The sequence below is a fragment of the Hibiscus syriacus genome, unplaced genomic scaffold (assembly GCF_006381635.1).
Source record: "Hibiscus syriacus cultivar Baekdansim isolate YM2019G1 unplaced genomic scaffold, ASM638163v2 tig00111069_pilon, whole genome shotgun sequence".
In the NCBI taxonomy this organism is placed as follows: domain Eukaryota; kingdom Viridiplantae; phylum Streptophyta; class Magnoliopsida; order Malvales; family Malvaceae; genus Hibiscus; species Hibiscus syriacus.
Genome location: NW_024062970.1, coordinates 295,268 through 365,406, shown reverse-complemented (window position 1 = coordinate 365,406; position 70,139 = coordinate 295,268). Strand labels below are relative to the sequence as shown.

Below are 70,139 nucleotides of genomic sequence, written 5' to 3'. Positions count from 1 at the left end.
CTCCAGTTGAATTATCCTATTGTGAAGTTCCTCCTTCCGCCTCTGGAAAATTGATGGTCCAGTCATATCATCAATTCTCAGCATTCTAAAACAATCAAGTATTGTGGCATTAAAACGAAATAAAAGGCTCGAATGACAAACAGACCTTGTGATCTTCAGCCAGTTTCATTAAATTTTCATCAGCCCTTTTTCGTTCCAAAGCAGCCAATTGTAATGCACTATTTTGAACAATGTTCTGGAAGAAGAAACATGTTAGCATTGACATTTTCCGGTAACTCTTTGGTCGACATTCCTGGGAATGCAACTAAAATAGAAGATGCTGGAATTTTCATTTCTATGCCCTTTTTATAAAACAAATATATGGTAGGAAATCACCAAAACTATTGCCAATAGTACCATTGAACTCTGATGGAATCAATTTTAAATGTGGTCATATGAACTATGAGACAAGTCTATCTTGTTTTTAGTCTCGGTGATGTTTGTCAAATATGATACAAGTTTATCTTGTTTCCTGGCTTCTTCCTCCATGAGCTTGGGGATGGTCTTAAGGTCACTAGTCTTGCGTAAATGTTTTCCAATACTACTACTTGACTTGTAGTCATCGGCATGAACGACCCAAGCATAAAGACCATACTTACCATCATTATTAGCACCCTAATCCTTTTTTCCATGGTGATCTGCCTTGTAAGCCTCCTCAAATGACAAGGCATGCTGTAGCCCTGGCCAATCTTTATTGAATTCCACCACAGCAATCCGTGAATGACCATCGTAATTCCAAAGTGGGCTAACTCTTATGGGGTTGAACCCTCTCCTGATCAACTCAACCTTCAATGTGGATCCATCTCTTCCTATAGATCGCCCATTTTCTAACCTTCGAGTAAGGATATTATCCATAATTCCTGTCCACGGCCAAACAATTTTCTCATCTTGGTCACGACCACTAAGAGGATCAGCTTGAGTTGCAGGTTTTGATGAACCAACCACAGGCCAGGTGATTGGCTTTCTCTATTGGTGATTTTGCAGTACTATTTCCACACCAGAAGCATCCTGGACGAGATCCATGTATCAGTAATTTGGCTTTCCATCCGAAGTTTTGGCAACATACATCCCATTCTCATCATGGTCACGACCAGTACGAGGAGCCTCTTGAGCCACAGATTTTGATGAACTAACCGCAGGCAGGGATCTTTTTCCAAATACTTTGCCAAAGCCAGGTGATTGGCTTTCTCTATCGGTCTTCTTTCCGCAGAACTACTTTTTCCCACACCAGAAGCATGCCGGACAAGATCGATGTATCAGTAATGCTGCTTTTTCTTCTGGGGACAATAGGGGCACAAATAAACTTCGTCCGAAACTTTGATAATGTATTTCCCCTTCTTTAGTTGTTCATAACACTTATCTACGTACTTTCCCATTTCAGATTCTGCAACATCTGATCATCCCTCGAGTCTCGAGTTGATATCCGTTCTCTAAGTAATCTAAAAGGTAACAAGGGAGCAGAAAATCAAACTTAACCAAATATAAAAATATGCACTTCCTTATATGTTTGTATAATTAAGAAGCCGATTAAATTACAAGATTTTAAAGATATTTCTCCTCCAAACAGAAACCATGCACACTGTCTAGTGGATTGTTTATGATAACCCTAATTCCATGCTTGTTTTAGACAATTAGACTCGAGTCCGATTAACATACAAGCAAATCCGAATAGCATAGTTTTAATTTGAATGGTTAGAATCAGTGTTGCATACAAGTAATTTGCTATTTTTGAATGATTATCATTTCCCTTTTTCCATCAATAGACAAAAGTGAACATAAAAGTAGAAGCAAACAGAACAATTGGATCGCTGTACCTAAACAAACAAAGTATTTTTTTCCCTTTCTTCTTGAACTACATTTCCCAGGAAACAAACAAAGCTAGAATTACAAGAAAATGAGTTAGATTAAAACATGCAGGAACCAAATGATCAAAATATTTATTGAAAAAGAAAAAAGAAAAGGATTTGACTGAAGTCCATGGGGTTTCACTGTTATTGCAACAAAATTAAAGATTTTCATGAAAAAAATAAGCTGTAAATGGAAAAAAAAAGAATTTACCTTCGAAATTAGAGATTCGATTTTGAGACTTTCTCGCTTTCACCTAAGAACTTAGATTTTGCCAATAATTTTTATGTTTGGAAGACTTCATCCTCTTTATATTTTTAGTTTAATATTTTAATTTTATGTATAAATTTTTTTTGACTGTCTCCGTCACTCTTTTATCACATCGTAAAACATTTTGTTCGACAGAGACGATAAATTTTATGAATGTACTAAATTGTTTTAATATTTGAAAGGCTTCATTCACTTTGTATCTTTGATTTTTAATATTTTAATTTTATGTATGAATTTTTAATGACTGTCGAATTTTTGGTGATTGTCTCCAATTTTTTCTTTAAATATATTATAATTTTGATTCTTCCTTTTTATCAATAAAACTCAGTTTCCCTTATTAAAAAAACATTTTGGAGAATGGAATATGAATCTTCCATAAATAAATCTTAATTTTATATTTTTCAGATGTCTTTCTAAAAAAAATTAATGACAAATTAAGATAAAAAAAATAAGATAAATACCAATGATGAAAGCATATTTAATTTCAAAAAAGTATTTTACTCAATTTCAAATTTTATTTTATAATGAAAAACATATTTAAAACAAATCAAAGATTTTCTCTTTTTTTTCTTTTATTTTCTTTCTTTAAAATTTGTGTCAATTTTATTGATCAATTTAATTTTTTCTTTAATTTTATTTAACCGGCGGTGACACCAATTTTGATATTTATTTTTGCCCGTCGGTTATCTTTTTTCTTTATTATTTAAGTTTTATTAATAAGAATAATTATGCCTTTGTGATATGTTCTCTGTCTTTGTGATATGTTCTCTACCTTTATGACACGTTTATATCTGTCTTTGTGGCACATTTTCTCTGCTCTTTGGTAGCTTACAGTTTTTTTGTAGTTGTTTTCGTTTATCTTTTTTTCTTAGTGTTGAATTTAACATCGTCACGACTGATCAAGATGATACTTATTTGTTATCATGATGATCTTCTCTGCTTTGGACCCTCGGATTGATTTGGATACACGTTTAGCGTTAGCAGATAGTTTTTTCACGTCGCTTGACTCTGATTTGCGATTTGTCGGTGACCTTCAGTAACTTTATCCCTTTTTGTGGTTTGTTTGTTGATGCAGTTATATTTGTTCGTATCTTTATTTTGTTCGAACTTTTTAGTTAAGATTTTTAACATTTTCCTTAATCGGTCTTTGTGTTATCTAAGTGACTAATTTTTGTGTTAATAATTATAGGAAAATAACCTAATTATAATTTTATTTACGTTTATATTATACTTATAAATCTTTATTGCAATTTTAGATATTTTCTATTTTTAATAAAACTATCGTATTTATATGAAAAAAAGATTGAATTTTTTTTTTTGAAAAAAAAGGCAACTCAGTTAAATAGTCGATACCAATAATCATATGAACTAGAATCAATAAAACAACCTCTATGAGGTGATATTTAATTGATCCGAAATTCGAATTTCAACGTCCACAATCTCTTTTGTACTAAAAAGGAAGCAAAATACTTCAATTTTGGTTTGATTCAATAAAGCTAAAAACCTAGGAGCACAATGAGATAGATAAACAAGCCTACTAGCATAAATTCTACCATATTAAGACCATGAGGTTATCCCCTTTCTGCCGTCGACTCCGTTTATGGGCTGCGCCTTGGTGAACGGTCAGCCGACCTAGACCGGGATCCAGGCGGCGACCTTGATGCTCTAGGAGGCGGTGATGGCGCCTGTGCAGCCCGTGGTGCTTCCTTGGACTCGTATGCAGAATTCCTACAGGTGGAGTATTTGAAAACAAACCGAATCAGTCCTAAGAACGAGAACGAAAAATCTCGAAACAATCAAGGTCGGAAGATAAAATCATTTAGTCACATTGTGTTTATCGTTGTTGTTGACATAGTGAATGTTATTGTGGTTAGATGCAGTAAATATCGGTCATGAATATTAATGGAACTACGGAATAAAGACCGCGATGTCCGGTCGTGCATGTGATAGTTCATGACGGCGGACTCAAAATGAATGAATATATGGGTTGCAATATAACACGTAACTATGACCGTGACTTACTCGCCGTAGCCATTTCCACCAGCATTTTCATATCCTGGAGAATATGATCTGCGACTGTAATCACCACCACGATCTTGTGGAGGACCTCTCGGAGATCTCGGATGGTCTCCGTGCCTTCTATCAGGTGAAACAGAATAGTTTCCTCGTCGTCTTGGGGCGGGGGAGTATGACCTGACAAAATCGATATCTAATCATCAATTATTTGCTAAACACTCAAGGATATGATGGCAATTTGATAGCTTACCTTGAGCGGTATCGGCTTCTAGAACCCGATGGACGGCGAGGAGAGCGCATTGGAGATATTGAACGAGACCGGGAACGCCCTGTCACATCAAATGAGGAATTATCATAGGTTATTCTTTTTATCACAAAGCAGAAAAGTGAATGAATGATGATTTGCACAAATCCAAAGCACAGTAACAGACTAATAATTTCACCACACTCGTACTTCGGTACGAGCATCGAATATGGATATGTCATTAAGAAAGAGGATAAGAGGAAAACAGTAAATAGTAATAAGCTACGAAAAAGATTGTAACATACGAAATAACATACCATAGTAAGACGATCGTCCTCCATATCCTGATGGTTCTCTGAAGAATTCCATGCCATATAAATCTCCAGGTAAATATAAGTATAACAGGAAACCAAGTGCGTGAGATAAGGATTACCTTAGCCTAGATCTATGCCGCATCTCCTCAGGCCTTTTCCTATTCTCAGCAGCAACAACGACGGATATCTCTCTCCCGCCGAATATTTTACCATTCATGCGCCATTGAGCTTCAGCAGCATCATAAGAATCCACAAATTGCACAAATGCAAACCCGCGCGGAGCCCTGCGGGAAGTATACAGAAAGCCCTCACTTAAGCATGCAAGTTAAAAAAATGAGACGGGGATGTTGAAACTATAACGCTATGTCACCGCTACAAGGCCATACTTTGAATACTTTACATGTCTAAATACGTCTCCAAAGCACGACGACAAACGTGGTCGGAATTTACATAAGAATGGGCTTAGTGGCTGACCTTTTCCCTTAATATTCAAAATCAAAGGCAACTTCAAAAGGAGCAAGTGAGTCGAAAAATCTTCACATGCTTGTAAATATAAGAAGCACTAGACATCAACAATTTCCCTCAAACTAAATATATCTTCGAGTAGCCTTCAATTGGTTGGGCCTCGGATACCCATCTTCTTCCTCATTAAACCTCTATTTGATTGTGTAATTATATAGTTTCGCTTCATAAAGGAACATTCTTGATATGATCATTACCCGTAAAATCCTCGGATTCATCAAATGTGGGGCTTCGGCTTGTTTTTTACTTCAAACCAATTACCCCCTGATAAACCAGTTCAAAATTGAATTCACTCCAGAAAAATGGAAAATGTGTTTTAAGAAATAGCACGAAAAGCAATTGAAAAGGAATTAATTTCATTTACATATACCGACATACAATGACTAAAGATCTAAGACGAGAACATAAAAATCCAATCAGCCGATAACCTACGGCAGTCTTACAAAATGTCTAAAGCTTGCCAATGTAATAACTAGTAATGGCAAAAGCTAAAGAAAAAGATAATCGATTTATGCAGGCTTATGCATTTTCTCTACCAGTATATAAACTAAGTCACGATCTAAGCAGGCAACAAGTTGTTAAAGTTCATAAACAGCAGTCTAAACCCCATTTTCCGACCCTAAAAGCTTGTTTTGCAATGATCAGAGAAGAAGAAGAATAAGAAAATAGATTGGTTTATCGTAGGTTTATGCAATTTCCAATCCGATATAAAAAGTAAACACTTTCAAATGATCGTAGCAACTGACAATTATTTGACCCATATGAAAGTTAAACCAATTGTTGCAGTGTAATAAATTTTCCGAACCAACAAGCCCAGGCAGCGATGAAAAAGCACGAACCTCATACCTTGAACAAACACAAAGTACTGCAAACACTAGATGTTGCACCAAATATGACAGGGAACTTTCCCGAACCAAAATCTTAGGTTTCGAAGAAAAAAACACAAAGCTCGTCCTTTACCCCAATAAAAATTAATCAAACATAATCTAATGCTCCTTGAACAATCATAAACTACAAAACAATGAACTTCTATTGAGAACCACAGCAAAGAAATGATGCAGTACACAAAATTCTTGAAGTATGAAATGACAAACCCTGTATAGTAATCTTTCGGAATATACACATCTCGAACAAGTCCGAACCTCTCGAACGGAATTCGAAGTTCTTCCGGTCTGCAAACAGTAATCAAACAATTCATTTAACCAACAATTAAAAACAAAAAGGGGTTCTATTATGATGAAAGATTTACCTGCAATCCAAAGGAATGTTTCTAACTAAAAGGCTTCCATTATTCTGCTCCCTCCTTCTACCATACCCTCCACCACCACCACCGCCGCCGCCACCATATCCCCTCCTCGGAGGACTCCTTTCTCGGCCTCCATAGCCTCTCCTGGGAGGACTATAGTATTGAGGACTGTACCTCCTCATCCCAAAAGACCTTCAAAAAAAGAAAAATACATGAACTTCATATATATGATTTTTCCAAGAAGTAAATAAAATTTACCCAAACAAACTACATTAAATCATTTTTATTTCGTCATTTTAAGATAATCCAAGAACAAATGGAAGCTACAATAAACGAAAGATTCATGATTTGCTTCCTTTATATATAAAAACGGGAATTTCTTCTAAATCAAAAAATACCCAGAAACAATTCAAATTCTAAAATTAAAAGAAAAAAAAAAGACTTTGCTTGGGTTGAACATCGACTCTTCTCTGTTAAAATTTAAAATTAAAGAACATCGACTGGGTTGAACATCGACTCTTCTCTGTTAAAATTATATAAAAACAATACAATTTACCAAAAAAAACTGAAGGAAACGAAGGAACGAACCCCAATCTCAAAATTGAAGGACAGAAAAAGGGTTATAATTAGGGATTTGGAAGAGAATAAATGATTACCTGATAAAATAATTTGAAAAAAGAGAGAAGATTTTGCTTGGAGTTTTAGATCTATCTGAAGTTCTAAAACACCAAGTACGATATTAATGTTATTTATTTCCACGTGCTTTATTTATTTATGGGAAAACTACAAAAAAGGGGTCACTCTTTTCTATAAGTTACAAACAAGTTGTTAAACTAAAATAATTTTCTATGGATAAGTATGATTTTTTCACATGTATATGGATACAAATACTGTAGAGGTTCATATCATACAATTCTTTTATTTAAATTTATTTTATTTATAGTATTGAATTCAAATTCATAAATCTTATTTAAGAAATTTAATTTTTTATTCCGTTAGACAATCGGTTATTGTTAGTCTCTTAATTTATAGATAAAATATAAGAATATATAATTATAAATTACCTCTATTATATCTATTAAAAATATTATATTTGATAATATATATTTAATAAAATATATATATTTAAAATATTCTCAATCATTTGAAAGTAAACACTTATATTCTGCATATGTGATGCTCGAACTTAAAATTTTAAGGGATAATAATAAATCTCTTGATTACTAAAATCTCTTAATTACTAAAATCACTTTATTAAAAAAGAGTTTATAATGTTTCACTTGTTCGAAAATGGGTCAAATAATTTTAAATTTATTCAAATTAGAATTTATCATTTCTAAATTTGCTTAAAAAAGAGTTTATAATTTTCGAATATGCATACGTGTACTAGTTTTCTCTCGTTGGTACACAATTCATTACGTTTTTCATCTTTATTGATCGACAGTGGCATCAACTTTAATGTTTATTTTCGATTTTCGGTATTTTTTATCCATTTATTTTCTTTTATTTTTAATTTTTAATAAGTTTGCATGTATGTCATATTTTTATATGCTTTTATGACACTTTTTTGGCATTTTTTTTATTGTTTGACCATTATTTTCACTTATATTTTTTAAGTGTTGATTTGAGATTGTCATAACTGATCAAGATGATGCTTATATGTTATACTGTTGATCTTCACTGTTTGGACCCTCGGGTTGAATTTAGAAACCCGTTATGCGTTCATGGATAATTATGAATATCGTTTAAGTCTGATTTATAGTTTGTTGGTAGTCTTTGAGTAGCTTAATTCCCTTTTGTGGTTTGTTTACTGATGCGATCAGATCTATTTGATTCTATCTTTGTTCGAGTTTCTTAGTTATTTTTTTATTTTTCTAACTGGGTACCACTTGTTAAATAGAGTAAGCTTTGCCAACCAATATGCATTGATGTGTTAGGTATAAGGTCCACAATGACTGTCAACTCTGTCTTCTTGATGAAAGTGTGTAATACCCTTATCTTTAATGGTGATTAGTTTTATATTTCCCTCCTTCGTGCGAAGTACCATATGCTTGACCATTGCTGGATAGCATCGCCCACTCTAATTTCTCTTGGTTGTGGCGTTCTCTTGCCTCTATTTGGCCATCCTATTATGCCTTCGTCGCTTGAACCATTAGAAATGACAACTCAATCAGATTTTGGTTAGATAATTGGATTCCTCATTTAGGTTCTTTGCTCAATTGGAGGAACCCAGATGCTATGTTTAATCCCTTATTAAAGCTATCTATTGTTACTCTTTTTATAGCTCTTGGAACTTTGATCTCATCAATCATCTTCTCTAACCCCAAGCGCTTAATTATATACACTGTTAAGAGTGTCTTCCAAGTTATCTCTAAACCTTGTTGGGATGCCCAAAATCTAAACTGGAAACTCATTTGGGAGCTTCGTGTTCCTGAGCGCATCCGCAGTTTCCTTTGGCTCATCAAAAGAAATAACCTGCTATCCAATCATAACAGATGTCATAGAGGTTACTCTTAGGACTCCTTGTGCCCCGATTGTTTAGCCCCGGAAAAAATGCTTCTCCATATTCTTCACGACTGCACTATCACGAATGCAATTTGGGTTTCAATTTTGAGTCTTCAGTAGACCATCACCTTCTTTGCAGCCAATTTGGAAGACTAGATTATTATGAACCTTCAAAGTAACTTTCATCTCTACTTTGATTGTCATTTGAACATGTTTTTTGCGTTTGTTGTTTGGTCGATTTGGAAGGGGCGTAATCTTGCTACTTCCAAGTGATACGCTCGAATTCCTCTCTTCTTCTCCCTATTAGCGTTTCATGGGCCAAACACTACCACAACTCGGTGTCTTCTATTAACATCATCAGCATTGGAATCTATGTGATGATACAGTGGTAGCCCCCTTAATCAAGATGGGTATGTCTCAATACCGATGGGGCAATTTCTCAACTATCTCAAAGGGGTGTTTCAGGCAAAACCTTACATGACCATTATGGCAATTTCCTGTTAGGTTTCTAGCGCTCTCTTGGACTTACTTTGTTCATCCATGCTAGGCTTTGGAGGGTGTACGTGTAATGCCCCGAATCCTAGGTTAGAAGTATTAGGCTAACCTGAGATAGGCCTTGGTTTAATTCCTTAGCTTGTAGGAAGCATTGACCCAAATTGAAGAGGGTTTGGGCTTGAGTTGAGCCCAATAGTGAAATAAAAAAGGGTGTTTTTAATCTGCAGTCAGAATTTGAGGACTAAAGATACAATTATACCCTTATTCAAAAATAAAGTTGATTTTCATTAAAAATTGGTGATATCATTGTTTGAATTTCCAGCTTTTCTTTTTCTTCACATTTGTCTTCTTCTCCCAAGTTTTCTTCCTCCTTTTTATCCTTCTATTGAGCAAAGGTGAAGGCTTTGGATTAGTTTCAATCTATTTCATCAAACCAAGGTAAGAACCAAAATCAACACCTCTGGAGCTTTCATTTGAGACCTTAAGATCAGTTTTAGTCGTAGTTGTAAAAACGGGTTTTAGAAGGATTTAAAAAACTAGATGGTTCTAACCCATTTTTCAGATATTTCCAGCCTTATGAAGTGTTTTAAAACCCTTATTAATCCCTAGTAATAGTTAATAACCCTTTTATTTAGTTTTGTTTAGTGCAAGAGGTTGGAAAAGGCTCCAATGTTAAAGGGAAAGAAAAGTCTACTTTGGGTTTAATCTTTGACGTTTCTAGCAGTATAACATCAAATGCAACTCACTCTTGACTCAACTATACCATATGTAAGTCATTTAGATGAAATGTGGTATATTGCATAAGCTTAAAGCATTCTCATGGTATATTTCATGTTTTTATAGTTATAAACATATCTAAGGCCCTATTTATGCTCCTTTGTATCTTCATAAAACATTAATTGACTGTAATAACGATAATAAACCCATTCATTTTGGAATTTCAAATAGACCCTATAACAGACTCCCCCAGATTATAACCAGGGTGATAGAGACAAGTCATGCCTCACCACTACCCAATATTAGTGAGGGATTTATCCAGGATAATTACTACCATCAATATCCAGCAGATGTAGTGGTATATGAGGCTACCTTTTTCAGGGACCTCACCTCCATACTTAGGCAGATAGCTATGTCTCTCCCTAGTTCTTCAGCTGCACCACCTCCACCACCAGTACCCTAGTTCGACCAGTGCTTATTCCTTAGAAGTCCCCAGTAGAACGACTCTGCCGATATAAGAACACCGAGTTCTTCAGTTTTGAGGATGATGATCCTATCGCGACGGATTAGTGGCTCAAAGAGACGCTCCGTACCCTCAGACAGTTGTATCTTGTCCCTACGGATAACTTAGAGTGCGTCACCTCCCTACTTAAGGGTGATGCGACAGAGTGGTAAGAGACTGTAGAGTTGACGATGGAGCTAGAGTGACCTACTTGGGAGCAGTTCCTCACCCAGTTCAGAGAGAAGTACATCGAACAGATCCATATCGATGATCTGATGGAGTAATTCCTACACTTGACTCTAAGTGACCTCTCAGTAGGGAAGTACGAGCGAGAGTTTCTCCGACTTAGTAATATGTAGTAGAGTTGATCTCGACTGAGGAGCGTCGCTATAATCAGTTCAGAGATGACCTTAAGGGTGACATTTTGACCTATTTTATAGTAGATCCTCCCATAGTCTTTGCTCAACTGTCCCATCGGGTAAAAATAATTGAGAGAGCCCTAGATAGACAGACTAGACAGTCTAATGAGGATGTAAGATATGTTAGGAAAGTCGTTGAGTCAGCAAGGCCTTCTCATACCCCAGCCAAGAGAGTTAGAGATAATTAGGGTTCTTCAAGGCCCCCAACATTACAGTATCGAAAGACCGAACAAAGTTTGGGTCATAGACGTAGGTCTGAATCGAGGAGAAGGCCATTAAACTTAGTGTTTGGGAGTGTTGCTAATGAACTGACTGAAGGGTTCACCTTTACCCTATGTTCTAAGTGTGAAAAAGGCACACATGGACATATCAGTTGGGATATAGAGGTTGTATAGTTATGGATCCATGGGCCATTTCGCCTGAGACTGCCCAGGAGCTTAGGGTAGAGCATCAATGGTGACTTAGCGATCGACACCATTAGTACAAAGAGGTCGAGGGTCAACTAGAGGAGGTGGCATTACGTTTAGGCAGCAGAGTCATAGGATGGCTAGACATGAGACTGGGGCCAAGCCAAGAGTGGCCTCTCAACAGTATGCAATGTGAGCCTGTGAGGATTGTGATGCAGTAGATGTCATATCATATACATTTATGGTATTTTCTTTACCAGTTACCACTTTTATAGACCCTTGTTCCACCCATTCTTATATTTTCTCTAACTTAGTTCAAGAAATAGAAATCCTGGTAGAGAACCTAGAGATAGGTGTTCGAGTCTCTAACCCACTAGGTTTAGACATCCTGGTGGATAAATTTTCAGACGATGCCCAATGAGGATTCATGATCAGACCTTTCCAGTGGACTTGATGAAGTTACCCTTATTGGAGTTCGACTTGATCTTAGGGATAGATTGGTTAACCGAACACGATGCCAGTTTGAGGTGCAAAACCATACGGCTTAAGCTCATAGCTATCGATGGAACCAAGTTGGTGATGACTAGTGAAAGATCCCATCAGACGAGGATTATTTCAGTTTTGAAAGCCCAAAGGATAATCGACTGTGGGTGTGAGGCCTTCTTGGCTCATGTGGTCGACACTCGAATTTTAGCACCTACACTAGGGGATATCCGAACAGTGCGAGACTTTTTCGATGTGTTCCCAGAGGAGTTGTCGGGTTTACCACCCGAGCGTGCATTAGTGTCTGATACTTAAGTAATACCAGGTTCAACACGGTGTCTATTACACCCTATCGCATGACACCAAATGAACTTAAGGAGTTAAAAGCTTAGATTCAGAAGTTAATAGAGAAAAGTTTCATCCGACCTAGTATCTCTCATTAGGGAGTGTCAGTCTTATTCGTTAAGAAGAAAGATGGGTCGATGAGTTTGTGCATCAACTATAGACAGTTAAATAAGTTGACCATCAAGAACCGTTACCCATTCCCCAAGATAGACGACCACTTCAACCAGTTCAAAGGGGAATGTGTCTTCTCAAATATTGATCTTATACAGTCTACCATCAGTTAAAAGTCAAGGATGAGGATGTGGCGAATACGACTTTCAGAACAAGGTATGATCATTATGAGTTTTTAGTTATGATGTTTGGACTCACAAACCCCCCTGACGACATTCATAAACCTAATGAATCGTGTTTTCCACCCATTCTTGGACCAATTTGTGATGGTGTTTATATACGACATCCTAGTGTACTCCCAATCAGAGGACGAGCATGATCAACATCTCTGTATTGTTCTTTAGACCTTTAGAGACATACAGTTGTATGCCAAATTCAAAAAGTATGAGTTTGGGCTATCGAATGTGGCATTTATGGGTCATGTCTTTTCAACCGACGACATCAAAGTCAACCCTCAGAAAATTTGGGATATAATTGAGTGAGAGCCCCCTAAAAATATGTTATAGATGTATAGTTTCCTCGAGTTAACCGGGTACTATCGTCGGTTTGTTCAGGGATTCTCGATGATAGCAGCCCCGCTAACAAAAATTACTTTAGAATGGAGTTCCCTTTGTATGGAATGAAATGTGATAGGAGAGCTTCGAGCAGTTAAAGGTCATCTTGGCCCAAACCCAATATTGACCCAACCAGAGTCGGGTAAGGACTTCACAGTTTTCAGCGATGCTTCTTTGAATGTGTTTGGATGCGTCTTGATACAAGAAGGTAAAGTTTTAGTTTACACGTCCCGTCAGCTTAAGCCTTATGAGTGTAATTACCCTACCCATGACCTTGAACTAACAGTAGTAGTGTTTGCTTTGAAGATTTGGCAACACTATTTTTTTGGCGAGAAGTGTCATATCTTCACTAATCACAAGAGCCCCAAGTATCTTCTCACTTAGAAGGAGTTGAACCTTGGACAACACGGATGGTTGAGTTTCTTAAGGACTACGATTGCGTGATAGATTATCATCCAGGAAAGGTGAATATAGTGGAAGATGCCTTGAGTAGAAAATTAATGACTAAGTTGTGAGCCCTCCTATCATGTTTAAGTTTATCCAGTGATGATGGTTTGCTAGCCGAGTTGCGAGTTGAGCTTAAGCTGGTAGGTGAAGTCAAAAGGCTATAGAGTTTAAATGATTGGATGAGAAGTCGGATCGATCAGGTCTGCCAAGGTGAGGCCTCATATTTTGAGCTTCGAAATAGAGATGTGTTATACTTTAATGGCCGGTTGTACGTACCCATAGATGTTCAGTTGCACAGTAAGGTTATTTACGAAGCATATTATAATCCACTCTCTGTACACCCAGGCAGTAATAAGATGTACCAGGAGCTTCGTAGATTGTTTTATTGGTCGGGCATGAAAAAGGAAGTATCAGAGTTTATCGCTAGATGTCTAGTGTGTCAGCAGGTTAAGGCGAAACACCAGGTCCCCTCAGGTTTGCTTCAGCCCATTCAAATACCTCAAAGGAAATATGACAGGGTGACCATAGAGTTTGTGACCAGGTTACCAATGACCAGACAGAGACATGACATAGTTTGGTTCATAGTAGACCGCCTAATCAAATCAACTCACCTCCTCCCAATAAGGTTGGACTCTACGTTAGAGATGTTAGCTCAATTGGATATCCGTAAGATAGTGATGTTACATTTTGTACTGACTTCCATAATTTTAAATAGGGATCCTCTTTTCACTTCTTGCTTCTAGGAAGCTTTGCATAAGTCCCTAGGCACCCAACTACATTTCAGCACCGTTTTCCATTCTCAGATAGATGACCAATCAGAATGAGTTATCCTAATTCTCAAGGATATGCTCAGGTGTACTATCATCGATTTACAGGGTATTTAGGAGGACCACTTGCTGTTAGTAAAGTTTTCCTACAACAACAACTTCTACTCGAACATTCAGATGGCTCCGTATGAGGCCTTGTATGGGCGAAAGTGTAGGACTCCACTTTGTTAGACTAAGCTCAGTGAGGGTAAGATTGTAGGCTCATATTTAATTAGAGAGACCGAGGAGAAGGTTCGATTGATTCAAAAATGACTTAAGGAAGCTTCAGACAAACAAAGGTCTTACGCAGATTTAAAGCGTAAAGACATCGAGTTCGCAGTTGGGGATAAGTTATTCTTCAAGGTTTCCCCTTGGAAGAAGGTGCTCCACTTTGGGTGCAAGGGCAGGTTGAATCCTCATTTCTTAGGACCTTACAAGGTGCTTGAGAGCATTGGACCAGTGGCTTACAGACTAGCTTTACCATCAGAGTTAGAGTGCATTCACAATGTGTTATATGTATCTATACTCAAAAGATATCACTTCGACCCTTCGCACGTCATACCTTTAAAATAAATTGAGGTCAGCTCATATATAACCTATTCAGAAGAACCAATCAAAATCTTGGCAAGCTAAGTGAAGGAGTTAAGGAACAAGAGGATTTCTTTGGTCAAAGTGCTATGGAGGTACTATGGCGTTGAGGAAACAACGTGGGAAACAGAGGAGGACATGAAGCTTTATTGTCCTCACCTCTTCTACCAGGTAAATTTTGAGGATGAAATTTTATTTAGGATGAGAGATTTGTTACATCCCAAATCCTGAGTTAGAAATATTAGGCTAACCCGAGATGGGCCTTGGTTTAATTCCTTAGCTTTTAGGAAGCCTTGACCCAAATTGAAGAGGATTTGGGCTTGATTTGAGTCAAATAGTGAAATAAAAAGAGTGTTTTTAATCTACAGTCAGAATTGGAGGGACCAAAGATGCAACTATATCCTTGTCCAAAAATAAAATTGATTTTCATTAAAAATTGGTGATATCACCGTATGAATTTCCAACTTCTGTTTTTCTTCACATTTGTCTTCTTCTACCAAGTTTTCTTCTTCATCTTCATCATTCTCTTGAGAAAAGGTGGAGGCTTTGGTTTAGTTTCAATCTATTTCATCATAAGAACCAAAAACAACACCTATTGAGCATTCATTTGAGTCCTTAAGATCAAACTTTGGCCATGGTTGTAAAAATGATTTTTAGAAGGGTTTAAGAAACTAGATGATTCCAACCCATTTTTCAGATATTTCTAGTCTTAGGAAGTGTTTTAAAACCCTCATTAATCCCTAGCAATAATCAGTAACCCTTGCATTTGATTTTGTTTAGTGTAAGATATTGGAGAGGGATCCAAAGCTAAGGGGAATGAAAAGTCTACTTTTGGCTGAGTCTTTGACATTTCCAGTAGTATATCATCAAAGGTAACTTACTCTTGAATCAACTTTATCATATGTAAGTCATTTAGATGAAATGTAGTAGGTTGTATAAGCTTGAAGCATTCTCATGGTATATTTCATGTTTTATAGTTATAAACATGTCTAATATCCTACTTATGCTCCTTTGTATCTTCATAAAACATTAATAATGTTTGGGGACCTCACTAAGGTGTTTGGGATAGTAGAATATGAGTTTTTACACCTATTTTATACTCTTTACAGGTTGAGTTTCGATATTATAGGGATAATATTGAATCTTGTTTTTCTTCTCGGGTAAACTTGTGAGTTTCTGGGCAAGAGTATCGATAATCTTTCAAGAGTATTGATACTTTGGGTCATAGTTTCGAAACTCGCGGAAAGTTTCGAAACTAGGCAGGACAAAATGTTTAAAAGTATCACTACTTATATAAAGTATCAAAACTTTTTTCAGGAGTCTCAATACTCTTGGGTTAGTATTGATACTTTCAGTCTGTTTTGACAAAATACCAGTTTTTAAAGGAATTAGACTCGAGGTACCTCAACACCTCAATATATCCTCAAATAAGACTTCAAGTGAGAACAATAATTAATATCATAAGAGTAGAAATAGAAATAGCTAGGTTTACATAAAACTAGTCTTGATTGACGCTCGGGAAACAATCAGGACACCCAAGTTCTTTTCAACAAAAATACGACAGTCAGTGGATCCAAGGCAGTGCCATGACACTATAATAGCCAACTGGGTGCAGATGCCCCAAGACTCGACGGAGTAAGTCGGCGGGTGTACGTTTCAATGCAGAATTATGGATCTCACCTAGGAGTACCCGATGGTGCTTTGGCAGTGCTAGAGGGGTGCGTAAGCTCCGAGATGCAAAATCCCTCAGCTGTACCATGATGTCATCCACAGATTAGCAGACCAATAGTTATACACTCAGACCTGTGCCACTTGTCACTTCATCTAGTAAATGAATATAGTATAATACAATTTTCAGTGAGGCATTGAGCTCGTAAGCTCAGTGTTCGGAATATGTTTCTGTGCACAAGTTCTTAGGGAGTAGGTCGTGGGGAGCTATCGTCATAAGATATTCCAGTGCAGCAAATTCAGATTTATAGAGACCTTTCAGAGTACATATTGAGTCATCTTAAGAGGGCATGTACTGTTATGAACCTTGTTATATATTCAATATTTAACTCTTTTGAAACTCAATATTTTATATTATTTTGCGGATGTATTTTAGGAGCTCCCCATTATTTGTAAACCCAATTTATTATTATGTTTTTATATTACATTATGAATGTTTAATATTTTTAGATTTACAAGCAATTTTAAAAGAAACTTTTGGGTCACTATTTTAGTAGTCTCGTGTAATATTGTAATCCATAGATCTTTGGGTCTAACTGAATTAGGGTGTTACAGTACGACGGTTTGCAACGTGCGTGCTCTAAAGGTTTCAAGTATGTCCTGGTTCAAACCGATAACACATGTTTTCGAGGTCCTCTCCCACCGTATTTGTCGAGCCCTTTTACGCTCGTCCGGAACATTGTTGTCTTGTGCTCAAATCCTTGGATGGTTGAGTTCGTTGCCATTCGTAGAGAAGCTAATTTTGCAGCAGATCACCTAGCCAAACTCATGATTCACCGGGACCCTTCTTTTAGCATCATTGATCATCCTCCGAGCTCCTTACTGCCAATTTTGGAACAGGATCTTCATGGCCCTCCTCATGTTCGTATAAGCATTTGATGTACTAGCTACGGCCTCATTCTTATTCGAAAAAAATAACTAGGGAACTAGGTGTCTAATTATGTATTTTTAAAATCCATGTAAATAAAAAAATCAACTAGGAAAGCACCTCTAAAGAGCATTTGCTGCATTTCCTCGGGAAAAAAGGGTGATAAATAAATATTTTTAACATTAAAAGTCGAGTTGGGTTAGATTCTTAAACCAAATAAAATTCTCTCAAAATTGTTTTTTTATTCACAAAATTTGAACTTAATTTCTTATTTAAGAGATATCAAATTCTTTATCGCTTCATCTCATAGACATTGGTTAATATATTCGAATTTATGTTTAATAAATTATTAAAAATGAGATAAGTTGTCTTATTATACATGTGTAGATTAATAATTTTTTTAGATTATCACTTCATTATTTGCATTACAAGTCACTCAATTATTAATAAGTTTATAATAGGATTATTGTATTTTAAACTTTTTGAGTCACTCAATTAATCGAGTTGATAAATCTTAAACGTACATTATCTTTTCGAGTGAAAGTTTGTATTTAGGTTATTTAACTACGAGTAAGTTTACATTTTGATCACCTAACATTTTTGTTGCGAGTCACTTTATTCATTTATTATTTTATATAGGTTGGTGCAATACTAATCCAGCAATGATATGGTGTTTTTTTTTATATTCTACACTTCATAAATCATTAAAGAGAAATAAAAATAATATTTTTATTTGAATTTTAGCATTACAATATTTCATTATTGTTTATCTCTTCATGGCGGGTGATTTTTTTACAATAACGCAATCTATTTTTTTGTTCAAATAAGATACCCGAGAGATTATTTGTTCAAATGAGGTGAATGCTATAGTACACATCGAAGTCGCATTGTAATCTCCGCATCTCCCCAAGGTCGCATGGAATACCATACGACTCTCCCTCCCCAAACAACAATATGTCTCTCCTCTTCCCCCACCCCCAATATGTCTCTCCTCCTCCCCCACCCCCAATTTTAGCCTTCCCCATTTTTATATAATGATTAAAACTTAAATAAAAATTGGAATATGAAAAAAAATATGGGAGACACATTGCACTCTATGCATCTCCCCTAAATTTATATTAGACTCACATGAATTGTAATGCATCTTTGGGATATACTATAACACTCACCTTATTTGAAGAAATAATTTCGAGAATGTCTTATTCGAACATTTTTTTCCACTGCATTATTGTAAAAATCACCCCTTCATGGCCATCATCGTCGCTTAAGGTTTATTATATCAAATTAATTTATAAAGTAATAATGTGGTAAGTTTCATATTAATCTCTAAACTATGGCTCTTATTATACATTAGTTTTTAAAATTTAAAATATTTTATTTTAATCCCTAAACTATAACCTAATTTTAAATTGATCTCTAAACTTTAAAGAATTCTAAATCAATTATCAGATTATTAGTATTATTTTATTTTTATTTTTTTATTAACGTATTGTTAACTCCACAGGTTAAAAATTAATTTATTTTTGAAGGTCTTGAGAATTAAACACATGATATTCTAAAAAAATTATATGTTTAAGGTAATGATAATTGAACATGTACATTTTGGAAAAAAAAATAATCTATTTATGAAGCTCTTGGAAATTTTGTAAGACACAAGCTGAATTTTGATGACCTTAAAACATAACTTTTTAATGAGTAGAGTTAAAAGTATATTAACAAAATGATTAAATTGGAAAACAAATAGTTTGAGGATTGATACTGGATATTGTAAAATTTAGGGATCAAACTAGAATGGGTTCATTGTTTGAAGATTGATATGAATATTTTAATTTTTAAGGATTAATTTAGAATGAATATTTTAATTTGAGGACATCCTATACAATTATCTCTAAAATTATGGTCATAATCCGGGTCGGGTTTGGATACGAACATGGTACCATTCCCATTAAAAGCCTATGGCCGACATCTTCAAAGAAAAGTAAAAAATTCTAAACCGCCAGAAACACGCAACTGAAGACACGTAGTGGATCCCAGCTACCTTTTTAAAAATCTAAAAAACAAATCTGCACCGTTTATTCTTTCAAATCCAAGGGTTCAAAATCACCATTCTCCCATCGGAACATTCCAGAACCCTGATCAACAAAATTTAAAGCATATAAAATCACTACCCCTTATTGGTAAACCACACAGTTCTATTCAAAAGAACAAACGAATCTCTCTTTATTTTCTCCCGTTTTCATCTCTCGATTTTCGTTGGAATTTTTAAGAGATGGCCGGAAAAGGAGAAGGACCGGCGATCGGAATAGATCTCGGCACGACTTACTCGTGCGTCGGAGTATGGCAACACGACCGAGTCGAAATCATCGCCAACGACCAAGGCAACCGTACGACGCCGTCTTACGTCGCCTTTACCGATTCCGAGCGTTTAATCGGCGACGCTGCTAAAAATCAAGTCGCCATGAATCCTATCAACACCGTCTTCGGTAAATCCCTGTTTATTCTTTTGATTTTTTTTAATTCTGCTTTAGATTTAGATCTGAGACTTTGCATGCCTTTACTGATTTATGACGTCATTATTCTATTAGCTAGAATTTAGAAGAGTTGATTTCACTGTTTAATTTTGTTGACTGGGAAATTTATACCATTTTTGCAATTAAACTTATAACTTTGGACTCTGTTGTTATTTATGACGTCATTATATGATTAGAAGAATTTACGAGAGTTGGATTTGGTATAATTTTGCTGACTGAATTTTTTTTGTTGTAATTATTTAAAAAACAGATGCTAAGCGATTAATCGGCAGAAGATTCAGTGATTCATCGGTTCAAAGCGATGTGAAGCTTTGGCCTTTTAAGCTGATCGCCGGTCCTGGTGATAAGCCCATGATTGTTGTCACTTACAAGGGCGAGGAGAAGCAATTTGCTGCTGAGGAAATATCATCCATGGTGTTAATCAAGATGCGTGAAATTGCTGAGGCTTACCTCGGATCCACGATCAAGAATGCGGTGGTTACCGTGCCGGCTTACTTTAATGATTCCCAAAGGCAAGCCACCAAGGATGCCGGAGTTATTGCCGGTCTTAATGTCATGCGTATCATCAACGAGCCGACGGCCGCTGCCATTGCATATGGTCTTGATAAGAAGGCCTCCAGTGTCGGTGAAAAAAATGTGTTGATTTTCGATTTGGGCGGCGGTACTTTTGATGTTTCCTTGCTTACCATCGAAGAAGGCATCTTCGAAGTTAAGGCAACTGCTGGTGATACCCATTTGGGTGGGGAGGATTTCGATAATCGGATGGTTAACCATTTTGTTCAAGAATTTAAGAGGAAGAATAAGAAGGATATTAGTGGAAACCCTAGAGCATTGAGGAGGTTGAGGACTGCTTGTGAGAGAGCGAAGAGGACCCTTTCGTCGACTGCCCAAACTACCATTGAGATCGATTCCTTGTACGAGGGTATTGATTTTTACACCACAATTACTCGTGCTAGGTTTGAAGAGCTCAACATGGATCTTTTCAGGAAGTGTATGGAGCCGGTCGAGAAGTGTTTGAGGGATGCTAAGATGGATAAGAGCAGTGTTCATGATGTTGTCCTTGTTGGTGGTTCGACTAGGATCCCAAAGGTGCAGCAGTTGTTGCAAGATTTCTTCAATGGGAAAGAGCTCTGCAAGAGCATTAATCCCGACGAGGCCGTTGCTTATGGTGCAGCAGTTCAGGCTGCCATCTTGAGCGGTGAAGGAAACGAGAAGGTTCAGGACCTATTGCTTTTGGATGTCACTCCTTTGTCTCTTGGACTCGAGACAGCCGGTGGTGTTATGACTGTTTTGATCCCGAGAAACACTACTATTCCGACAAAGAAGGAGCAGGTCTTTTCGACTTACTCAGATAACCAGCCGGGTGTCTTGATCCAGGTCTATGAGGGTGAGAGAGCTAGAACAAGGGATAACAACCTGTTGGGTAAATTCGAGCTGTCCGGCATTCCTCCGGCACCCAGGGGTGTACCCCAAATCACAGTTTGCTTTGATATCGATGCCAACGGCATCTTGAATGTATCTGCTGAGGACAAGACTACCGGCCAGAAGAACAAGATTACAATCACAAACGACAAGGGTCGTTTGTCTAAGGAAGAAATCGAGAAGATGGTTCAAGAGGCCGAGAAGTACAAGTCTGAGGACGAGGAGCACAAGAAGAAGGTTGAAGCCAAGAATGCTGTGGAGAATTATGCCTACAACATGAGGAACACCATCAACGACGAGAAGATCGGATCCAAACTCGACCCGGCTGACAAGAAGAAGATTGAGGACGCCATTGACGGAGCCATCCAGTGGTTGGATGGGAACCAGCTAGCCGAAGCCGATGAGTTCGAGGATAAGATGAAGGAGCTTGAGAGTATCTGCAATCCCATCATCGCCAAGATGTACCAAGGTGCAGGGGCTGACATGGGTGGCGGCATGGACGATGATGCCCCTCCTGCCGGTGGAAGCGGTGCAAGTCCTAAGATCGAGGAAGTCGATTAAACCCAATATTAAGCTTAGTAACAGCTTCTGTTGGGTGCTATATTTTTATGTTTTCTGCAATTTATGTTTTAAGGAATCTGTTTTCAAAACTTCGTTTTGTATTTTTTGGGAATATGTTACCCATATGAGGGTAATGAATATTTTGCTTTTCAAGTATTTTAGATTATTATCTGTTTAATTGCAGTTTAGTACCTTCACAAGTATATTTTATCATTTCAGTACTCTAAATTCAACTACATTCCAATATGGAAAATAATTAATAATTATACAATGAAACCCTTACAAATTTCAATTTGTATAGGAAACTTAAACAAATGAAAATTGTGGAGTCCATTACTATAATAATTTGTTGTTGAACTAATAGTTCTAATAAAATAATATTTTTAATTGTAGAACATGGTTTGATTTTTTTTTATAAAAGATAACTCTAAATATCGCAATTCAGTTAATTTAGAAATGTTAATAATATTATAAAAGTGTGAACGAATTATATTAATTTATAATAGAGATTAAATCTTAAATTTCAAGGTAATAGAAGGATTGAAACTATAATCAAACCTAATATAAAGCACTAAAATAATCCTAATTATTTTCTTAAAGTATTAAATTGTATGGATTAAGTTTTTCCATAAGGGTTTAATTGTCAATTTATTCCAATATTAATATTAATATTAACATAGGCATATACACTAAATTATAAATACATGTCCAAGACCTAACACGATAAAGAATCTACTTCAAGCCTATTTTGTTGAATTATAGTTTTAGTCCCACTGCGTAAAATTTTGAGATACTCTTTAACATAATTTATTTCATTTATTGTGCTACAATTTAAACTATAAACTTATTTTAAAAGATTTAATGTTTGGTAATTTGTGGAAAGTAGATGCCATTCGTCGTCATTCCTCCATCAACATTTATAAGCTGCCCTGTTATATATGAAGCCGCCGGTAGGCAGAGGAACGCCACCATTGCCGATACTTCGTCTCGCTCCCCAAGCCGCCCTATTGGTGTTCGACTTATGGTTGTCTCTATTTGTTCTTCATGACCTTCAAAGAACTGCCAACAGAAAAAGTATGCATGATAGAAGTGAAATTATGATCATGCTAAATGTTGAGTCCAATGTGGTAACCAAACACATAAAGTCCAAAGATATTCGAATTCGAGTAAATTTTTTTAAAATAAAAGAATATTGACACTCGATCTCGAATATTAAATTATCAAGTTCAAAAAAATAGTTTTACAGGTTGAGCAAGTGGAGTTTTGAGCACGGCAGGTGCAACAGTATTGACCCTGATATTATCTCCTGCCCACTCACATGCCAAGCATCTTGTAAGTTGGTTCATGGCCCCTGCAACAAAATCAAACCATTCTTACCTAGTTAACATTTATATAAATATAAAGTACACGAACCGCGACACGATTATAACATCTTAAATACGATTACAAAACTATTAGATATACGGATAATCGAGTTTAGATGCGAAATAATACCTTTGTTGGCTCCATATATAGGCGCAAAATATGTAGGCATGGTAGAAGTGATTGAAGAGATGAACACAATGCTTCCTGCTGATGAAGCTTTCAAAAGAGGATGAGCTAGTACGCTGATATTATAAGCTGACTCGAAGTAGGTACTAGTTAGAATCGCGACATCTTCCGCTGTGTAACCCGACACCATTTTCCCTATGTTTGTTCCAACGTTATTTATCTGCAAAATTTTCATAGTGTTAATCGATACATCTCCGTGTATCGTTTCGGATTTCGGTTCTGGTTAATGGTATTCGTTTTACCAGGATGTTAAGCTTGCCATTGAACTCGGATGAAACAGTGTTCAAAAAGTATTCCCTTGTGCTCGATCTGAAACATCACACACTGAACCTGTCACACGGAAACCCTTTGCTTTCCATCCGAATAAATAATCTTCGAGCTCGGATTCGGTAAGAGAGCATGTGTGTACCCTTGCTCCAAGTCTTGCTATTTTCACCACGATTGCATGCCTATTTGTAGTGCAAGGTCTGTAACAGTGTTTTGAAAACCGGACCGGATCGGTCGGTTCAACCGGGAACCGCTGCCTGGTCCGGTTCATTCTACACCGGTTAAACAACTACTAGTGAATCGGAAGGAACCGTTGAACCGACTCTGAACCGTTCGAACCGGTTGAAAACCGGTTCTGTTTTTTTTTTCTAAAAAAAAAATTAAATCAATCGACGTCGTTTGTTAAACGAACCGAGTCGAACTCGAAAAATTTAAAAGTAAGCTCAACTCGACTCAAAAACTCACGAGCTAAAAATTATCAAGTTCAACTCGAACTTAAATATAATATTGAAACTTGAACTCAAAAAGGCTCGAACTCAAAAAAAAATTAGAAGCTCAATTGAAGCAAAAAAATAGTTCGCTCTGTGCTCACCAAAAGGCTCCATGATTTTGAATGACAAATTACCTCTATTATTTATAGAAGTCAGTTGGGAAGCTCTTCTATGTTTCTTAGCCATGTGGGATTGTTTTGTTTTTATATTTTTACTCTTTAGACTTTTGTGATGTTCTTCTATGTTTCTTAGTCATGTGAGATTTTTTAAAAAAAATTAAACCAAACGACATCGTTTGTTATGATTTTTTTAGCCCCCATTTTTTTATTATAGTTATATAATTATATTTATTATTTAATATGTTTTACCTTAAATATTATGTTGTAGTTGATTTGAATCATTTTGTTTCACTTGATTTTATGATTTTTAATTTATATATGTTATAACTTGCTTTGAATATGACTTGTGATATAAAAGAACTGTTTTTTATTAATTTTTTTATTTAATTTTTTAAATAAATAATTGATTATGACGTCGTCCGATTCTTCCGGCCGATCTGACCGGTTCGACCGGTTGAACCAGTGAACCGATAGCAAGGCTAGTTCGCTGACCGGTCCGGTTTTAAAAATCATGGTCTGTAATACCCCGAAACCCGGGCTAATAGTTTGAGTCAACCTGAGATCCATTTTAGAGCCCAAAAGAAATTATTAAAATGATAAGGACAAGGTTTTATGGGATTTGGTCTGAGTTAGGCCCAAAAGAGTTGTGAAAGGTGATGTAAATTATAGGAATAAGGAAGTGGAAGGACTTAAAGTATATTTTAACCATTGGGGTTGAAGTTAGATACTTTCCCCTTATTTTTACATCAGAACACTTGAACTTGCCTAATTCCATACCAACTCTTCTTCTTCTCTTCTGCTAGTATTTTCCTTTTTCCTTTTTCCTTTTTCCTTTCAAGAGTCAAGATCCCAACAATTTCATCCTATTTTGTTGAGCAAGGTAATATTGTAAGTCACTATCTTCCAAGCTTTAGATTAAGTCACATTTCTCATGGTTTTCATTTAGTTTCCAAAATGAGTTTTTAGAGAGGCACAATAGAAATCTTTGATTCCAAGTTTCCTTGATAGATTTAAGTCATAAAAAATGTTTACCTTCTTATTTAAATCATTTTGGTTCACTTAAAATTTCTTTTTTCTTAACTTTGAATAGTGAAAAAGGTAGGAGACACTTCAAAAGCCAAAGGAAAGGGAAAAACACCTCTAGAACGATTGAGGCTTTATATTTAGCAAAGAATACAAGGTATCCACCCTTACAACTCTCTTATACTCATTGTGAGTCATTAGAGTTATAGTATTATTGAAAAGCTTAGTTGAACTATGATATATTTCTTTCACGGTAGATTATATGTTTTGAGTTATAAGCATTCTCAACATCCTTATTTATGACCCTACTTGTTTACATAAAACATTAAGGACAATTGGGAACCTTTAGGTAGTAATGTGAGTGAGTTCATGTGCCCATATAAGGAAATTTCGAGTATAAATATCGGTATTGGAGGGTCAGTGCTGATACTCTTCATGTTTTAGGCTTAAAGTATGAGTTTTATGAGGGCAGTATCGATACCCCTAAAAGGAGTATCGATACTGATGGCTCGGTATTGAAACCAGTGAGCCTGGTATCGAGACCTAAAATTCCATAATGCTAGTTTTATACCGGTACTCAAGGGAGTATTGATACCTAGGGTTCTAGTATCGATACTCCTATATGAGTATCAATACTTTCACTTTTTAAACAAGAAAGTTTGGTAAATGAGTATCGATACCTTGAGGAGGATATCGATACCCAACGGATAATATCAATACTATATGGCCAGTATCTGTACCAAAAATTTATTTTGGGATATAAATTTAAAGGATTGTAAAGGCTAGTGAGGTTCTCAATGAATTATAATTACTCCTAAATAAGACTAAAAGTGAGAACAAAAAAATAAAATGATTAATTCGAACGTAGAAACAAGATAAAATAGGGGCAAATAAAACTAGCATTGCTTGATGCTCGGGAAATAATTTGGACACCCGAGTTCCTTTAGTTCAGGGTGTCGAAGTATAGAATCAATCCAAATATCCTTAGGTAGGGTGCAAGACCTTTAAAAAGACTAGATAGAGCGCAAGGTCCGACGCTCGTAAGTGGTGGGCTAGTTGGGGGTATGATGTCCGATGCAGAGATTTTGGGGGCCATATCCTCAGTAGACTAGAGGAGTGTGTGAGCTATGAGATGCAGAAATCCCTCAGTGTACCATGATGTCTACCATAACGTAGAGAGTGAATACCGCAAGGATATTCACTAATGTTGTAACGATTAGATTTATTGTATTTTCTATTAGTTGTTACAACATTATATTTTTGACCAGCGTTTAGAAAATCCAGATTAGTGTGACACTTGGCTAGTTAGCTCAGCGTTTAGAATTTGTTTCCTTTCGCAGATTAGGTGAAGATTAGTAGAGAAGCCTTTTTTGACCAGAAGAAAATCCAGACCAGACAACAGAGCAGAGTACGTCTCGAATTTATTAAAGAGCATGTATATTCGAAGTCTCATTTTTTAAATTCGAGTCGTAAATTATTTTAAACACATGATTTGTATATTTTTTGTATATCTATGGGAGCTCCCAACTGTAAACCATTTCGTATGAATATTATTGCATATTTTATTATAAGTATTTGACAAAAATTGTTTATTTAATTGAGCATGTTTAAGAAAATTTTTTATTAGCCATTCCGGTGGTTTCGTGTGGTGCTCTCATCGGTCGACTGTGTGTCATACTGATGTAGGATATTACATTTAGTGGTATCAGAGCATTAGGTTTGACGTTCCTAGGGCCTGCGGGTCAGAGTCAGTAACAGTTTATGAATATACATATCTCTAGGGATGTTAAGAGTACTTCTGCTCTTGTAAATGTTTATAGTAAAACCCTTTATTTCTAAATTTTCATATAGTAGATATGGACGAGAGCTCAATCCATAGTCAGGAGGGTAGGTGTGACAGTGGGGCATCCCTAGCAAACGAGATATGTTATGAGTTTATTCTAGATACAGAAACTAAAGAGCCTAGATATGCGAGGGTCAAGGAGGCGACATTCTCTAAGGATTTGACTAAGACCCTTAGATGTATAGTCATAGCCCTACCCTGGAAATCTTCTACTTTACCTGTCCAACCAACTCAGCCAACCCCATCTGTAGTAACACCTCAGGAGACACCATTTGAGAGGCTTAGAAGATATTAAACCTTATATTTCTTCAGCACGAGAGATGATGACCGTGTAATAGCAGATTAGTGGCTTAGGGAGACCCTTCGGACACTTCACCAGCTTCATCTTACTCCCCGAGGGCATGTTAGAGTATGCTATCTCCTTATTGAAAGGTGACGCCATAAATTAGTGAGAGACGATCGAGACGTCTATGTATCTGAGTAACCCACCTAGGATTGTTTCCTAGAATAATTCCGATAGAAGTATATTGGTGAGGCACATATGGATGCTTTGAGGAACCAATTTATTCAGTTAACTCAGGGGGACCGTACAGTGTTTGAGTATGACATGGAGTTTCTTCTCCTGGGCCAGTACTTTTCTGAGCTAGTGTTGACAGAGTACCACCGGTTCTGGAAGTTTAAATAGGGACTTTGTCTAGATATTTTGACCCACTTAGCTACTGATCTTCCGAGGGTGTTTGTTGAGTTAGTTTGATAGGTAAAAGCTGTTGAGAGGGTTTTAGCAGAGATCGAGGCTACCTCAGGCCAGAACAGAGTAACAATAGGGTCATCAGGATTGATCCAATAGCCAAAGAGAATGAGAAATTCTCAGGGGTCATAGAGAGCTGTAGGGGGCTAGTCCAGTAGGTCTGCTCAGAGTGTAAGGAATGGTGAAGGCCGATCTAGCCAGTGGATGATGTCATTGGTTATTGCATCATTAGTGAGCTCCATATGTTCTTTGAGGTCGTAATCTCATCTCACTTGTCCTATATGCGGCAAAAGACATCAGAGAGAGTGCCAACAGGGGTCCAGTGGCTATTATCATTGTAGATCCCTTGACCATTTCGTGAGGATTGCCTATAGGCTAAGGAGATGACCCCAACCAATATTCACAGATCAACTCTTTCGTTTTAGAGAGATAGATGACCTCAGAGAGGTGGGAGTTCTACATCCGGATAGACTGGTAGGGGAGCAGCCAGATCAGGAGTTAATGTTGAGCCTAGAGTTTTCGTTTGCCAATATGCAGTCTGAGCTCGGGAGGAATGTGATGCAATTGACATGATTTCAGGTACATTTACCGTGGTTTTTCTTCTAGTCACTACTTTGATTGTTCTAATTTGGTTCAAGAGAGAAATATCCCAACTAAGAATCTTGATATAAGAGTCCGAGTGTCTATCCTTTTAAGATTAGATATCCTAGTAGACTAGGTTTATCGTAGATTCTTAGTTGAGATTCAAGGTGATATCTTTTCAGCCGATATTTTAGAGCTACCATTAAGAGAACTTAATATGATTTTGGGTATTGATTGGTTTTCAGAGCACGACGTAAGTTTGAGATGCAACATTCGACGAATTAAACTTAGAAAAGAAAATGGAACCCGAGTTGTAATGTTTAGTGAGAAGTACAAGGGTGCAAGGGTTGTGTCAGCTCTTAATGAATAGAGGATGTTGGATCAGGGTTATGAAGCCTTCTTGGCTCACATAGTTGATACTTGAGTTGTAGTTCAAAGGATTGAGGATATCCGAACTGTTCAAGACTTTCCAGATGTCTTTCTAGATGAGTTTTTGGGTTTGCTACGAGACAAAAAATTAGAGTTTGGAATCAAAGTAATGCTTGATTCTGCTCCGGTGTCCATTGCTCCTTATTGGATGACACCGACAGAGCTAAAGAAATTGAAGTTGTGACTTTAAGAATTGTTTGAGAAGGGGTTTATCTAACCAAGTATATCTACTTGGGAGCGTTGTTCATGTTTCTTAAAAAGAAAGATGTTTCGATGAGGATGTGCATCAACTATTGACAGTTGAACAACTCGACTGTCAAGAACCGATATCCCTTTCCCAGAATCAACGATTTTGTTGATCAGCTTAAGAGAGCCTGCGTTTTTTCTAAGATATATTTGAGTTCTAAGTGTTATCAGCTGATATTCGAAAGATGACATTTAGGGCAAGATACAGTCATTATGAGTTTATTGTGATGTCGTTTGGACTCACTAATGCCCCGACAAAATTCATGGATCTCATAAACCAAGTTTTCCACTCGTACTTGAACTAGTTCGTGGTGGTTTTCATTGATGAAATCTTGGTATACTTGAGATCAGAAGATGAGCATGATCAACATCTTCGTACAGTTCTTCAAACTCTTCGAGATCATAAACTTTTCGCTAAGTTTGGGAAATACTAGTTTTGTTACCTGAGGTTTCATTTTTGGGGTATGTAGTATCAACATATGGTATCTGAGTGGATCCTCAAAAGATTAACGTGACACTTGAGTGGGATCCACATAAAAGTGTAACTGAAGTGCTAAGTTTCTTGGGACTAGTAGGATACTATAGCAGGTATGTGAAAGGATTTTCGACGATAGTTGCGCCGATGACTAAGTTGCTTTAGAAGGGGGTACCGTTTATATAGAGAGAAAAGAAGTAGAGAAGTTTCAAACAATTAAAGTCTCTTTTAACCCAAGCCCCATTTTTAACTCAACCCGAGTCGGGATAAGAATTCAATGTGTATAGCAACGCTTCATTAAAAGGCATTGGTTATGTGTTGATGTAAGAGAGAAAGATGATCGCGTATGCCTTTCGTTAACTTAAGCCTCATGAGTGAAATTATCATACTCACGACCTAGAGCTTGCAGCGGTAGTCTTTGCACTCAAGAATTAGTGGCATTATATTTATGGAGAGAAATACCATATTTTCACCGACCAAAAAATCTTGAAATATTTATTTACCCAAAAGAATTGAATCTGAGGCAACAAAGATGGATTGAATTACTGAAAGACTATGTCTATGTTATTGATTATCACCCAGGAAAAGTAAATATTGTAGCGGGTGCGCTAAGCTGAAAATCGACGTCATAGTTGAGAGCCCTTTTAGTGCGTCTGAGTATATCCATAGATGGAGGTTCGTTATCCCAGCTCTGAGTATAGCCTTAGATATTAAGTGAGATCAAGAGACTACAAGGTTCAGATAATAGTATAAGAACTCGTATGGAGCAAGTCCGCACCGAGGCCCCAGGGATCGAGTTGCGTGAGGAAAATGTGATGTATTTTCGAGGACGCCTTTGTGTTCTGGAGGTCGATCAATTACGTGATAAGATTCTATATGAGGCCCATTGTAGTCAACTTTCAGTTCATCCGGGAAGTAATAAGATGTACAAGGAACTTCGATCATTATACTATTGGCTGAGAATGAAGAGAGATGTTTCAATGTTCGCAGCGAAGTGTCTGGTGTATCAGCAAGTTAATGTGGAATATCAGGTTCCTTCCGGTTTCCTCTAATCAATTCAGATACCATAATGGAAGTGGGACAAAGTGACTATGGATTTCATGACCAGTTTATCGAAAATGAGATGTAAGCACGATGAGATATGGGTAATAGTAGATCGATTGACCAAGTATACACACTTCTTGCTAGTTAGAATGGATTTCACTTTGGAAAGATTGGTGCAGCTCTACATTCGAGAGATAGTAAGATTGCACGGAGTTCTAACCTCGATTATTTCAGACAGAGACCCCAGATTCACCTTTTGGTTTTGGGAAGCTCTACATAAATCTCTAGGCACTAAGCTCTACTTCAGCATTGCGTTTCACCCCCAGAAAGATGATCAATCAGAGCGTGTCATTCAAGTTTTGGAGTACATGCTTAGGTTCGTAGTTATTTATTTTGCGGGTAGTTGGGAAGTCAATTGCCGGTGGTGGAGTTCGCATATAATAACAACTATCATTCGAGCCTCCAGATGGCCCCATACAAATCTTTGTATGGGCACATGTGTAGAACTCTTTTTTACTGGACCGAACTCAGTGAAGGAAAAATAGTGGGACCGGACCTAATCAGGAAAACTAAAGAAAAAATAAAAATAAAAATAATATGCTAAAAGAGGCATCGGATAGGCCAAAGTCTTATGCATATTTGAAACAAAAAGAAATTGAGTTTGTCGTAGGTGACAAAGTATTCCTTAAGGTTTCTCCATGGAATAAGGTACTTCGATTCAGGCGTAAAGGCAAGTTGACTTCGCGTTTCATCGGTCCCTATAAGGTGATTGAGAGATTTGGACAAGTAGCCTATCTTTTGGCCCTTCCTCAAGAGTTGGAATGCATTCATAATGTGTTCCACGTGTCTATACTTCGAAAGTATCGCTCAGATCCATCTCATGTCCTACCATTGGAGCAAGTTGAGTTAAGCTCTGATATGACCTACGAAGATGAGCCGATCAGAATCTTATCTAGAGAAGTGAAAAAGTTAATGAACAAAAGAATTCCCTTAATAAATGTACTTTAGAGGAATCATTGAGTCGAGGAAGCCACATGGGAAATCGAGTAAGACATGCAACTCTAGTATCCACATTTTTTTATTCAGGTAAAAATTTCGAGGACGAAATTTCTTATTAGGAGGGGAGAGTTGTAACGCCTCAAAACCTGTGTTAGTATTTCAAGTTAACCTTAGACCTATTTTAGAACCCAAAAGAATTTATTAAAATGGCATGGACCAGGTTTTATGGGAATTGGGCTAAATTAGGCCCAAATGTATTGTGAAATGTAATGGAAATTATAGAAATAGGGAAGTGGAAGGACTTAAAGTGTAGTTTACCCATTTTGGTTGAAGTTGGAAACTTCCCCCTTATTTTTATATCAGATCACATGAACTTACCCCATTTACCATACCAACTCTTCTTCTTCTTCTTCTTCTTTTCTTCTAGTATTTTTCATTTTCCTTTCAAGAGCCAAGATCCCAACAATTTCATCATATTTTGTTCAGCTAAGGTTAGATTATAAATCCCTATCTTTCGAGCTTTAGATTAATCCCCATTTCTCATGGTTTTCATTTAGTTTCCAAAATGGGTTTTTGGAGAGGTTCAATAGAAATCTTTGATTCCAAGTTTCCTTGATAGATTTAAGTTATAAGAAAAGTTTACCTTTTTATTTACATCATTTTGGTTCATTTAGAATTTCTTTTTTCTTAACTTTGAATAGTGAAAGAGTTAGGACAAACTTCAAAGGCCAAAGGAAAGGGAAAACACCTCTAGAGTGATTAAGGCTTTATATTTAGCCAAGAATACAAGGTAACCACCCTTACAACTCTCTTATACTCATTGTGGGTCATTAGAGTTATAATATTATTGAAAAACTTAGTTGAAGCATGCTAGATTTCTTTCATGCTAGATTTTATGTTTTGAGTTATAAGCATGCCCAAAAGCCTTATTTATGACCCTACTTGGTTACATAAAACATTAAGAATAATTGGGAACCTTTAGGTGGCGATGTGAGTGAGTTCATGTGCCCAAATAAGGCAATTTCGAGTATAAGTATCGGTATTGTAGATGTCAATACCGATATTGTTCATGTTTCAGCCTTAAAGTATAAGTTTTATGAGGGCAGTATCAATACCCCTAGAAGGAGTATCGATACTGAGGGCTCGTCATCGAAACCGGTGAGCCTAGTATTGAGACCTAAAATTCCATAATGCAAATTTGGTATCGGTACTCAAGGGAGTATCGATACCCATGGTTCTAATATCGATACTCCCATTTAAGTGTCGATACTTTCACCTTTTAAACAAGAAAGTTTGATAAAGTGTATCGATACCTTGAGAAGGGTATCGATACCCGATGGGTAGTATTGATACTGTATGACCAATATAGATACCAAGAAGTTATTTTGGGCTAGAAATTTAAAAGATTGTAAAGTGAGGTTCCCAATGAACTATAATTACTCCTAAATAAGACTAGAAGTGAGAACAAAAATAAAATCAAATGATTAATTCAAACGTAGAAACAAGATAAAATATGTGCAAATAAAACTAGTCTTGCTTGATGCTCGGGAAACGATTCGGACACTCGATTTCATTTAGTTCAGGGTGTCGAAGCATATAATCAGTGGGTGTGTGAGCCCCGAGATGCAGAAATCCCTCAGTCGCACCATGATGTCTACCATAGCATAGAGAGTGAATATCACAAGGATATTCACTAATGTTGTAATGATCAGATTTACTGTATTTTCTATCAGTTTTTACATCATGATATTAATGAACCCTGTCAGTATAATTTAGTTGTTAGTGTGGCACTGGGCTAGTTAGCACAATGTTTGAAATTTGTTACCTTGCGCATATTATGTGAAGATGAATAGATGAGCCTTTTTTAACTAGAAGAAAATTCAGACCAGACAACATAGCATAGTACGTCTCGAATTTCTTAGAGGTTATGTATATTCGAAGTCTCATTTTGTAAAAATCGAGTCGTAAATTGTTTTAAACACATGGTCTGAATATATATTTTTTGTATATCTATAGGAGCTCCTGTAACATCCCAAACTACGGGTTAGTGACTAAATCATAAATTTTTAGAATTTGGTGATAAAAGTAGAATAGTTAAATAATCAATGATTTATTTAGAAATATTTCCTGAAAATTGTTAGTAATTATTAAAGGAATTAAAGGGCAAAATGGTCATTTGACAAGAAAGATATTTTCCCCTTTTATAAGCATGAATCACGTTGAGGGGGGAGAGTTGTCTGAAAACTCTCTTATTTTTCTTCTCCTCTCATCTTCACGTGTGCCAAGCTAGAGCAAAGATATTGAGCATAAACAAGTTCCGGAACAATCAAAGAATTAGGATTGAATCAAAGCAAGACTAAGGTGAGTGCAATTTAAATTGTACTTATGTTATTGTATGTATGACATGATTTGTATGAGTATATGCTAGTGTGATTATGAATAGGTAGAAAGGAAACAATAGATGATATAAGAATCTATTATAAGATATATGATATGAAAATATGATAGTGAGCTATGTGAAAGAACTATGAAATATATGAGCTTATAGGTGCCATGTGATATATATATATATATATATATATATGTTTATGTGAAACCATGCAAAGTGATACGAGCTATGTGAACATAAGTGACATGAATTACATGAAAGTAAACTACGTGATTATATGCACTTGTGATATGTGACAGAAAAGGAGAAATATGAGATTAAAAGAGAGATGATATGAATAAGTGATGTGATTATGTGAACATAAGTAAACAAGACATGGTATATGTGCTTACCTGAGAACATGAGAAATAAAATAAGCTATGTGATAAGGATATATATAATGAAATGAATGACATGAAATGTATGTATGCTTGATTATATGAGTGTATATGTGAAATGACATGATAGGTGATAAAACCGTGAGCCTATATGAATATATGATATGAATGGGATATATGTGAAGCATATGAGAACAAGAAATGACAATAATTTACATGTCATATGAACACAAGAGAAATGTTATAAGCTAAGTGACATATGATTATGAAATCATATGAAAAGTGAAATGTGCATGTGAATATGTGAAATGATATAAATGATAATGCCCATGTTATGTGATATGAGAGCTAGTGGTATAGTTGGCATGCCAAGAGTCGAGACCTATGTTCTACAGAACATATGGACAGAATTACCTATGTCTTTCGAGACATATGGACAGAATTACCTATGTCTTTCGAGATATATGGACAGAATTACCTATGTCTTTTGAGACATATGGACATTATATCTATGTTCTAAGGAACATATGGACAGTTTACCTAGGTTCTTCGGGACCTATGGACAGTTGCCGAGGTTCTTTATGACCTTTGGATAGGTCATTCGGGATATTTATACGAGCTGTGGTGACATCATAGTGGAGCACAACCTCAATGTACTCACATACCTTAAGTTCTCAAAAGTATACATGGGATTTTAAGAGAGTAAATAAATCAGTTGATGTGATACTATGTGTGCTCTGTTATGAAATGATGTATATGCTTATATGATAAAAAGAAATTAGTGATAGTAATATAAGTACCGATAAGCATGTTAAAGATTATGATAGAGATCCTGATAAAGATGGTATATGTGCATGTATACATTTTGTTGTATGAAATGTTTTATGGTTTCCATTATATGTTTATATGTCTCACTAAGTCTACGACTTAGCGTGTGATTGTTTTATACGTAGGTTTGGAAAGCGAAAAAGAGAAGTAAAAAGTTATGCAAGACAAGTCAGTTTCTCATTTCCAAAGATCAGATCATAAAAGAAGTTAATAGTATGTATTTTGTAATACTTATAGTGGTTGACATGTAAGTAAAGATTTGAATCCGATATTTTTTAATCGGTTTTGTAAAATCATATGATTAAATTTTGGAATGTTTTAAATGTGTATAGGTAAATGGTAAATTTTATACTGATGAAAGATTAGATTTTTATGAATTTATATGTATTTTACGGCAGTACTGTAGCAGGGTATCGTTCCCTGGCAGAAATATGGAAAATTTTAACATTTGGTGTAACAACCCGGAAAATGGAAAAAAATATATAATTGTAATTTGAGGTTTTAATTAAGTTAATTGGTGAAATTTGAGGATTTAATTGGAAGTTTTAAAACTTGTAGCCTATTTTAAAAAGTGGAGGAAATTCAATGACCAATCACTGAATATTTCCAAGGAGTGTCGGCAGATTTTTTTTCTTATATGCGTGCAAATTGATTCTGGTTTCATAACAGAACAATTTGTTAAGTTTTTACCCCACGCACCTCAACTTCCGACGACGATTCTGACACCGTCCGAATTCCGATTGTCGTTTTGAAAGTACCATCGTGTTCGTTATCGAGTCAGGAACAATCCCCTCAATTTAATTGAAGCGAAACGCTGCCAAACGTCGTGAATTTCAAGTCAAAGCATCGACGTTTTTTTTAAGCTCAATCGCCTAGAAAATCCTAAATTCATCGTCGATCGTTGCTCCTTTTACGACACCTCCCGCACCATCGTGTTCCTTGTGCCGTTCCGAGTCCGCCGGTGTCATCCTCGATCTCCGTTGACGGCGGCGCGTGGGGAGGTGGATCAGTCAAAGATTCGGCCGAGTCGAAATCGAGCTCTCCGCCGTTCAAAAATTTGAACCGATCTTTGTAAGTATCTCGAAATCGCTCAAAATAATTTTTAGAAAATTTTCCGTGATTTTTAGAGCCCCGGAGGACGTCGCACGCGCCCACACGCGCCGCCGCAGGCGAGTGAACGCTGGAAACCGGTTTTGACCGGTTTAACCGGTTTTGAACCGGTTTTGACCGGTTTGACCGGTCACGACCCGTTGACCCGACCCGTTGACCCGACCCGACCCGTTGACCCGACCCGACCCGTTGACCGTTGACCGGTGCTATTATGGGAATTAATTCGGTTTTGGTGCTATTATGAGAATTAATTCGAAATGGGTGCTATTTTGGTAAATTTTTTTAAAAAGGGTGCTATTTGTGTAAAATGTTTGACAGTTTGTTGACCTCCTTTGACCAGAACTTTGACCGGCTTTGACCGGCTATTAAACGACCTTTGTTTTCGTCCACAAATACCTATCCTGATAGTTTTCGACGTCCCGAATCCGTTTATGGGGTCCGTTTTACTAAATTCAAACCCGAAAGTCTCCAAATCGTCAGTCAAACCCGTTGACTTTATTTTTGACCAAGAATTCGAAATTTCGGAAGGTCATACTTTATGTTTTTCGACGTCCTGAATTTGATTTCGAAGTCCGTTTTGCCAAATTCTGATCCGAAATTCCCGAATCGAGCTTGTAAACCCAAAAGGCTTAATATTTTAATATTTTGATTATTTAAATGAGATTTGGTCAAGGATTTACTCAATAAAATATTTTATGAAGGTACTCGTGTTTCACCTGAGCAAGGATCAATTAGGTCCGGTATTATCCGTTCGTTAGATCAGCCTGAACCGCGTACTACGAGAATTACCAGTAGGTTTCCGTATATTATTTAAATAATATTTAGATTATTTATATTAGGATTCCAATATGGATTTTTTTTTCTAATTCGTAGGATCTAGCGCTGCAGCAGAACGTGATCGACAAACCCAATAGTAGGATTCCCTATCCGATTTCTCAGAGTGTGACAGGTGTGTTTCCTGACAGTGTTGTTTACTGTTTTAAATATTATTTGAATTATTCCAGAATGGTGATTATTCAAAATATTGTTATGACATGATACATGATATCTGATTTCTGAATAATGGTTACCGACATCTGATTACCGTATTTCTGTATATGATTTTCAAGCATGATCCATTTTCATGTTTTAATGGATTAATCACCATTTTTACTCGAATACATATTTGTTTATTAATGTCATTGGGGAGGAAAGAATTGTTGGAGGAAGAAAATATTGCAGGCTCCTCGGCTTTGTGCTCAGGGCCTTACTGGTCGTGACGGGGTGTATGGTTATGGGAACCTACACAATTTGTTCGTGACGGATGGGGGTAGTGTTCATATTTAAAAAAAACATGTTGCATAAATCGATTTTTATTGATAATATCTTATTAATATGTTTTTGTACGCTGTATGGAACACACTGGGCTTTTTAGCTCATTCTGTAAATTTTAACATTTTTCAGATAACAGCAGACCGTAAGCTAGCAGATTTGGCATCAGGAGAAATCAACTACTTTATTTTGTACGAACATATATTTCTGTATGTTTTTCGGTTATGTTTGGTGACATGTATTTTATTATTGTTTTGGACATATTTGTATTATTAATATTATGTTCTATATTATATTTAACGTTCTATAAGTTATATATATATACAAAAAAAAAAACCTCTGAATGGGATATGTGACCACTTAGGTTTGGGTCTAACTCACAGACCGGGTCTTGGGGGGTTACATTTGGTACTGTAGCAGGCCGTATTTTACTGTTCATAAATACATTTTGCACTCAAAATTTTATAACAAACACAATTGAACAATAAATGAACGTATTTTCTTAATATAAGTTCAAATGTTTTGCTATTTTACAATAATATGGTTTCAAAAAGTCAATGTGACATCTCAGACTTGTATTCGGATCGGATACGAGTTGAGGTGTTACAGCTCCCGACTGTAAACCATTTTGTATGAATATTATTGTTTATTTTATTACAAGTATTTGAAAAAGATTGTTTATTTAATCGAGCATGTTTAAGAAAATTTTTGGTTATCCACTATGGTAATTCCGTGTGACACTCTCATCGGGCGACTGTGTGTGTCGTACTGATGTAGGATGTTACAAGTTCAAATATTTTTTTCCGGTGATTGAAGTTTTAAAAGTTACAAAATGATTATTATTAAATTGTTATAAAATGACTATCATCGCATAATAATGATAATAAACGGGAGACATTTACCCGATCCCTTTGGTTACGCCGGTGACGAGTGCCGTCCTGCCGTGAAGACTCCACCGACAGTCTTCTCAAAGTTCTATTTTATTACCTCTCAGCTTTGTTTCTCTCTGAATATACACAGAGAGAGACAAACGTAGACATGTTATGTGGATGATATGCTTGATCTTACTTTATCGAAAATCCTAAATACATTGCCACTCCATTACAAAATTTTATTTTTTTAATTAGAAAATCTCCAAATAGTTTATTTTTGGGTGGGTGGGTGGGGTGGGGGGGGGATTACATATACACACGAAGGAAAGAATTTTAAACTATTGGGGACCATTAAAGCAAATATCCATATTTTTGAGGAGGTAAGTAAGAGTAGATATTCGATCGAGTCGAGTAAAAAAAATTCGATTTAGTCAATTTAACAAATCATATTTTACAATTCAAACTTCATTTAAAATTCTTTTGAATCGAGTTGGTCAAATTTATGTTCATTTTTAATTATAAAAGTGAAGTATACGAATAGTTATTTTTATTTTCGGCTTGACTGAATTTGATCACCGATTTAAAATTTAAGTGCGTTTGATCATGTACGTTATCGATCCATTCGATTTTTCATTCGAATGTCTATTATTCGAATCAAGATTTTCATTCAAAGTTAAAGCAAAAGCACACGTAACAACGTCATTACTTGCTTGTCCAAATTCATTAGCAATCCCAGCAACATAAAGAACAATGAAATCAAAACAATCAGTACCGCCAGATCTATAACCATCACAATTTGCCAACTACATTCAAGCTCGAGCTGTCTCTCCACTCACGGCTGTGTTGCTTCTTTTATTTTGTGGAAAGTAGATGCCATTCGTCGTCATTCCTCCATCAACATTTATAAGCTGCCCTGTTACATATGAAGCCGCCGGTAGGCAGAGGAACGCCACCATCGCCGATACTTCCTCCGGCTCCCCTAGCCGCCCTATCGGTGTTCGACATATGGTTGTCTCTATTTTTTCTTTACGACCTTCAAAGGACTGCCAAAAGAAAAAGTACTGTATGATAGAAGTGAAATCATGATCATGCTAAATGCCGAGTCCTATGTGGGTAACCCAAACCATAAAAGATATTCGAGTTCGACTAAAAAAAAAATTAAACATAAGAATATTTGTACTCGATCTCGAATATAAATTATCGAGATTGAATTTGGATATAAGAATCGAGTTCGAAAAAAGTTTTACACGTTGAGCAAGTGGAGTTTTGATCACGGCAGGTGCAACAGTATTGACCCTGATATTATCTCCTGCCCAATCATATGCCAAGTATCTAGCAAGTTGGTCCAAGGCCCCTGCAACAAAATCAAACCATTCTTACCAGGTTAACATTTATACATATATAAAATACACGAACTGCAACACGATTATAACATCTCAAATACGATTATAACACGAATATATACATGGATAATCGAGTTCTGAAGCGAAATAATACCTTTGTTGGCTCCATATATAGGTGCAAGATATGCAGGCATGGTAGAAGCGATTGAAGAGATGAACACGATGCTTCCGGCTGCTGAAGCTTTCAAAAGAGGATAAGCTAGTACGCTGATGTTATAAGCCGATTCGAAGTTGGTACTCGTTAGGAACGCAACGTCTTCCGCTGTGTAATCCGACACCATTTTCAGTATGTTCGTTCCGACATTATTTATCTGCAGAATTTACATAGTGTTCATCGATATGTTTCGGTGTATCGTTTCGGATTTTGGTTCAGATTTGTAGTATATTTTTTTTACCAGGATGTTGAGCTTCCCATTGAACTCGGAGGAAACAGTGTTCAATAGGGATTCCCTTTGTGCTCCATCTGAAACATCACACACTGAACCTGTCACACGGAGACCTTTTGCTTTCCATTCGAGTAAGCAATCGTCAAGCTCGGATTCGGTTCGAGAGCATGTGTGTACGCTTGCTCCGAGTCCTGCTAATTCCTCCACAATTGCATGCCTGTTCGAATTGCAATAGTTGAGTTTATCATTGGACTTATACAAAATTATAAAATGATCATTAAATTTATTGAACTGTTACATAATGATCACGGCGAAATTATATTTGATAACTAAGTCAAGAGATTTACCCGATCCCTTTGGTTCCGCCGGTGACGAGTGCCGTCATGCCGTGAAGACTCCATCGACTGTCTTTGCTACCCACCATTTTCTTACCTCTCAGCTTTCTTTTCTTTGTTTCTGTGTTAAATATACACAGAGATAGAGACATAGATACGTTGTGTGGATGATATGGGGGAAACGGGGTTGACCTTCAACCATAAAAATCAAATCGTACTGCACATTGCTAATTCTGTGGCAATTAAAAAAGATGAGATAGATCGCGATCTACTTGAGATTGACTCGATAAGTACTCGACTAGAGTTCTTAATGAGCCGAAACGAACGACTTGATACTCGACTCGAAAATATCGTGAGCAACTCAAAAATATAATATATTAAGATTTTTTAAAAAAATAAACTATTAATATCATTAACATTTACGTGTGATTTTTTTTAAAAATGCATTATAAGGTTTAAATTCGAGTTTGAGTTTAAGGCTTTAATCGAGTTAAGTTTAAGATATTTTTTTCTTTTTCGAGCTTTTACGAGCTTCAGTTCATGATTTCAAGTTCAAATAATTTTTAAGCTCACGGGTTTTCGAGTCAAATCGAACAATGTTTGATCTTAGCTTCGAAAATCCTAATTACAGATTGCCAGTCCATCATGAAAATCTTAGTATTATTACCTTTGTCCTCGATCCATCTTGATCGCATTCTCTAGTTTCTTTTCTTTTTTAGTTCCAAAATTTGCGGGGCCATTACACATGTGAAGGAAAATGTTTTAAGTTTTCGGGGATCATTAAAGCAAATATCCAACTTTTTGAAACATTCAAGTAAGGGTGAATATTCAATCGAGTCGAATCAAATCAAAATATCTCGAATTAATCAAGTTGATGAGTCATAATTATCATTCAAATTTTATTTAGTTTTTTTTTCATGTCAAATTTATAAAATTCAAATCGAGTTGTTCTAGTTTCTGTTCAAATTTAGTTATAATTATATATAAAATTATGACATAAATTGATTCTAATATAACTAAATTCTCTAACTATATATATATATATATATATATATATTCCTCATATTGCCTAAAATTATAAAATATATTTAAAATTTATTTCTGAAAAGGTATTTTTCGAAATAAAAAATTGAGAGGATATAAAAGTTGAAAATTGAATTTACATAGATATCATATAGTGGCAGAGACTTTTGTGATTCAAATATGATAAAAATGAGCTTAAAAAGGTAAAATTAGAGGGTAAGAAGAATTATAGGTGAATATTCATTCAAATCGATTTAAATCAAATTAAAACAATTTAGTACTAATAGAATTGACTAGACATACTTTATCCTTCAAAATTTATCTGAAATCTTTTCCGAGTCGAGATTTCACTGAGTCGAATCGAGATGATTTTTCGAATCAAATTTTGTTTACCAATAAATCTAAGGCTTCCCCCGGCTCCTATCAAGATTGGCCATTGGAAATAATTATAAGCAGCAAATCTATAAGTTGTGGAGAACAATGGTAACATGCCAAAATTCTTTAGAAAAAAGATTAAATGCCAAGATTTAGTACCACAGTAGAAGTAAAATCTGTAAGATCTTATCTAAAAGTAGCATGACTTAGTTTTTTCTGCATACCCTTTTCTCAGTTTCCTTCATACTTTGGGTCAGCCATCACATAATGGTAAGCGATTACCAGCGCAAATATAAAAATTCCTAGAAAATTTGCAAGAAATCCCAGCTGTTCATCATCAATCATCTGCATCATCTCAAAAAAATCACCTCAAATCAGTAGCCAAAATCACAAAAATTACAATATCTATGTTATTTCGTGCGAGTATTATACATTACTCGTTATAAATATCGGATACACGAATATGTCCGATACGAGTATATTCATTTATTTATTTTTTTTGAAAACATGTTCATGTATCTAGAATATCATATCCCATAACCTTGTCTGAGTATGCTCCCAACCATATACTTTAGCAAGGGGTAAAGAATCACAGCAAACAAGCAAAAATGGAAATCAATAGCCAAATCACAAATATTGCCGATGAATCCCTCATCTCAAAGGAAGTTCCAAAGTTCCAAATGTCTAGAATATTCGATGTGAGTGTCCGATATAAGAATATACTCTATGTGTGAGTATCAAATACGTGTTCGATACAAATATTGCTGATGAATCCCTAATCTCAAGGGAAGTTTCGAAATTCCAAATGTCTACATTATTCTCTGTGTGTGTCAGATATAAGGATATACCCTTTGTATGAGTATCGAATACATGTTCAATACCTTGTCCAAACTTGAATCAAACATGGTAAAAAGAAATGAAATTCTAAGCAACATAGCAGAAATCTGTAAAGCAATGTTTTGCTAGAATTTGAAACACTGGATTTCATTTATGATATGAATTGTGAAAACACAATACACAGGCTTTGAAATTAAAATGAAAAAGAATAAAATATTTTCCTATATTACAACAAACGATGAATTTGAAACATAATCCGTTCAAACTCAAGATCCAGAGTCCATGCGATCATTTATCACCAGAAATCATTTAGCTTTCAGCTTATATAACTAAAATCGCTATAACGAACTATTCGAGAACCGGAAAACTGGAGTTTTCGAGCAGAAGAACCGAAATAACACGCAAAACAAAGAAACTAAATCTACTTCTGGACTGTGAATGAAAAAAATAAAACGATGATATGATTAAAGGTCGTGATATGTTGCGACGGTGATCAACGAGAGAATGAAACAAAGGTAAAAGAAAAGGAACGGAATGAATACGAAATGGTGTACCTTCACGAATCGAGGCAAAGCCAAAGAACCGAAGCAACGAGCAGATCTCTGAAAGAACGAGTAAAACAAGAAAGAAAACGAGTGTGGAAGAGCCCTATTTATTGACTTTGAAGACTTTGAATTGAACATTCAACGACGGCGTTTTAATCGACCAAAAAGGTAAAGAAACTGTTAAAATTTGTGGCTGCTGGGATTCGAGCCCAGGTCTCCACGGCCACAACGTGGAATTCTTACCACTAAACTACAGCCACAAGTTGTTTCTTGTAAGTTAGTAGTCTTAATATATAATTAAAGTCACTTTTATATTTAAAGACCTTGTTCCTTCGTGAGCAGTTTGAATTCGAATCGGTCAAAGTTTGGTAAAAACTTGATTTGGGTTGACTCGAACTCGAGACCTTAACGAGTTGAGTCGAGCAAAGTCCAACTCGACTCGATAAGTTCGCAAACAATTCTTTTATTTTTTATATATAATTTTGTAGTAGTTATCTTAAAAGATTATTTCATACACTAAAAAATCAAACTTTATTTATTATTTTAATGTATTTGTGGATTGTTACTTTTGGAGTTTAGACTTTAAAATTATTTCATACACTCTTTTAATAAAATTTTTGGTTAAATTTATTAATTTACGTTTATATTAAGTTCTATATAGTATTAGTAGATTTTACCTATAGTTAAGAAAATAATGTAAAAAATTTCGGTGAGCTTAACGAACAACGAGACGAGCAATGAGTATCGAACTTAACAAATAACCAGGGGCGTGGCTGAGGGTGTTCAAAGTGCGCGATGGCGTAGGGCCCCAAAAAATAGGGGCCCCAAAATAGAGTATATCTATCAGTTGTTGCCATTAAGAAGCATAAAAATAGGGGGCCCGAAATCGAGTATATCTATCAGTTGTTGCCATTAAGAAGCATAAAAATAGGGGCTTCGAAATTGAGTATATTTAGAAAATAGGGGCCTCTTTATAAGAATTTTCACAGGGCCTCCAACAACCTAGCCACGACCCTGCGAATAACAAGCTTAATGAGTAACAAGTTTTCTTAACGAGCATGAGCTTGGAACATAATGAATAGTCGATGATCATTTTGTAACTTTTAATAGTCGATTGTCTTAATAAAGCGACATTCTATAATTGAAGGATTATTTTGTAACTTTTAATAGTTAAAAGACTTAATAAAGCAGTATCCTATAGTTGGGGATCATTAGTGTACTTTACCCAAAAATAAATGACTGCAAAATGATAAGAGAGCAATAGTTCAACTGATCGAAAATTTCGCACAAATATCATCACAATCCACACTGTAATTTTACAAGAAAAGTCCTGGAAAAACACACCAATACAGACATGAACTTCAATAACCAGACAAGGAAACCTTGGAACAACACTCAACTCATTTTACAAGAAAGCATCATAAAAAGACACACAAATACATAAATGGATCATGAAGTTCCTGCATCTTCCCGCCTTATGTAAGAGGAATCCCAAGAATGAATCTGCAGTGAAGATGTTATACAATCCCAGTGAACAATGTAGTCGCATCCATTGTGTAAACACTCAAGAGACAGATCAAGGCAAGGTTGATGACACATATGACATGTAGAGATACTGCGGGTGAAAGTGACTGAGTGTGGATGATTCCTCAATCTATAGGAACCCCCCAGCTTCATAAATGTGTACTCCTTCACGGCGCACTGGCGATGAGCGGAAGTTCTACACATTGCACAGTGGTAAAACGACTGGTTCGTATATTCTTTACGCCTTTCGCATACGTCGCAGTAGTTGTATTTCGAATAAAGATTATCCTCGTGATAGGTGAGGATGAGAGGATGATCATCGCACCTGTGTAAAATATTGTTGGGAAGCCTGAGGCACTTCCAATCCACAGCGAAATTACAATCTCTGCATGTAAATGCGCCATCTAACTGATCTCCACATCCACTGCACAGCCCTCTTTTGGATTCGTAATAGGAAAGGCGGTGTTCGTGCCCTGGCAATGTGGGAGTATCAGAAACTAGAGCACATGCAAGGCAGAAATAAGAATAATCTTCATCACACATTCTGCATTTGTAGGCAAAGCCAGAATAGAACTGATACCGGCATTGTCGACACCGAAAAACACGACCTGCTAAAGTCAAGATAAGGGGACGTTGGTGAAAATGAAACCAAAGGTACTTCTTCAACGGTGATTCGGCGCACGATCTATGAAAATAGAAATCACATTGTGAACAATAGTAAAATGAAGTTGAGATGGATGAAATGCAACCGTCACAAACTTTATCACCCTCGGAATCATCGCTCAAAACCAAGTTATGCTGATGTCTTGTATGTTTTATCTCCGAAGCTACTGCAGTGTCCTCTCCAAGTTCAGTCTCCTTGATAACAACAAAGGCTGACTTAGCTTTAAGTTGCTCATCTGCGTCTTCCGACTCATCAAAGCTGAACCAACTATATTGTTTTGCACAATTCGCATGGACTATATAATCGCATTCATCGCAACAATAAACCCCATGCTCAGCATTTACCTCTTCAGGGCAAGCTTCGCATTTCCGTGTTTTAATCTCATGTTGCCCAAGGACGAAGGTGTGGGAAAGCCGATGGCGATGTCGTGGAAACCTGAGGATGCGTGGCAGTGAAATGCAACCTTTGTGGACTGTAAGACTGCATTTAGAACAAGTATAAGAAGCACATATCCCCTCTGTGCCGCATGCATCGCAAATGAATGGGACTCGCTTCCAAAACAAGGTGAATGGGTGTTCATGGATTTCACCTTTCACAATAGCTGGTGGGGTTGCGCAATTAACATGAAGCGAAATCTTGCACGTGGAACAAGAATAAACAAATCCTTGATCTTGGGTTTTTTGACAGATTTTACAGGGGAGAGATTCTGAATTGGATTGCAGAAAGAGAGGATGGTTGCGGTGGCAAAGGTGGTTGATTTTCGTTGGTAGCTCAATACATGATATATGAACCGCAAATTTGCAAGGTGAACAACAATAAACAAATCTCAGGCCTCGGATACTTCGGCATATTTGACAAGGGAGATATTCAGTATTGAACTGCAAAATTAGAGAATGTTGGGTATGGAGAAAATGGTTGATTTCAAGAGGCAAATCAAGGCATTTCTTATGGAGGAGAATTCCATTTCCAAGATCAAAGTATGCAGAATCCAATGACCACTTGCTACATGCACAACACAGAGCATCATTCGCCTTTTCTGGAAAGTTTTCAACGGAGACCAATGCATCTTTCTGGGGAACATCTTCAAGCATTCCAAAACCCTTTTCAGCAATGCTTTTGGAAAGCAATGCACATTTGATATGAAGGTCAAGTACACGATTACGATAAGCAAACTTGTCCAATATTTTTTCACAAAGACCACAGAAAGATCTATATGGTAGACTTACACGAAGTTGAAGGCTGTGTTCTCGATGAAGAGGGTGATTCACCTTAGCTGGAGCCTCGGCGCACATCTTGTCAAGGCAAAACCCGCAGTCGGCACAGCTGAAGCTGGGTCCAGAAATCAGCTCCCCACATGCCGAGCAGTAAGCCTTCTCACTTTCAGGGCTCTTCTTTTCGACGAACACAAGTGGATGTCTGTGGCTGAAATGTTGAAGCGCCATAACTCCGTTTTCTCTCTCGTTTTTATGAAAGTTTTGTGGTGTTAATTAGCAGCAGAATGATGTGCAAGTTTGAAGCCATATGATTCGAAATTTATACTACATTGGATGAGCTTGATGTGGAAATGGGATATTTGTATGCTTTACTTCTTTTCAAAGAAAAATAAATAAAGACCAAAGACCATCTTTATTTAATTGATGGAAATGCTCTCATAATTTGTATATTCTTTACTACATCTTCATGCATAACGAGATTTTATATAAAGTAGAAAACAGTCGTACTATTAATATCTTGAAATTGATACATTTTTATTTAAATAACTAATTAAACATAAGCTATTCTTAAAGAAAATAAAGTAAGATTCTTGTAATATTTCTTTGGGTAAACTACACGGGTGACCACTCGACAGTGGTTAAAAATCATTTTGACCATCGATGTTTCAATTTGATCAAACAGATCTTCCAACTATATAAATGGTTCAACCAAGCCAATGGCCGTTAACTTTTAACGGTGGAGGTGACGTGGCAGTTAAAATTTAACCGAGAGAATGACTCCTCAATTAACATTTTGGTATAATTATATACTTGGCCCTTGATACTTACACAAGATGCCAATTTGATCCTAATTTTAGTTAAATTCAATAAATTTAATCGTCTAATTAAATAGTGAGACATGTCAATCTCTAACTGGAAGGCTAATTTTATTTTTTATTTTTATTTTTGTTGGAGCTTATTAAATATATTATAATTTTATTTCAATGTAAAAATATATTTTATATTTATCATCACTTAAAATATTCAAAATATGTTTTAAGTTAAGATTTTTAAATAAGATAAGAATAAAATATATTTTTAATTTAAAATAAGAATAGAATATATTTTTAAGTGAAGATAAGAATAAAATATATTTTTATATTAAATTAATAATAAAATATTTAAATATATTTTTAAGTTAAAATATTTTAAATAATATTATTTTAAGTGATGATAAAGATAAAATATATATTTTTACATTAAAATAAAATAATATATATTTAATAAGCTAAAAAAAGATATATAAAATATTATTAATTTTGAAATCATTTACATACTATAATACAATACATATATATATTTGTTGTCCATAACATATTAGATTGCTTCATTGTTTCAGTGGTTTGGTTGTTGCTATGCCACCGAATGGTCCTGGGTTCAATTCCTCTTAACCTTTTTTCCTTTTTTTTGTAGCGTTGATTTTTTACTTCCAAGAGTCGCCCTTTGATTGGAGGAAAATAAATCTAATAAATTAAAGTAAATTTAGCTTCCAATTATAAACTGACACTTGTCACAATTTATTAGAGAATTAAATTTATTGAATTTAATTAAAATTAGGATCAAATTGACATTTTACGTAAGTAACAATGATCAAATATATAATTATACCAAAAAGTTAACTGATGAGTCATTCCCTCGGTTAAATTTTTACTCTCATGTCACCTCCACAGTTAAAAGTTAACGGTATGTGGTTTAATTAAACCATTTAAATAGTTGGTTGGTCTGTTTGATCAAATTAAAACATCGATGGTCAAAATAATTTTGACCATAATTGAGTGGTCACCCGTATAATTTACCCTATTTCTTTTTAACTTTCCTTTTCTTTACATTTCAAAAACAAGACATTGTAATTTTTTTTCTTTTTTTCTTTTTTCTTTTACAAAGTAAATTCTATCTTGAGGGTTGAGAAGAGTATGGTAGAAGATGATACAAATATTCAAACTTTCGTACACCTATTAAACATCATTTTTAAAAGTAATTATATACGAATTTAAAGAATGATTTCAATGGCGTATGTCGATATATTCTTTATCGGTGACCCAAACTAGAGTAATATTATTTGTAAAATATGCATAAATCTATTCAATAAAATGAAGAAAAAAAAAGACATATACTCTAATAGAACCATAATAGAAAATAGGGATGGGTACAATACTCTAATTTCGATGTAAGGATCGAGTTTTTAAAAAAAAAATTAGATTCGAGTCTGAGCTTTTAGATTATGAGTTAGGATCCGGTCAAGTTCGGGTTAAGATAATATATATATATTGTTGGGTTGAGTCAAGTCAAGTGTGAGATTTTATCTCAAAAAACAAGTTGGATTTTGGGTCGGGTGAAAATACTCTAAACCCGAGTCCGATCGAGTTTCGAATAAATGGTGGATATTATCTCAAAAGAAATACAAATGGCAAATATATTTGACGAATAGTGTATATATGTGTCAAATTTCTATAATTTTTAATTGCAATTACCATTTTATTATTAAAAAAGAACATCTTCATAAATGCATTATACACAAATACACTTTTAATTATTTAAATAAATAGACTCAATTCAATTTTTTTTATTAATTTAATAATTGAAAAATGAGTGTGCTCCATAAGTTTCTTGCCTTTAGAAAATGTATTCTTTTAGAATTTATAATCTTTTTGAGTAAGAAAAAAAGCAAAAGATAAATATAACTTTTATTTTTTAATTTAAGCATCTTAAGATTTTTTTTCCTTCAATCTCGAGGCTTATAACCTTTACAGGTAAAAGATAGAAAAGAAAAAGAAAAAAAAAATGCTATCATAATTTATAAATTATTTACTTTCCTTTTCATGCATAACAAGATTTTATATAAAATAAGAAATATAAGATTATGCTTTGGATTGTTATTTTTCATCACTCTTTTGCCTAGTATTTCATTTATATTTAATTTTTTAACTATATTAAATTGATAGGAAAATTAGGTTTTTTTTAGCCCAATAATGATGGCAAGTATATTTATTAGCCAAATAAGGTAGTTCAAAGTTTATTTTGGGACTTACAGCATTTAGTACAGTGAAGGATGAACTAGTCATGTGGAGGTGACGAGTTTCGAATTTTTTTTTAATTCAAACTCATCATGTGGGCATGACGATTGACAAGTTCCGAAAAATTATAATTTTTTATTAAAATTTGTCACATCCAGGTAACAAATTCTAAGAGAAAATATATTTTATTGGAACTCTTCATGCCCACATGATGAGTTTTAAGACACTATAATAAATGTCATAGATTGGTAATTAATTTTTTAGTCACCCTAAAAACCTAAATAATTATTACACGAGCATTAAATGCATGATTTTGCTAGAACATTATCCTATTAATATAAGTTCATTAAACTACATTATTTTTTATTTAATTCATCATTTTCAGGTTAATTTAATTGATTATTATTTAATAAATTAATTAAAATATAATTACTATAATATCTTAAACTAGCATGGAAATTATCTTGAATATATACAAGAGCATTAAATTAATTTTTTAATAGTCTAAGGTAGCATTAAACTAGTATTTGTGTTAGCTCTTACAAAAAAACAATCAAAATATGTCAAGAGGGGGTAAATTGGCCTTTTAAAAATTTTGGTAAAAGCAATCGAAAAATAAAAAACTTTGTACAACAATTTAGAGTGGTTCGACTTCTAAACTAAGTCTACATCCACTACCTTTATCTATCCACACTAAGGATTTCTCAAATCCATTAGATTTGCAAACCTTTAAGGATATGGTGTAACCTTACAAAGACATACAAGGTTTATGCCCCAAAACCTTGCTTACACACTCTCCTAAAGAGAAATTACAAATTTAGCCAACAAAAGAAAAACCTCACAAAGGCAAATGTGTTTGTACAAATTAACAATGCAGCTCACAAGTGTGTTACAAAAGATTTGGCAATGCCTTAGTGATCTCGAGACTGACAGTGAAATTGGAAAAAAATAAGTGTTTTGAGCCTTAAAATAATGTTTATAAAATGTGGATTAACACAAAAACACTTGGGATTATTTTTCACACTTAAAAATATTTTAAAATTGTTTATAACAAATTGTTTATAAAAATTGTGGAATGCAAATTTTAACAACTTAAAACATTAAAAATAATCATATTATATCAAAATCAAAACTTAGTTCAACAATCTTTTTTTTATATAACAAAACCCTTTGTGTAAATTTGCTTTAAAATGATTTTTCATAATTTGTGAAAAATAAAATCTCCCCCTTATAAAAATAATTTTTAACTAAATGATTTTTGGCTAGCAAATTTACACTTACACATATTTCTCCCCCTTTTTGTTATAGCAAAATCAAATTAAGCTTCAAAAGAGAAAATATGTTAGTGTAATAGGTAACTCAAATATTCAACATAAAATATTCCAAAGTCAAATCATGCTTAACATAAAATAATCAAGTTCTAAAGAATAATATCAACATGAAAGATTTAGCGAAAAGAAAAGATCAAATTATGCTTAACAAGTTCATAAGATCAACATCAATAGTTCAAATCCATAAAGTACCAACATATGAAAGTATAAAACAGAAGATAACATAGAGTTCCAAAATAAGTCGTAAAGTGCATAAATCCAAAACAAAATGTCCTAAAATATCATAAAAATGCATATTCTTCTGGAGGTGGCAAAGGAGAGGGAAGCATCAAGTGATGACGTATCAAGCGAACGCCATTCTCAAGCACGTCCAAGCGATGATCCATGGAAGACTCAAACGAGTCCCAATAATGATCAATAGTAGCTATATGAGCACTTATATTTTTTGAAGTTTTGAATCATATAATCATACATGGTCTTCATCGATATATCCCCTTGAGGTGGGGGCACCGGTTTCTCTTCCATTGTGTTCTCTTCCTCTTCGATGTCGTCCAAGTTTCTTCTAAAAGGATGCCACTCACTGATCATGTCATCAAAGTCCTAATTGCCTTGTGGGTCGATTTAAGATCGATGACACAAACGAGGGGAATAAGAGGGCCAAGGGCGGTAGACACTCTAAGTTTATCTCTAAATTTGTAGCTAAGAATACAAGCATAGGGAAGTGTTTTAGTGCAATTGTCCCCTTTATGATCAACAACATCAACAAGGACTAAAAATATTATCTTGGCAAAGTTAGGACGGATGTTATTCTTAATGTGATAAAACCACCAATAGTAGTAAAAGCACATATGAGTAGCTTTACCACGGGAAGGGCGGAAGAACCAAGTGATGAGGAGTAACAAGAGATATTCTGGGAAATCAAGATGAGTAGGACTATCATTGGGGAACCACTTCATTGGAACAAAAGAATTTTCATTAAAATTATCATTACCATATACAACAAACTTGTTTATTTGTGGCATCTAAAATATTGTCGCTAAAACATATATTTATGTCACTATTTATATTCTGAAATCAAGACTCGAATTTCGATGTAAGGATCGAGTTTAAAAAAAATCAGATTCGGATAAGAGCTTTTAGATTATATGTTCGGGTTAAGATGAAAAATATCTGACATGACTCAACCTAAGAAATACTATAATTATACCTTATATATTTAAGAATAATTAAAATAATATATTTCTATATATTATTTTTTCAATTAGATCCATATTTTATCAAATAAAATTTAGATTATATTTATATATATATACCCTTATATATTGTTGGGTTGAGTCAAGTGTGAAATTTTATCTCAAAAAATAATTTGAATTTCGGGTCGGGTGAAAATACTCTAAACCCGAGTTCGATCGAATTTCGAATAAATGGGGGATATTATCTCAAAAGAAATACAAATGGAAAATATATTTGACAAATAGTGTATATATGTCAAATTTCTATAATTTTTAATTGCAATTAGCCATTATGAATTGAGTTAATTACCCATTCATACATGAAATATAAAATTTTCAGTTTCATACATAATATTTTAAAATTCTCGATTTCATACATGGTGTTTTCTTCCGTTAACGGGTTCACCCACTTTCGTCATGAAAAGTGACATGGAACCCTTTGACCACTGACAAAAATGACACATGTTACTTTATAAAAATATATTTAATTTTTTTTATTTTAAAAAAAACTCATTTCCTCCTTATTTTGACAAAATAATATAACACATACTTACATAAGTATGTTCTATGTTTTTTTGTCAAAATAAGGGGGAAATGAGTTATATTTAAAAAAAAATTAAAGTGTCACATATCATTTTATCAATGGTCACAAGGTTTCACGTAGGCGGGTAGATACGAAAATATTAGGTGGGTATAAGGATGGGTAGGTGGTGGGTAGGTGGTGGGTAGGTGGTAGATACGAAAATATTAGGTGGGTATAAGGATGGGAGAAGTGGTATTCGCACCCACCCCGCTCGTTTGCCATCCCTATTTACTGATGATATCTATTTTAAAATTTTATTTTTATCCTTTCCGTTCAAAAATTTATGTTATTTTTTTTGTTGTTGTGAAGAATCTTATGTTATTGATATATGTGTATTCATACTAAAAATATATATATTTCTATTTCTATCAATGAGTTTAATGAGTGGTTTCAGTGACATCGAATGGTATGTAGGTGTGCATGGTTTGTAGAGTATTCAAAATATTATTCGCTGGAGCACGAATATAGTAATGTCAAAAATTATAACAAAAGAATCTAGATTTAATAAAATAAATTTATAAAATTTGAAAGGCGAAAGTCAGAAACTATATTAAAAAAATCTATATTAAATTATTAATTTCGAAGGAAATCTAAATACAAGTCGAAAATACACTTAAATGTTAATGTATTTAAGTCATATTTCTATATTTTTATTGCAATTAATATTTTATTGCAGCAAAATGAATATTTTTAAATAATAATATGTCAATAATTTATATTTATGAACAAATATCATATGTTATTAGTAGAATATTTTTAACAATATCAAAAAGTGACAAACAGAAGGAATAAAGGCTACGAAATAAAAGCAGCATAAATTAATTATTATAAGATGTTGTGTGCTCAGAAACAAGCCGACCTTTCAATTGTTCTTTCATCAACTAAATTGTAAGTAATATATATATATATATATATATATATATATATATATATATATATATATATATATATATATATATATATATATATATATATATATATATATGGAACATGTTAATTGGAAAAACATTGGTGACAACAACATTGCTTTCCTTTGATACTTTAGCTTGGTGGTGGGGAAGGGGATTTGTCGTATTACATTTATCATAGTAAAACCTATGATCAATTATGGTTAAAAAATGAAGATTTGTATATAAATATTAAATTCTGAATAATTTCGAGTGATCATACTTCAACTAATCATATTTGATCTTTCAATACATTAATGAGAAAATCTTACTAATCGTCATATCTCATCTCAACTATTATATCTCGTCTAGCATGATTTAAAACACACCATAATGTCACCTTACTAAGATCTAAGCTTTAAATTCATTTGTACATTTACCTTTGACGCACGAGTAGCAAAGACAGATGATTAAGGACGGAGTCAAGATATCAGCTTAAGAGAGATAAAGTGTAATTAATAATTAAAAAAACAAGAAATAAAATTAAAATAAACTAAAATTTAAAAATTTAAGTATATATTTATCTCCAATGTTTTGATTACATGATTACATGAATATAAGCATAGTTTTAACTATGTTACTATGTGAACGTGCATTGTTTATATTTTATGCTATATGATATTGACCTATGTGATTACATGAAAAAGGTGATATAAGCTATGTGGCATTGACCTATGTGATATGAAAATGTGAAATAAGCTATGTGACAATGAGCTATGTGATTATATGTCTATGTGATATAAGCTATGTGAAATGTGTAAATGGTAAAACCCATAAGTATGTGATATGAGAGCTAAAGGTATAATTGGCATGCCGAGAGTTGAGGGTTCTACGCAGTCCTTCGGGACAATTCTACGTGGTCCTTCGGGACATTTCCACGTTGTCTTTCGGGACAATACAATGTGGTCCTTCTGGACATTTTTATGTGGCACTTCGGTGCAATTTATACGAGCTTCTGTGACAACATTAGTGCACAACCTCAATGCACTCACATATCTTAAGTTCTCAGTAATGTACCGTGGGCTATTAAAAGAAATAACATGAATAAATATTGCATGATGTTATATGTTCTTATTTGGTGTAATGTATGATGGTTTCTGTACTCCACAATGTTTATAAATGTTAAGTATATGATTACATGTTTTAATGTTTTATTTATGCATTATATGCCTCACTAAATCAACGACTTAGCGTATGAGTGTTTCACACGTAGGTTCAAAGAAGCAAGAAGAGCAAAGTTAGGATCAGTAAAGACAACATATCTCTACAAGAAGATCAGATCATAAGTAATTTATATAGTATGTCATTTTTGTTGTATTAAATGTGTTGGCATGTAATTAAAGGTTTGAATGGCATATGCTATGATTATTTTTGTAAACATACACTCTTATATTTATGTAAATTATTGAACTTCTATTTTTAAATTAAGTTGAATTCCATTTATTTATTTTTGATCAAAGGTTCCACCATTTTTATACAAATGAATATTTAAAATTTTAACTATCTTTTAAAAGTAAAGGATTTGAAAAGTTAATATGACACCTTGAACTCATATCCGGGTCGGATACAGGTTGGGGGTGTTACAGATCCCAAAAGGAAACATAGTTTCATCCCTGCAAATGATACCTTGAGACTGGAGATGATCGACATATATAAGGCGAGGACTATAAGATGATTACACTTTATTGAGGACCTTTGTCTCTAACCGTTACATTTTGATTAATTTCAATTAATCATGTTACAACCATTCATTTAACACTAGAGACGATCATCATATATAAGATAGAGTCTATGAGGAGAAGATCAAAGAAACTTCTTATACCATTGTTATACCTCTTTTGTATAGCACACTACGTTACACCTTTAAAATTTTATATTCTCCAATCAATTATGATCTCATGATGTAATTATTGATCAACCCACATGATCTTCTGACGATTGAGTTTATTCACCCTTTCAATTTATGTTCCAATATTTGACGACACTAAAGATCAATATATAAGTACCTATAACATATAGAAAAAGGCCTTCTTCCTGAATGTTTCTTTCAAGCCCTATCTCTCTTTCAACTCTTTGCAATCTTTTGAGCATTTACATCATTTATAAATCGTCATCTCGTCACTAGTTACAAATTTATATTCAAACTAGAAGAGATGAACCACTTATAATTGACTTGAACAACTTATTCATGGCCATCCTTATCCCACCAAGCTCTACCTCCTCTCTTCCCTCCTCTTCAACTCTATCTAGCATATACCTTTTTAACTTTCCATCCTGTTTTGAACCATCTTTGCATCAACAAAGCCATTGCTTTCCCATGGTTGTCAAGCATAAATAAATATGACAGCGGTAAAATTTATTTTACGGTGGCCTTTAAGATCCGTGATGGATATCGTATCTTTTTAGGACTGTTGAAGTGTTCCAACTGGGACTGTGTTGTAGGATTTGTCATGTTTGGAGAGGCTTAGGGGACCCCACACATCACGTGGAGGGGGATTACCCTAAACCCCAAAATCCTACAAAAACAAGAGCAATGGTCACTTACAAATCTCCCCTAATCCCTTCTCAGCCAATTATCATCCATCTCCCACGTGGGATCCAAGCCATCCCCATCCCCACACTTCCTTTCTTATATTCTTCCCCCACCCTCCCCCACACCCATTGCATCATTAATCATGGGGGATTCTTCAACATCATACATACACATGGTGAGCTGCTTTTCTCCTTATGATCTTTTCGTATATGTGCCTTATGCCCTTAGTTCTATGTATGTATGCATGTATGTACGTGATATTATGTTATGTTGTTGTTGAACAGGTGCAGCATCTGATAGAAAAGTGTTTGATCTTCAACATGACTAAAGAAGAGTGCATGGAAGCACTGTCAAAGCATGCAAACATCAAACCTGTCATCACTTCCACTGGTAAGAATTCGCTGCTGGTTTCATTTCGTTTCCTTTTTATTGCATGCAGAAATCGAATTCGAAACAAACCCTAATGTTCGAGTTTTGGGTTTTGATTTTTTTTATGTTTTTCTTCAATAATATTCTGTTTGAAGACATGGTTTCAATCCATTTAGAACAGATAAACTTGATGTTCCAAGGGTATCGTAACTTATCTACCCGAAAACTCCGACCAACCCGAAGTAGGGTGTCGTAGTCTTGGATAGAGGAAGTCGTAAATACGGGTGTTTATCGAGCTAGTCGATCGCGAGTTGAGTAGTGTTCGACTCGTGCTTGTTAAAAAAAAGCTGTTGCTCGTTAAGCTCGTTAAAATTTTGCTCTGCTCATTAAAAAACTTATTGGTCCATCATTTACCTATTTTTCCCTTGAACTTTTTGCTTTATATGATCATGGTACTCTTTAATTATATTTGAACAGTTTGGAATGAGCTTGAAAAGGAAAACAAGGAATTCTTTGAAGTCTATGCACAATCTCAGAGCAAACAAGACCGAATGTCCGAGGAAGAGACAAGTCGGATGATCCAGAAGATGATCTCGGATTCCTCTAATAAAGATCCCGACAAATAAACCGGTCGGATCCGGGATTTAAATAACGGTGATTACTCAATACTACGGTCAATATTTCCTTATCCCAACCCTTTTCATTATCGATATTCACCGGATTCAACTACAATGAATCTTATCATACATGATTTGACCGAAATAACATCACTCCGACCGTAATTTAAATCCCATCGAAAATAAAAACCATTGTCCATCCGGTCTCCTTTTAGACCACGTTTGGAGTGGCAGTGGTCCTATTACACTTATTCTATACTACGGAAGATCACGGAGTATTCTACAAAAAAATCTTAAGTTGCCCTAATTCGAATAACCAATAATCGTACACCACGTCGGCATCGTCGCAATAAAATACCAAAAAGGGTATTTTCGTAATTTTAGTATAATTAGGTTACTCGTGGTCGTATCATATCTTATAAATGTAAATGAAGTTGGACAGTTGTATCTATGTTTTTGTTGTATGTAAATTGAAGGGGATAGTTACGGCTCTAATGGCGACATATGAAAGTCTCTGTGCCATCCTTTGTCTTTGTATAAAATTCATTTTGGCTTTGCCTTATCTCGTACTATTGTTAGAATTTCGAGAATATTAATAGTAATTATATAATATATGAATATTATATTTTTATAAATTATTAATATTTGATCTATTTTGACCTTCTAATAAATGTAATTTATCATTTTCGCCCTTTTGATTTTTTTTTCGTATTAATTTAATCCTTGAAGTTATTTAATTGTATCAATATCTAAAATATTTACTATTATTTAGAGTTTTAAGTTAAGGTTTAGGATTTGAGATTTAGGTAGTAGTGATTAGGATTTAAAGTTTAGGGTTTAGGATAGGGGTACTTATCGAGCGAGTTGATCGCGAGTTGGACAGTACTCAACTCATGCTTGTTAAAAAGTTTTGTTGCTCGACTCGTTGCTCGTTCAGCTCGTTAAAATTTTGCTCGACTCATGCTCGTTAAGAAGATTTGTTGCTTGACTTATTGTTCGTTAAGCTCAATGCTCGTTAAGTTCAACGAAATTTTTATCTTATAACTATAGGTAAAATCTACTATTACTATATAGAGCTTAATATAATCATAAATTAATAAATTTAACCGAAAAAATTATCAAAAGAATGTATGAAGTAATTTCAAAGTCTAAATTCTAAAATAACAATCCACAAAGACATTAAAATAATATATAAAATTTGATTTTTTGAGTGTAGTAAAATTAATTAATAATTTAATATTCTTTGTTGTTTATTAAAAAAATTAATAGATTAGCAATTTATATATTTTATTATCTGTTAGTAAATTAGTAATTTTTTAAAGAAATAATTTTTTAACATAACTACTAAAAGAATTATATTAAAAAATTAACGAGTTGCTCGCAAACTTATCGAGTCGAGCTAGAATTTGCTCGACTCAACTCGTTAAGGTCTCGAATCGAGCTCGAGTTTGAGTCGAGTCAACCCGAGTCTAGTTTTTACCGAGCTGTGACCGATTCGAGTTCGAGCTGGTCACGAGTTGTTCAACTCATTAAGCACCCCTAGTTTAGGATGATATATGCAATTAAACAACTTCGAAAGCTAAATTGATGTAAAAATACCATATGAGAAAAAATAATAAATTAAGTTTACTACAGAGAAAAAATAGTCATTAAGTCTTTACATTAATATTAATGAAAGGCACGAACCAAGTGACATCGGTGGTAAATGAATTATTGTTATTCTTTGAAGTCTCGAGTTCGAGCATCATGAATATTAATGGTGTGAGCGTTCATTGTCAAATGATCGAGAGTTATCTTTAAATTAATATTGTATTGTACTTACCTCATATTGATAAAAAAATATTAAGGCTTAATACCAAAATAAGTGCCCAAACTATATCCTAAAACCCAAATAGGTGCCTAAACTAATTTTCGTCTCATCTAGGTGGCTAACGTTACAACCGTTACCCGTTTAGGTACCCAGGCCGTCAACGACATTAATTTCTACTGTGAAGTGACACGTGTCACAATCTGGTATTTTGAAATTTATTTTTTAAAATAAATATTAAAAATATGATATTTATATTAAAAAAACTAACTTTCCTTATATTATAAAATAGTCCCAAAATCCCAAATTCAAACCTTAATCCATCGTCGTTGCCTTTCCGACCATCGCCACCGACGTAATCCATGCCATCCTCCTACTCATATGTCGTTGTCTTTTCTTTCGAACGTTAGAATCGCGAATTAAAACGATTTAAAACTTTGATTCGTCGTCGATCGGTCACGATTTAATGGGGATTTTGGTCGTCGGGGGGAGGGGAGGTCGGGTGGAGGCTCGTTGACGGCAAAAGGCGACGATCGGTGTGGGTTTAGGGGTTGAAATGAAGGCTTCCAAAGTTTTAGGTTTATTTCAAAATTTGTGTTTTCTGTTTTTTAAAAATAAATATATAATTTTAATTTTTTAATTTTAAATAAAAAAGGCAAAATAGTGGGGACTCCGTGGACCTGAGCAGCGTTGGTGAGAGTCGTGAATTTTCGTACTCCATTAATGCATGTGAAGGTGAATGAATATTTTGGAATTTACACTTAAGACAAGAGTAGTGACAGGAAAGAAACTTTATTCCTATTCATAGAGTGAACATTTGATTTAATTTGAGTTGAATCGAATTTTAATAATATAAATTTAATTTAATTAATTAATTAATTTTAAATTGAAGAAAATAATGGAATTAATTGTAGATATTTGAGTAAGCCATAGATATTTGAGTGGCCTTATCTTTTGTGAGATTGCATAATCTTACAAGATTGCCAATATAGTACAAACCAGAGCTTGGATGAGATGGCATGGTAACATTAGTTTAAGAAAATAAATATAAAATACAGCATATTTAATAAAAAAAATTCACCAAACATTATCTTAATTTAAAAATCAAAATAGAAATTTAGTAAAATAAATATTTAATTAAAAAGTTCATCCATTTTTATACATAAAATTGTTTAAAATAAATTTTTACATTTATATAGATATAAAGTGATAAAAAAATAACCTTATAAGATAAACTAGGTTAAAATATATCAAATTTAAGTTAAATTGTTATCTCTAAATATAAATAATCAAAATATTACTTTTCAAATTTAATGAATTATGTTAATAATTTACTCTCAAAGTTTGTATATTTTTAAATGTCAACCTAATAAATATAGGGTAAAGTACACAAATATTCCCCGACTATAGGATACTACTTTTTTAAGTCCCTCGATTATTAAAAGTTATAAAATAATCACCGACTATAGAATGTTACTTTGTTAAGTTCATCGACTATTAAAAGTTACAAAATGGTCACCCCACTATTCATTATGTTCCAAACTCGTCATTTTCCGTTAAAAAATTGGCGATTGTCTAAGTTTGACGTTAATACTATGACTGAGATATGATAGTCGTTTGAGATTATGTGATCGGATTTTATCATATCACAATCACCGTGTTAACTTTTATAGTGAATAATTGAGTGACTATTTTATAAGCTTTAATAGTCGAGTGACTCAATAAAATAACACTCTATAAATGAAGGACTGTTTTATATATTTTAATAGTTAAAAGACTTAATAAAATAATATCTTATAATCGAGCAGGGGCGTGGCTGAGGGTGTGTAAGGTAGGCGACCGCGCAGGGCCCCAAAAAATAGGGGTCTCGAAAGGGCCTCGAAATCGAGTATATATATCAGTTGTTGCCATTAATAAGCATAAAAATAGGGGGCCGAAATTGAGTATATCTATCAGTTATTTTCATTAAGAAGTATAAAAATAGGGGCTCCAAAATCGAGTATATCTATCAGTTGTTGCCATTAAGAAATATAAAAATAGAGGCCCCGAAATTAAATATATCTAAAAAATAAAAATCCTTTTATAAGAATTTACACAAGATCCCGACAACCTAACCGCGCCCTGTAATCGAGTGAGCAGTTATATATTATACCCTTGCATATATTCAAGTATATGAAATCATATGTTTTTAATTACTTTTACTCTTATATAGTTGATTATATTTGTAAAGAAAAATAGTCCAATCATATAGTCGTGTGACAGGAGGAAGACAAGTAATTTGAACCGACAAAACAAGCCTCCCGAGAAAAGCATTGTCCTATTTTTTGGAATATACAATGTTTTTCTTTAAGAAAAAGCTTTGATGGAAAATTACGTGTCTGACAATGTCCACTTAAAAACATTTTAAAAGTAATTTTATAAAATATTTTTTTTGCATTAATCGTTGTTGTTTAAGAAATGATTATTTTCTTACAGTATTATACTGTTAGGAATAAGCATTAAAAATAAACTAGACCTACGTAGAGATTTAATGAAGCTAGGACACAACCTCGTATATGCGTCTGGACAGAAGAGACACCTGTTTAGGGTTTAGAATTTTTATAATTTATACTATATTTATAATAAAAAAAATAGTTTTATGTCAATTATAGAATCTAATCATTTTTAATATTTGTCACTAAAGGTTCATTTTTTTCTCTAAAATTTATTAGTATGGGTTTAATTTTTTAATATTTATTATTAGAGGTTTACTCTTATAATTTATTTTTCTAATATTTTTAAGTGTCCATTTTTTTTTGCCAAACTTTTTTAACATTTATCATTATAGGTCCAATTTTTTTTCAATAAAATGTCCAATTTTTTTCAATAAAAGGTCCAATTTTTATCAATACTTATTATCAAGGATCCAATTTTTTCAATATTTATTATTAGGGGCATACTTTTAAAATTGAATTTATTTTCTAATATTTATTTGTTATTATGAGTCTAATTTTTTCAATACTTTTTATTATATGTCTAATTTTTTTCAATATTTGTTATTATGAGTACTCTTAAAATTTATTTTTTCACACTTGTCATTAGGAACAATTATTTAAATAATGGTTTGTAACTAAAACAATGACCGTTATGCAGTGGTAACGACTTCGTATGAAACAACAATATCCACAATTGTTATGTCCATGATAGCATATTTATTAAAAATTCACAGTCATGATACTTGTAGTAACCACAATATCATCTATTAGGTCCGTAAATAGTGATAAACACAATGTGGTCCAAGAAACAAATGAAAATTGTAATTTAAATCCCTGATTAGGGGCCTGATTTTTTGGTTCCTCCGAGGGCCACCAAAATCTCATAAACGGGTCTACTAGGACGTTATGAATGGTTAAAGATATAATTATCATTGATGAGGTGTTATGTACAATATTGTTTGTGGTAATTCATATATAAATAAAATTGATACTTATGATGATTTTATTGATTTGAAGACTAAACTATCTCGCATATTTAAGCTTGGGCAAGGATTGAATTCGGTTGATAGTAATTATTAAAGAATATTCGTGTTAAGATGAAAGTTATTAGAGTTTGACTCGAACTTGATTTGACTTAATTAAAATAGATATAAATTAAGAGAAAATTGAAAAAAGTAGAAAATCTAGTTCGATTAAAAGTGAAAAAAAATATGTTCAATTTTTGTTATTAAATTAAGGTAATTACAAAGTATTATTTGTTCTAAATGCTCTTCAACCATTTGACAATGAATGCTCAATCACCCTACTGCAGTCATTGGTGCTCGAACCAATGACCTCTACGAACAACAATGATTCCTTTAACCATTTAAGTAAGTTGGTTCAAAAAATATGTTCAATTTTCAATATTAATTATGATTAGTTTTCTTTATAATTAAGTAATTATCTCAAGTTCTCAACAAATGGATACCAAAAATTAGGTTATTCATAAGATTTTTTTAATATTCTTATTATTTCTATATTAGTGATTTTTCTTTTTTTCTGCTAATAATTTTTTTCAAAAATATTTTTTTATATAAAATATTGATGTTTCTTTTATTGTGTGATCATTATGCATATAAAATCTTTATGTTTCTTTTTATATAAAATCGAATTAGAAAGATATTTAGAGTTTAAGATATGTTAGGCTCCATCGATCAACAGAAAACCGTCAAGAGGGGGTGGATTGGACTTTAAAAAACTTTGGTGTGGAAGTAATAAAAGATAGAGAAATTGTCACAATGATTTATAGTAATTCAACTTCTCAACAAAGTCTACATCCAATACCTTAGCTCCATACTAAGGATTTTCTAACAAATTCACTAATTCCTTCTTACCTTTCAAGGATAAGGTGTAACATTTACAATTCTCTAGTTTTTCCAAAGGCTAAACTAGAACCTATCCCCTCTTTACAAGGTTTGATTTTAAACAAGAATACCTCTCTAGGTAGGTTTTTACGAGAATTAATCTCACAAAGAATGAATTAAAAAGATAAACAATAAGCTCAATACACTTATGTATAAGAGAAAATGAATGAAATAGGAATGAAACTCTTTTCTCTTGATCTCTAAGCTTGGATAGGTGTGGTCACCTTCTTCAAGTGTCCTTAAAGTGTTTTTATTGTGTGGAATGGGTTGCTAGCTATTTATGAACGTTGGGGATGAGTCATAGTCGTTGGAAGCTTTAAAAAATATGCACTTAAGGTCACCTGCACATGAAATTTTGAAACTTTGGAGCAAGTTTCGAAACTATTGTGAAAGTATCAAAACTTCTAAACACACTATTTTTGAAAGTTTTAAAATTTAGTGAAAGTTTCGAAACTCTTACTTAAAATCATGACCGTTGAAGAAAATCAAGCCGTTAAAACAATTTCAGGGGAAAGTTTTCAAAACTCTTACAAAAGTTTCAAACCTATGAACATTACCCATGTATGAACAATGTCATGAACAATGTCAAATAGTGACTAAATAGTATTTTTCATATTTTAAAAAGTTTTAAACACATTTTAAACACTTTAAACATATTTTAATTAACTCAAAAGCATTTCACATATATAAAACAATTTAGAAAACATATTTTTCAAGATATTTTGGACTTTGAATTATTTTTAAAATATTTGATTAAGTGTAAAATCAATTTTAAAAATATTTTTTATATCAAAATATAAGTTCAACAAGATAGTTAAAGGTAAATATGTATAAATAAAATTTATGGATGGATTATATAAATAAAAATCAGGTTAAATTTGAGGCAAAATATAATAATATATTTTTTTATTTTTAGTAATTTTATTTTTATTTTTGATATTTTTGATATTTAATATTTTGAATAATTTTGTATTTCAAATTAGAAATATTTTTTTTTAAAAAAAAAAATAAAAAAATCACATAATCTTTTAGAAAAAAATCAATTTGGCCCTAGAACTCAATGAAGAAAAAAATTTAGCTCATTTGTCATATCATCTGCCACGTCACTAGCCATCATGGATTGTCACATCAGTTCTGTAAAGTACCACGTCAGTACTTGTCGACATCGTTTTTTGCCCGGGTGGGGATAAAAAAACTAGTTCGACTTAGGGGTTTTTCTTTGAAAAGGTTTTTGTGAAGTGTTGGGAGTCTTCACCAATCATTTTATGGTGCGATTGGAACACATAATTTTTTTCAAAAATACCAAATTTTGTCTGCGAAAACCAAAAATCGGGTTCGGAAGTTAGTTATGCATGGGGAAGGATTAACACCCCCACAGAGCCCAAAAATTGGTTTCTATAGTTGATTACCCTATATTTAAAATCAAAACTTTTGAGTTCAAGATCTTATTTAATTTAAAAATCATTATGGATGCCATATTTGGAAAATGATGTTGGTCTACTAAGACCAATAACGACCACTCTTGATCATGTAATGTGAAAGCTTCATTATTGATCTACATAGGCGAACATTGCCTTAAAGTTCAAAAAATTATTATATAGGGTTTTGAAAATGATGTTCATCTACTTCGGGAATTACCAACGGTGACCCTCTGAGCATAATGCAAAGAATACGCTATTAACTCATTGGTAAATGAGCATTGCCTTAGTTTTGAAATAAGAATGCAATCAAACAGTGTATTTATTGAACCTAATTAGACTAAGTGATTAATTAAATCTTTCTCTATCCTGAAGTGTCAAATTATGAAAATTAAAGAACTTAAAGGACTAAACTTGAAAATGGAGTATCTACTATTAATCTTATTTAATTAATTTGACCTAATTTGGTTTAGTTCGAACCCAATTTGATTAATTTAAATGTACAAAAGCCACATATAAACATTAAAATCACATTGCAAAGTCACTATTTAAACCTGAACGACGGGCCATTCATATGGAATTTTGAGCCAACAAAAGGAAAGAGCTTTTGGCAGTGCTCAGAAAACATATTTATTTAATGTCTTTTGAAATAAAAACCTCGTCGTTTGATGCTTCAATTCCCTCTCAAGCCTCGAACTTCCAGGTCCAACTCTCTGGTTTAACCATTCGGTGATGTCTGAAAACACGATTTCGATGTTTTTTGGTGTTTCACCGTATAACAGTCCATGCCACATCCCAGGATAGAGCTTCAATGTCTTGTTTGAACTTGATGCGACGTCGTACAGTTGTTGGCTTACTGTTTTATCCGTTACTTTATCATCTTCTCCGTGAAGAATTATAAACGGTAATGACACCTATTAATCAAATTAAGAAACCGTCACGTGTTTTGTCTAATAAGATTAACAAAAATCAAATATATAATGTCAAAATAAGTTCTTAACGTTCACGCTAATGATTATTTAAGTTCTTTTTATTTATTTGAAGTATTTTAACCTCTAGCGTTTCATTTTTTGTCAAATTACTCATGCTGGAAGAAAAACGTTAGTTGACTGCAGTCAACTAATGTTACTTACGTGACATCTCCACATGTACTTAATAGTTGAAGTGTCAGGTGAATATCGTCACTATTTATAAGGCAATGGTTAACTAACCTCATTAAGTCTATGTTCCACCTCAATGCTCATCTTTAAAAGTTCATTGCCTGTGTTCAAACGAGGACGACCTTTGTAGCAATATGGATTTGCTCTAATCTGTAATCAATTAACTTAATTAACATTTTTTATGGAAAAAAACTTAATTAACATTAGCAATCAGTAAAAATAGTATAAAAAAAGTCAATAACTTTTAGTGACATTAAAATAAAATATTTAAACCCTCGTCGGTATAGACCTCTATCGACAAAACATAAATCCGAATTTGATTAATGATCTATAGTGACAATCAAATGTGTCACTGATGTTATCGCCATCGATTTATGAATTGTTATGTCAGTATTAATTCAATTTTTACTTTTACTGACAACTTCGCCGGTAAGATATATCTAAATAGAAATGTACGAGTACGACTCCATCGTATACTTATCGACGTTGTACTCCATCGGTATACTAGACATGATATGTTGATATTAAACTTAAAGTGCCGGTAAAAGAAGACCGCCGCTATAAATCGACTCGAAAAGTGTCGGTAGAAGGCGTCGGTAAATACCTGAGCCCTTATCTCAGGCCTTTTGAAAGCAGCGTCAATGACATCTTGGCTTGGAATTATTCTCCAAGTCGGTATAAAATTGCAGAGCTTTTCCAAAGCACTTATGACTAGAGGATGTGGTTTCATTTCATCTGCAATCTGTGAATAAAACTTTTGTTAAATCAATATTTTATATTCTTATACATATTAATTTTTTAGTGTATTTAATAAGGGTGAGATAGATTACCTTACACATGGGGGCAACAAGGACTGCCCCATCCCAATATTCAGGCATTTTCCTATGTATCATCAACAACACTGCTCCCCCCATTGATTCCCCTAACAATATCCTCATCTTCCTTTTGTTCTCTTTCTTCTCTGAATATTCCATACAAATTTAATGAAATAAATCATTAACGGAATAATAGGGGTAAAAATGTCCCTCCGAAGATGAAAACTGTTAGCCGACAAACGTTTAACGGTCCAAAATAAGAGCTTTTTGTCCTCCAATGAAATGTTAGGAGCCAAAATGCTTTAAAATATAGGGGTTAAAGTGACTATTTCATCAACTGTTAAGGGCCTTTTTGTCCTAAAATAAAATATTAGACACCAAAATACTAAAAAAAATGTCAAAATGAGTATTAATCAAACATTGAAAGTATTTTTTTGACAATATACCTAAAATATATATACATTTGAATGAGTTTAAATCAGGAGTAAGATTACCTCAATTCATAAATTACATGAAAATCAATTATAATAATAACAAGAATAAATAGGGTAAATTACGTTTTTTTGTACTTAAACTAGCAGTTTTAGCCCATTTTAGTACTTAAACTTTTAATTTTTTCAGAGTCATACCTAAAATTTAGTTTTTATTTCATTTTAGTACCCGCCGTTAAAAAACTGTAGCCATTCAAAATTTAATGTTAAGTTTTGAAAAAATTGAAAGTTTAGGTACTAAAACGGACCAAAACGAGTAGTTTAGGTACTAAGCGCGTTAAGTTTTTAATGGCAATATACCAAAATGAAATGAAAACTAAACACTAAGCGTGGGTTTGAAAAAATTAAAAGTTTAGCTTTACTAAATGTGTAATTTACCCTAATAAATAACAAGTTGAAAAATTACCACATATTTGAGTGAAAAAATTGGAGCAATCATCAACAACATTGTCAAAGCTTGAGATATAGCCTTGCAGACCAGATGACTTCCCATGGCCTTCATAATCTATTCCATAAACTGCAAATCCAGCTTTCACCAACCGAATTGCAGTTGCTGCAAAGTGAAAATCAATCATAATCAATTATGTATCACTTCAACTCTTCAATATTTTTTTATTTAATCATCCGTGTTCGACATCTGAAGTATCGATACTCACACCTGAGTCCAAATAACATAGAGATATATACTTACAGTTCATGGTGATGCTGCATTCCATGGCATAACCATGGCAGATGAAGATTAAACCTTTGGGTTCTTCCTTCACCGGAACCCATTTGCATGTAAATAGCTTTAGACCTCGGGAACTCAAGATATATTCCTACAAAATTATTTAAGAACATCATTTCAAAAACTGAATATACATACATACATCCAAGAATTAGAGATGTCACTGGACTAACCTCGTCGTATCGAATAATTCCGTTTTCGAGATCCTGAAAAAATCGAAAAAAAACAAAGATAAATAATAGGATGATAACAAATAATCATTAATATATCATTAGGGAAAAAGAAAAAAAAAGAACAAACCATGGTCATTCTTTATTGTGTTTATCTAGAATATGTGGCTCTAAGTAATGTGATGAAAAATATACAAGAAGGTTGCAAAGATTTATGATGGGATTAAGCAATTTTGTGGTTGTAGTTCAAGTTATATACACACACATGTTTATATAATAGAGAGGGGGGGGGGGGGGCATATATCAACTAATTGGTAGGAATTTTGGCTTTTGGGAGGAGTTGCTAGACTCCTACCCCACTTGGGATCCAAGGGTTTGATTCTCTTTAAATTAATCTTGTAATTAATTAAAGGGTAAACTATGCTTTGCATCACTCAACTTTGATTATATTCTTGTTTTTCTTTCATTAATTTTTTTTTAAAAAAAATTGATCATGTAGTTCAACTTTGATATTGCTTTATTTTTTGTCACTCGGAGTTAAATCAGAAACAATAAATTGATGCGGGTTCTGTTTTGTTGACGTTAGATTTATCTTTTTTTTTATTATTATATTTCATCATCTTCCCAAAAACTTTAAAATTGATCTTAGAGTTTCATCTTCATGTCACGATGTTGCTGAAATTGATGTTCTATGATATCTTCTCTAGTCACCTCAGACATCTAAGAACTTGATTCATCGTTCCCTACTACTCAATTAGTTTACAGTTTCCCAAACTCTCTTTAAAACTCATGAAACTTCAACAGAAAACCCAGAGGAAAATGTCTCTGATCTACGATACTCATTTTTCGATCATCATATAATCATGATATATTGTTTGACTCCTCCCTCTCCACCTTTGGGATTTCGAAAAAGATTCTACAACATCGCAAAATCAAAGAAAATTTAAAAAAACCAGATTAAAATTTTCGGAAGGAATATTTCAAGGTATTATCACAAATTTAAAAGAAAGTTTTGGGTTTTTTTCCCATCATCTTTAAAATACATATGCCATATCATAGCACCCTTAATTATTTAATAACAGAGTGACTGAAAATGAAACAATGTCAATGTTAAGTCATCAAATTTAAAAATTTAATGATCAAAACAAAAAATGTCGAAAGTGAACGATTAAATTTTTAATTTACCCTTAAATAAGTTAGAAGAAATTATTGGTTTATAAACCTTTTGAGTTTAGTGTGCTCATTTTGTAATTTTTTTAGGATTTTATTGCTTCAAAAGTGAGAAATTTGTTTCATAATTTACTATTACTTGATTAGTTTTAATTACTTAAAAATCAATTTTTGTAGTAATGGAAGGGGATGACATGACATTACATCATAGAGAAAAGAAATGGGTTTTCAAAGACTTGTTTTTCTAATGACTTAAAAAATAAATAATAAAAGTACAAAGGTG

The 70,139-nt window shown here is 34.1% G+C and overlaps 8 protein-coding genes, 1 non-coding gene and 2 pseudogenes across 9 annotated transcripts; 3 read left to right on the top strand and 8 right to left on the bottom strand.

The window, feature by feature from the left end:
* LOC120151814 overlaps positions 1-894 on the bottom strand; it is a 1,507-nt pseudogene extending 613 nt beyond the window's left edge.
* Positions 895-3,528: 2,634 nt separating this feature from the next.
* Positions 3,529-7,202, bottom strand: LOC120151785 (serine/arginine-rich SC35-like splicing factor SCL30). Its single transcript, XM_039164139.1, has 8 exons — positions 7,153-7,202; positions 6,500-6,688; positions 6,345-6,422; positions 4,848-5,012; positions 4,732-4,769; positions 4,421-4,499; positions 4,177-4,347; positions 3,529-3,882 (listed from the first exon to the last, which is right to left on the bottom strand). The coding sequence occupies exons 2-8, from the start codon at positions 6,676-6,678 to the stop codon at positions 3,753-3,755; spliced, it is 840 nt and encodes a 279-aa protein (XP_039020070.1). The 5' UTR covers positions 6,679-6,688; positions 7,153-7,202; the 3' UTR covers positions 3,529-3,752.
* Positions 7,203-11,677: 4,475 nt separating this feature from the next.
* LOC120151813 lies at positions 11,678-12,339 on the top strand. The gene is made up of 2 exons (XM_039164160.1): positions 11,678-11,733; positions 11,949-12,339. The coding sequence occupies exons 1-2, from the start codon at positions 11,678-11,680 to the stop codon at positions 12,337-12,339; spliced, it is 447 nt and encodes a 148-aa protein (XP_039020091.1).
* A 7,387-nt stretch (positions 12,340-19,726) lies between these two features.
* Positions 19,727-22,212, top strand: LOC120151861 (heat shock 70 kDa protein 4). Its single transcript, XM_039164185.1, has 2 exons — positions 19,727-20,014; positions 20,313-22,212. The coding sequence occupies exons 1-2, from the start codon at positions 19,801-19,803 to the stop codon at positions 22,043-22,045; spliced, it is 1,947 nt and encodes a 648-aa protein (XP_039020116.1). The 5' UTR covers positions 19,727-19,800; the 3' UTR covers positions 22,046-22,212.
* A 691-nt stretch (positions 22,213-22,903) lies between these two features.
* On the bottom strand, positions 22,904-38,979 carry LOC120151812 (annotated as a pseudogene).
* A 443-nt stretch (positions 38,980-39,422) lies between these two features.
* On the bottom strand, positions 39,423-41,027 carry LOC120151862 (tropinone reductase homolog At5g06060-like). The gene is made up of 5 exons (XM_039164186.1): positions 40,886-41,027; positions 40,548-40,755; positions 40,247-40,463; positions 39,997-40,103; positions 39,423-39,792 (listed from the first exon to the last, which is right to left on the bottom strand). Exons 1-5 carry the CDS (start codon positions 41,023-41,025, stop codon positions 39,559-39,561), a joined length of 906 nt encoding a protein of 301 aa, XP_039020117.1. The 5' UTR covers positions 41,026-41,027; the 3' UTR covers positions 39,423-39,558.
* A 1,309-nt stretch (positions 41,028-42,336) lies between these two features.
* On the bottom strand, positions 42,337-43,734 carry LOC120151863 (dolichyl-diphosphooligosaccharide--protein glycosyltransferase subunit 4A-like). The gene is made up of 2 exons (XM_039164187.1): positions 43,663-43,734; positions 42,337-42,616 (listed from the first exon to the last, which is right to left on the bottom strand). Exon 2 carries the CDS (start codon positions 42,614-42,616, stop codon positions 42,503-42,505), a length of 114 nt encoding a protein of 37 aa, XP_039020118.1. The 5' UTR covers positions 43,663-43,734; the 3' UTR covers positions 42,337-42,502.
* Positions 43,735-43,841: 107 nt separating this feature from the next.
* On the bottom strand, positions 43,842-43,913 carry TRNAH-GUG. Its single transcript has one exon. It is a non-coding gene; the product is annotated as a tRNA-His (tRNA).
* Positions 43,914-45,102: 1,189 nt separating this feature from the next.
* On the bottom strand, positions 45,103-47,283 carry LOC120151811. Its single transcript, XM_039164159.1, has one exon. The coding sequence runs from the start codon at positions 47,281-47,283 to the stop codon at positions 45,103-45,105; it is 2,181 nt and encodes a 726-aa protein (XP_039020090.1).
* Positions 47,284-56,870: 9,587 nt separating this feature from the next.
* Positions 56,871-58,275, top strand: LOC120151747. The gene is made up of 3 exons (XM_039164114.1): positions 56,871-56,909; positions 57,019-57,124; positions 57,581-58,275. The coding sequence occupies exons 1-3, from the start codon at positions 56,877-56,879 to the stop codon at positions 57,727-57,729; spliced, it is 288 nt and encodes a 95-aa protein (XP_039020045.1). The 5' UTR covers positions 56,871-56,876; the 3' UTR covers positions 57,730-58,275.
* A 7,562-nt stretch (positions 58,276-65,837) lies between these two features.
* LOC120151746 (caffeoylshikimate esterase-like) lies at positions 65,838-68,919 on the bottom strand. The gene is made up of 8 exons (XM_039164113.1): positions 68,817-68,919; positions 68,690-68,722; positions 68,481-68,607; positions 68,196-68,342; positions 67,314-67,444; positions 67,088-67,225; positions 66,535-66,633; positions 65,838-66,237 (listed from the first exon to the last, which is right to left on the bottom strand). Exons 1-8 carry the CDS (start codon positions 68,823-68,825, stop codon positions 65,941-65,943), a joined length of 981 nt encoding a protein of 326 aa, XP_039020044.1. The 5' UTR covers positions 68,826-68,919; the 3' UTR covers positions 65,838-65,940.
* Positions 68,920-70,139: the final 1,220 nt, after the last annotated feature.

What these genes read in the sequence shown, in the direction of transcription:
- LOC120151785 (XM_039164139.1), bottom strand. Translation starts at nt 6,678, where the DNA reads ATGAGGAGGTACAGTCCTCAATACTATAGTCCTCCCAGGAGAGGCTAT. An exon ending in CGGCATAGATCTAGGCTAAG is followed by an intron (nt 4,770 to 4,847) that starts GTAATCCTTATC and finishes GGAATTCTTCAG; the next exon opens with AGAACCATCAGGATATGGAG. An exon ending in AGAAGCCGATACCGCTCAAG is followed by an intron (nt 4,348 to 4,420) that starts GTAAGCTATCAA and finishes CGATTTTGTCAG; the next exon opens with GTCATACTCCCCCGCCCCAA.
- LOC120151813 (XM_039164160.1), top strand. Translation starts at nt 11,678, where the DNA reads ATGGCTAGACATGAGACTGGGGCCAAGCCAAGAGTGGCCTCTCAACAG. An exon ending in GCCTCTCAACAGTATGCAAT is followed by an intron (nt 11,734 to 11,948) that starts GTGAGCCTGTGA and finishes ATAAATTTTCAG; the next exon opens with ACGATGCCCAATGAGGATTC.
- LOC120151861 (XM_039164185.1), top strand. Translation starts at nt 19,801, where the DNA reads ATGGCCGGAAAAGGAGAAGGACCGGCGATCGGAATAGATCTCGGCACG. An exon ending in TCCTATCAACACCGTCTTCG is followed by an intron (nt 20,015 to 20,312) that starts GTAAATCCCTGT and finishes TTTAAAAAACAG; the next exon opens with ATGCTAAGCGATTAATCGGC.
- LOC120151862 (XM_039164186.1), bottom strand. Translation starts at nt 41,025, where the DNA reads ATGTCTCTATCTCTGTGTATATTTAACACAGAAACAAAGAAAAGAAAG. An exon ending in ATGGGAAGCTCAACATCCTG is followed by an intron (nt 40,464 to 40,547) that starts GTAAAAAAAATA and finishes TAAATTCTGCAG; the next exon opens with ATAAATAATGTCGGAACGAA. An exon ending in AAACTCCACTTGCTCAACGT is followed by an intron (nt 39,793 to 39,996) that starts GTAAAACTTTTT and finishes TTCTTTTGGCAG; the next exon opens with TCCTTTGAAGGTCGTAAAGA.
- LOC120151863 (XM_039164187.1), bottom strand. Translation starts at nt 42,616, where the DNA reads ATGATTGATGATGAACAGCTGGGATTTCTTGCAAATTTTCTAGGAATT.
- LOC120151811 (XM_039164159.1), bottom strand. Translation starts at nt 47,283, where the DNA reads ATGGCGCTTCAACATTTCAGCCACAGACATCCACTTGTGTTCGTCGAA.
- LOC120151747 (XM_039164114.1), top strand. Translation starts at nt 56,877, where the DNA reads ATGGGGGATTCTTCAACATCATACATACACATG. An exon ending in CAACATCATACATACACATG is followed by an intron (nt 56,910 to 57,018) that starts GTGAGCTGCTTT and finishes GTTGTTGAACAG; the next exon opens with GTGCAGCATCTGATAGAAAA. An exon ending in ACCTGTCATCACTTCCACTG is followed by an intron (nt 57,125 to 57,580) that starts GTAAGAATTCGC and finishes ATATTTGAACAG; the next exon opens with TTTGGAATGAGCTTGAAAAG.
- LOC120151746 (XM_039164113.1), bottom strand. An exon ending in ATGCAGCATCACCATGAACT is followed by an intron (nt 68,343 to 68,480) that starts GTAAGTATATAT and finishes TTCACTTTGCAG; the next exon opens with CAACTGCAATTCGGTTGGTG. An exon ending in TTGTTGCCCCCATGTGTAAG is followed by an intron (nt 67,226 to 67,313) that starts GTAATCTATCTC and finishes TTTTATTCACAG; the next exon opens with ATTGCAGATGAAATGAAACC.